This window comes from Euprymna scolopes, chromosome 12 (assembly GCF_053919585.1).
Source record: "Euprymna scolopes isolate OS-2025 chromosome 12, ASM5391958v1, whole genome shotgun sequence".
Lineage (NCBI taxonomy): Eukaryota > Metazoa > Mollusca > Cephalopoda > Sepiida > Sepiolidae > Euprymna > Euprymna scolopes.
This window is the reverse complement of record NC_136493.1, coordinates 98,654,347-98,726,435: the sequence shown is the minus strand read 5'-3', so window position 1 is coordinate 98,726,435 and position 72,089 is coordinate 98,654,347.

Genomic DNA, 72,089 nt, shown 5'->3' with positions numbered 1-72,089 from the left:
AGAATCCCTCACATTCTGTCAGGTCCGCGGTCATGAAAATTTGCCAATTTTTCAAGGTATTTATTTTCTCTTTATTTTATGTCTAAATCAAAGAAAATCAGCCAAAATGTACTAAGAATAACATTAAAAGCCCTCGATTAGATGGGAAACATTTAAAATAGCAGATAAAAGACGATACAAGACTCCCTCACATTCTGTCATGTCCGCGGTCATGAAAATTTGCCAATTTTTCAAGGTATTTATTTTCTCTTTATTTTATGTCAAAATCAAAGAAAATCAGCCAAAATGTACTAAGAATAACATTAAAAGCCCTCGATTAGATGGGAAACATTGAAAATAGCAGATAAAAGAAGATACAAGAATCCCCCACATTCTGTCATGTCCGCGGTCATGAAAATTTGCCAATTTTTCAAGGTATATATTTTCTCTTCATTTTATGTCTAAATCAAAGAAAATCAGCTAAAATTTACTAAGAATAACATTAAAAGCTCTCGATTAGATGGGAAACATTGAAAATAGCAGATAAAAGAAGATACCAGAATCCCCCACATTCTGTCATGTCCGCGGTCATGAAAATTTGCCAATTTTTCAAGGTATTTATTTTCTCTTTATTTTATGTCTAAATCAAAGAAAATCAGCCAAAATTTACTAAGAATAACATTAAAAGCCCTCGATTAGATGGGAAACATTGAAAATAGCAGATAAAAGAAGATACCAGAATCCCTAACATTCTGTCAGGTCCGCGGTCATGAAAATTTGCCAATTTTTCAAGGTATTTATTTTCTCTTTATTTTATGCCTAAATCAAAGAACATCAGCCAAAATGTACAAAGAATAACATTAAAAGCCCTCGATTAGATGGGAAACATTTAAAATAGCAGATAAAAGAAGATATAAGAATCCCTCACATTCTGTCATGTCCGCGGTCATGAAAATGTGCCAATTTTTCAAGGTATTTATTTTCTCTTTGTTTTATGTCTAAATCAAAGAACATCAGCAAAAATGTACAAAGAATAAAATTAAAAGCCCTCGATTAGATGGGAAACATTTAAAATAGCAGATAAAAGAAGATATAAGAATCCCTCACATTCTGTCATGTCCGCGGTCATGAAAATGTGCCAATTTTTCAAGGTATTTATTTTCTCTTTATTTTATGTCTAAATCAAAGAAAATCAGCCAAACTTTACTAAGAATAACATTAAAAGCCCTCGATTAGATGGGAAACATTGAAAATAGCAGATAAAAGAAGATACCAGAATCCCTCACATTCTGTCATGTCCGCGGTCATGAAAATTTGCCAATTTTTCAAGATATTTATTTTCTCTTTATTTTATGTCTAAATCAAAGAAAATCAGCCAAAATTTACTAAGAATGACATTAAAAGCCCTCGATTAGATGGGAAACATTGAAAATAGCAGATAATCGAAGATACCAGAATCCCTCACATTCTGTCAGGTCCGCGGTCATGAAAATTTGCCAATTTTTCAAGGTATTTATTTTCTCTTTATTTTATGTCTAAATCAAAGAAAATCAGCCAAAATTTACTAAGAATAACATTAAAAGCCCTCGATTAGATGGGAAACATTGAAAATAGCAGATAAAAGAAGATACAAGAATCCCCCACATTCTGTCATGTCCGCGGTCATGAAAATTTGCCAATTTTTCAAGGTATTTATTTTCTCTTCATTTTATGTCTAAATCAAAGAAAATCAGCAAAAATTTACTAAGAATAACATTAAAAGCCCTCGATTAGATGGGAAACATTGAAAATAGCAGATAAAAGAAGATACCAGAATCCCCCACATTCTGTCATGTCCGCGGTCATGAAAATTTGCCAATTTTTCAAGGTATTTATTTTCTCTTTATTTTATGTCTAAATCAAAGAAAATCAGCCAAAATTTACTAAGAATAACATTAAAAGCCCTCGATTAGATGGGAAACATTGAAAATAGCAGATAAAAGAAGATACCAGAATCCCTAACATTCTGTCAGGTCCGCGGTCATGAAAATTTGCCAATTTTTCAAGGTATTTATTTTCTCTTTGTTTTATGTCTAAATCAAAGAACATCAGCAAAAATGTACAAAGAATAAAATTAAAAGCCCTCGATTAGATGGGAAACATTTAAAATAGCAGATAAAAGAAGATATAAGAATCCCTCACATTCTGTCATGTCCGCGGTCATGAAAATGTGCCAATTTTTCAAGGTATTTATTTTCTCTTTATTTTATGTCTAAATCAAAGAAAATCAGCCAAAATTTACTAAGAATAACATTAAAAGCCCTCGATTAGATGGGAAACATTGAAAATAGCAGATAATCGAAGATACCAGAATCCCTCACATTCTGTCAGGTCCGCGGTCATGAAAATTTGCCAATTTTTCAAGGTATTTATTTTCTCTTTATTTTATGTCTAAATCAAAGAAAATCAGCCAAAATTTACTAAGAATAACATTAAAAGCCCTCGATTAGATGGGAAACATTGAAAATAGCAGATAAAAGAAGATACAAGAATCCCCCACATTCTGTCATGTCTGCGGTCATGAAAATTTGCCAATTTTTCAAGGTATTTATTTTCTCTTCATTTTATGTCTAAATCAAAGAAAATCAGCGAAAATTTACTAAGAATAACATTAAAAGCCCTCGATTAGATGGGAAACATTGAAAATAGCAGATAAAAGAAGATACCAGAATCCCTCACATTCTGTCAGGTCCGCGGTCATGAAAATTTGCCAATTTTTCAAGGTATTTATTTTCTCTTTATTTTATGTCTAAATCAAAGAAAATCAGCCAAAATTTACTAAGAATAACATTAAAAGCCCTCGATTAGATGGGAAACATTGAAAATAGCAGATAAAAGAAGATACCAGAATCCCCCACATTCTGTCATGTCCGCGGTCATGAAAATTTGCCAATTTTTCAAGGTTTTATTTTCTCTTTATCTTATGTCTAAATCAAAGAAAATCAGCCAAAATTTACTAAGAATAACATTAAAAGCCCTCGATTAGATGGGAAACATTGAAAATAGCAGATAAAAGAAGATACCAGAATCCCTAACATTCTGTCAGGTCCGCGGTCATGAAAATTTGCCAATTTTTCAAGGTATTTATTTTCTCTTTATTTTATGTATAAATCAAAGAAAAACAGCCAAAATTAACTAAGAATAACATTAACAGCCCTCGATTAGATGGGAAACATTTAAAATAGCAGATAAAAGAAGATACAGAATCCCTCACATTCTGTCATGTCCGCAGTCATGAAAATTTGCCAATTTTTCAAGGTATTTATTTTCTCTTTATTTTATGTCTAAATCAAAGAACATCAGCCAAAATGTACAAAGAATAACATTAAAAGCCCTCGATTAGATGGGAAACATTTAAAATAGCAGATAAAAGAAGATACAAGAATCCCCCACATTCTGTCATGTCCGCGGTCATGAAAATTTGCCAATTTTTCAAGGTATTTATTTTCTCTTTATTTTATGTCTAAATCAAAGAAAATCAGCCAAAATTTACTAAGAATAAAATTAAAAGCCTTCGATTAGATGGGAAACATTTAAAATAGCAGATAAAAGACGATACAAGACTCCCTCACATTCTGTCATGTCCGCGGTCATGAAAATTTGCCAATTTTTCAAGGTATTTATTTTCTCTTTATTTTATGTCAAAATCAAAGAAAATCAGCCAAAATGTACTAAGAATAACATTAAAAGCCCTCGATTAGATGGGAAACATTGAAAATAGCAGATAAAAGAAGATACAAGAATCCCCCACATTCTGTCATGTCCGCGGTCATGAAAATTTGCCAATTTTTCAAGGTATTTATTTTCTCTTCATTTTATGTCTAAATCAAAGAAAATCAGCTAAAATTTACTAAGAATAACATTAAAAGCCCTCGATTAGATGGGAAACATTGAAAATAGCAGATAAAAGAAGATACCAGAATCCCCCACATTCTGTCATGTCCGCGGTCATGAAAATTTGCCAATTTTTCAAGGTATTTATTTTCTCTTTATTTTATGTCTAAATCAAAGAAAATCAGCCAAAATTTACTAAGAATAACATTAAAAGCCCTCGATTAGATTGGAAACATTGAAAATAGCAGATAAAAGAAGATACCAGAATCCCCCACATTCCGTCATGTCCGCGGTCATGAAAATTTGCCAATTTTTCAAGGTATTTATTTTCTCTTTATTTTATGTCTAAATCAAAGAACATCAGCCAAAATGTACAAAGAATAACATTAAAAGCCCTCGATTAGATGGGCAACATTTAAAATAGCAGATAAAAGAAGATATAAGAATCCCTCACATTCTGTCATGTCCGCGGTCATGAAAATTTGCCAATTTTTCAAGGTATTTATTTTCTCTTTATTTTATGTCTAAATCAAAGAAAATCAGCCAAAATTTACTAAGAATAACATTAAAAGCCCTCGATTAGATGGGAAACATTAAATAGCAGATAAAAGAAGATACAAGAATCCCCCACATTCTGTCATGTCTGCGGTCATGAAAATTTGCCAATTTTTCAAGGTATTTATTTTCTCTTCATTTTATGTCTAAATCAAAGAAAATCAGCCAAAATTTACTAAGAATAACATTAAAAGCCCTCGATTAGATGGGAAACATTGAAAATAGCAGATAAAAGAAGATACAAGAATCCCCCACATTCTGTCATGTCCGCGGTCATGAAAATTTGCCAATTTTTCAAGGTATTTATTTTCTCTTCATTTTATGTCTAAATCAAAGAAAATCAGCTAAAATTTACTAAGAATAACATTAAAAGCCCTCGATTAGATGGGAAACATTGAAAATAGCAGATAAAAGAAGATACCAGAATCCCCCACATTCTGTCATGTCCGCGGTCATGAAAATTTGCCAATTTTTCAAGGTATTTATTTTCTCTTTATTTTATGTCTAAATCAAAGAAAATCAGCCAAAATTTACTAAGAATAACATTAAAAGCCCTCGATTAGATTGGAAACATTGAAAATAGCAGATAAAAGAAGATACCAGAATCCCTAACATTCTGTCAGGTCCGCGGTCATGAAAATTTGCCAATTTTTCAAGGTATTTATTTTCTCTTTATTTTATGTCTAAATCAAAGAACATCAGCCAAAATGTACAAAGAATAACATTAAAAGCCCTCGATTAGATGGGCAACATTTAAAATAGCAGATAAAAGAAGATATAAGAATCCCTCACATTCTGTCATGTCCGCGGTCATGAAAATTTGCCAATTTTTCAAGGTATTTATTTTCTCTTTATTTTATGTCTAAATCAAAGAAAATCAGCCAAAATTTACTAAGAATAACATTAAAAGCCCTCGATTAGATGGGAAACATTAAATAGCAGATAAAAGAAGATACAAGAATCCCCCACATTCTGTCATGTCTGCGGTCATGAAAATTTGCCAATTTTTCAAGGTATTTATTTTCTCTTCATTTTATGTCTAAATCAAAGAAAATCAGCTAAAATTTACTAAGAATAACATTAAAAGCCCTCGATTAGATGGGAAACATTGAAAATAGCAGATAAAAGAAGATACCAGAATCCCTCACATTCTGTCAGGTCCGCGGTCATGAAAATTTGCCAATTTTTCAAGGTATTTATTTTCTCTTTATTTTATGTCTAAATCAAAGAAAATCAGCCAAAATTTACTAAGAATAACATTAAAAGCCCTCGATTAGATGGGAAACATTGAAAATAGCAGATAAAAGAAGATACCAGAATCCCCCACATTCTGTCATGTCCGCGGTCATGAAAATTTGCCAATTTTTCAAGGTTTTATTTTCTCTTTATCTTATGTCTAAATCAAAGAAAATCAGCCAAAATTTACTAAGAATAACATTAAAAGCCCTCGATTAGATGGGAAACATTGAAAATAGCAGATAAAAGAAGATACCAGAATCCCTAACATTCTGTCAGGTCCGCGGTCATGAAAATTTGCCAATTTTTCAAGGTATTTATTTTCTCTTTATTTTATGTATAAATCAAAGAAAAACAGCCAAAATTAACTAAGAATAACATTAACAGCCCTCGATTAGATGGGAAACATTTAAAATAGCAGATAAAAGAAGATACAGAATCCCTCACATTCTGTCATGTCCGCAGTCATGAAAATTTGCCAATTTTTCAAGGTATTTATTTTCTCTTCATTTTATGTCTAAATCAAAGAAAATCAGCTAAAATTTACTAAGAATAACATTAAAAGCCCTCGATTAGATGGGCAACATTTAAAATAGCAGATAAAAGAAGATACCAGAATCCCTAACATTCTGTCATGTCCGCGGTCATGAAAATTTGCCAATTTTTCAAGGTATTTATTTTCTCTTTATTTTATGTCTAAATCAAAGAACATCAGCCAAAATGTACAAAGAATAACATTAAAAGCCCTCGATTAGATGGGAAACATTTAAAATAGCAGATAAAAGAAGATATAAGAATCCCTCACATTCTGTCATGTCCGCGGTCATGAAAATTTGCCAATTTTTCAAGGTATTTATTTTCTCTTTATTTTATGTCTAAATCAAAGAAAATCAGCCAAAATTTACTAAGAATAACATTAAAAGCCCTCGATTAGATGGGAAACATTGAAAATAGCAGATAAAAGAAGATACAAGAATCCCCCACATTCTGTCATGTCTGCGGTCATGAAAATTTGCCAATTTTTCAAGGTATTTATTTTCTCTTCATTTTATGTCTAAATCAAAGAAAATCAGCTAAAATTTACTAAGAATAACATTAAAAGCCCTCGATTAGATGGGAAACATTGAAAATAGCAGATAAAAGAAGATACCAGAATCCCTCACATTCTGTCAGGTCCGCGGTCATGAAAATTTGCCAATTTTTCAAGGTTTTATTTTCTCTTTATCTTATGTCTAAATCAAAGAAAATCAGCCAAAATTTACTAAGAATAACATTAAAAGCCCTCGATTAGATGGGAAACATTGAAAATAGCAGATAAAAGAAGATACCAGAATCCCTAACATTCTGTCAGGTCCGCGGTCATGAAAATTTGCCAATTTTTCAAGGTATTTATTTTCTCTTTATTTTATGTATAAATCAAAGAAAAACAGCCAAAATTAACTAAGAATAACATTAACAGCCCTCGATTAGATGGGAAACATTTAAAATAGCAGATAAAAGAAGATACAGAATCCCTCACATTCTGTAATGTCCGCAGTCATGAAAATTTGCCAATTTTTCAAGGTATTTATTTTCTCTTTATTTTATGTCTAAATCAAAGAACATCAGCCAAAATGTACAAAGAATAACATTAAAAGCCCTCGATTTGATCGGAAACATTTAAAATAGCAGATAAAAGAAGATACAAGAATCCCCCACATTCTGTCATGTCCGCGGTCATGAAAATTTGCCAATTTTTCAAGGTATTTATTTTCTCTTTATTTCATGTCTAAATCAAAGAAAATCAGCCAAAATTTACTAAGAATGACATTAAAACCCTTTGATTAGATGGGAAACATTGAAAATAGCAGATAAAAGAAGATACCAGAATCCCCCACATTCTGTCATGTCCGCGGTAATGAAAATTTGCCAATTTTTTCAAGGTATTTATTTTCTCTTTATTTATGTCTAAATCAAAGAAAATCAGCCAAAATTTACTAAGAATAACATTAAAAGCCCTCGATTAGATGGCAAACATTGAAAAAAGCAGATAAAAGAATATACCAGAATCCCTCACATTCTGTAAGGTCCGCGGTCATGAAAATTTGCCAATTTTTCAAGGTATTTATTTTCTCTTTATTTTATGTCTAAATCAAAGAAAATCAGCCAAAATGTACTAAGAATAACATTAAAAGCCTTCGATTAGATGGGAAACATTGAAAATAGCAGATAAAAGAAGATACCAGAATCCCTCACATTCTGTCAGGTCCGCGGTCATGAAAATTTGCCAATTTTTCAAGGTATTTATTTTCTCTTTATTTTATGTCTAAATCAAAGAAAACAAGCCAAAATTTACTAAGAATAACATTAAAAGCCCTCGATTAGATGGGAAACATTGAAAATAGCAGATAAAAGAAGATACAAGAATCCCCCACATTCTGTCATGTCCGCGGTCATGAAAATTTGCCAATTTTTCAAGGTATTTATTTTCTCTTTATTTTATGTCTAAATCAAAGAAAATCAGCCAAAATTTACTAAGAATAACATTAAAAGCCCTCGATTAGATGGGAAACATTGAAAATAGCAGATAAAAGAAGATACCAGAATCCCTCACATTCTGTCATGTCCGCGGTCATGAAAATTTGCCAATTTTTCAAGATATTTATTTTCTCTTTATTTTATGTCTAAATCAAAGAAAATCAGCCAAAATTTACTAAGAATAAAATTAAAAGCCTTCGATTAGATGGGCAACATTTAAAATAGCAGATAAAAGAAGATATAAGAATCCCTCACATTCTGTCATGTCCGCGGTCATGAAAATTTGCCAATTTTTCAAGGTATTTATTTTCTCTTTATTTTATGTCTAAATCAAAGAAAATCAGCCAAAATTTACTAAGAATAACATTAAAAGCCCTCGATTAGATGGGAAACATTGAAAATAGCAGATAAAAGAAGATACAAGAATCCCCCACATTCTGTCATGTCTGCGGTCATGAAAATTTGCCAATTTTTCAAGGTATTTATTTTCTCTTCATTTTATGTCTAAATCAAAGAAAATCAGCTAAAATTTACTAAGAATAACATTAAAAGCCCTCGATTAGATGGGAAACATTGAAAATAGCAGATAAAAGAAGATACCAGAATCCCTCACATTCTGTCAGGTCCGCGGTCATGAAAATTTGCCAATTTTTCAAGGTATTTATTTTCTCTTTATTTTATGTCTAAATCAAAGAAAATCAGCCAAAATTTACTAAGAATAACATTAAAAGCCCTCGATTAGATGGGAAACATTGAAAATAGCAGATAAAAGAAGATACCAGAATCCCCCACATTCTGTATTGTCCGCGGTCATGAAAATTTGCCAATTTTTCAAGGTTTTATTTTCTCTTTATCTTATGTCTAAATCAAAGAAAATCAGCCAAAATTTACTAAGAATAACATTAAAAGCCCTCGATTAGATGGGAAACATTGAAAATAGCAGATAAAAGAAGATACCAGAATCCCTAACATTCTGTCAGCTCCGCGGTCATGAAAATTTGCCAATTTTTCAAGGTATTTATTTTCTCTTTTTTTTATGTATAAATCAAAGAAAAACAGCCAAAATTAACTAAGAATAACATTAACAGCCCTCGATTAGATGGGAAACATTTAAAATAGCAGATAAAAGAAGATACAGAATCCCTCACATTCTGTCATGTCCGCAGTCATGAAAATTTGCCAATTTTTCAAGGTATTTATTTTCTCTTTATTTTATGTCTAAATCAAAGAACATCAGCCAAAATGTACAAAGAATAACATTAAAAGCCCTCGATTAGATGGGAAACATTTAAAATAGCAGATAAAAGAAGATACAAGAATCCCCCACATTCTGTCATGTCCGCGGTCATGAAAATTTGCCAATTTTTCAAGGTATTTATTTTCTCTTTATTTTATGTCTAAATCAAAGAAAATCAGCCAAAATTTACTAAGAATGACATTAAAACCCTTTGATTAGATGGGAAACATTGAAAATAGCAGATAAAAGAAGATACCAGAATCCCCCACATTCTGTCATGTCCGCGGTAATGAAAATTTGCCAATTTTTTCAAGGTATTTATTTTCTCTTTATTTATGTCTAAATCAAAGAAAATCAGCCAAAATTTACTAAGAATAACATTAAAAGCCCTCGATTAGATGGGAAACATTGAAAAAAGCAGATAAAAGAATATACCAGAATCCCTCACATTCTGTCAGGTCCGCGGTCATGAAAATTTGCCAATTTTTCAAGGTATTTATTTTCTCTTTATTTTATGTCTAAATCAAAGAAAATCAGCCAAGATGTACTAAGAATAACATTAAAAGCCTTCGATTAGATGGGAAACATTGAAAATAGCAGATAAAAGAAGATACCAGAATCCCTCACATTCTCTCAGGTCCGCGGTCATGAAAATTTGCCAATTTTTCAAGGTATTTATTTTCTCTTTATTTTATGTCTAAATCAAAGAAAACAAGCCAAAATTTACTAAGAATAACATTAAAAGCCCTCGATTAGATGGGAAACATTGAAAATAGCAGATAAAAGAAGATACAAGAATCCCCCACATTCTGTCATGTCCGCGGTCATGAAAATTTGCCAATTTTTCAAGGTATTTATTTTCTCTTTATTTTATGTCTAAATCAAAGAACATCAGCCAAAATGTACAAAGAATAACATTAAAAGCCCTCGATTTGATCGGAAACATTTAAAATAGCAGATAAAAGAAGATACAAGAATCCCCCACATTCTGTCATGTCCGCGGTCATGAAAATTTGCCAATTTTTCAAGGTATTTATTTTCTCTTTATTTCATGTCTAAATCAAAGAAAATCAGCCAAAATTTACTAAGAATGACATTAAAACCCTTTGATTAGATGGGAAACATTGAAAATAGCAGATAAAAGAAGATACCAGAATCCCCCACATTCTGTCATGTCCGCGGTAATGAAAATTTGCCAATTGTTTCAAGGTATTTATTTTCTCTTTATTTATGTCTAAATCAAAGAAAATCAGCCAAAATTTACTAAGAATAACATTAAAAGCCCTCGATTAGATGGGAAACATTGAAAAAAGCAGATAAAAGAATATACCAGAATCCCTCACATTCTGTAAGGTCCGCGGTCATGAAAATTTGCCAATTTTTCAAGGTATTTATTTTCTCTTTATTTTATGTCTAAATCAAAGAAAATCAGCCAAAATGTACTAAGAATAACATTAAAAGCCTTCGATTAGATGGGAAACATTGAAAATAGCAGATAAAAGAAGATACCAGAATCCCTCACATTCTGTCAGGTCCGCGGTCATGAAAATTTGCCAATTTTTCAAGGTATTTATTTTCTCTTTATTTTATGTCTAAATCAAAGAAAACAAGCCAAAATTTACTAAGAATAACATTAAAAGCCCTCGATTAGATGGGAAACATTGAAAATAGCAGATAAAAGAAGATACAAGAATCCCCCACATTCTGTCATGTCCGCGGTCATGAAAATTTGCCAATTTTTCAAGGTATTTATTTTCTCTTTATTTTATGTCTAAATCAAAGAAAATCAGCCAAAATTTACTAAGAATAACATTAAAAGCCCTCGATTAGATGGGAAACATTGAAAATAGCAGATAAAAGAAGATACCAGAATCCCTCACATTCTGTCATGTCCGCGGTCATGAAAATTTGCCAATTTTTCAAGATATTTATTTTCTCTTTATTTTATGTCTAAATCAAAGAAAATCAGCCAAAATTTACTAAGAATAAAATTAAAAGCCTTCGATTAGATGGGAAACATTTAAAATAGCAGATAAAAGAAGATATAAGAATCCCTCACATTCTGTCATGTCCGCGGTCATGAAAATTTGCCAATTTTTCAAGGTATTTATTTTCTCTTTATTTTATGTCTAAATCAAAGAAAATCAGCCAAAATTTACTAAGAATAACATTAAAAGCCCTCGATTAGATGGGAAACATTGAAAATAGCAGATAAAAGAAGATACAAGAATCCCCCACATTCTGTCATGTCTGCGGTCATGAAAATTTGCCAATTTTTCAAGGTATTTATTTTCTCTTCATTTTATGTCTAAATCAAAGAAAATCAGCTAAAATTTACTAAGAATAACATTAAAAGCCCTCGATTAGATGGGAAACATTGAAAATAGCAGATAAAAGAAGATACCAGAATCCCTCACATTCTGTCAGGTCCGCGGTCATGAAAATTTGCCAATTTTTCAAGGTATTTATTTTCTCTTTATTTTATGTCTAAATCAAAGAAAATCAGCCAAAATTTACTAAGAATAACATTAAAAGCCCTCGATTAGATGGGAAACATTGAAAATAGCAGATAAAAGAAGATACCAGAATCCCCCACATTCTGTATTGTCCGCGGTCATGAAAATTTGCCAATTTTTCAAGGTTTTATTTTCTCTTTATCTTATGTCTAAATCAAAGAAAATCAGCCAAAATTTACTAAGAATAACATTAAAAGCCCTCGATTAGATGGGAAACATTGAAAATAGCAGATAAAAGAAGATACCAGAATCCCTAACATTCTGTCAGCTCCGCGGTCATGAAAATTTGCCAATTTTTCAAGGTATTTATTTTCTCTTTTTTTTATGTATAAATCAAAGAAAAACAGCCAAAATTAACTAAGAATAACATTAACAGCCCTCGATTAGATGGGAAACATTTAAAATAGCAGATAAAAGAAGATACAGAATCCCTCACATTCTGTCATGTCCGCAGTCATGAAAATTTGCCAATTTTTCAAGGTATTTATTTTCTCTTTATTTTATGTCTAAATCAAAGAACATCAGCCAAAATGTACAAAGAATAACATTAAAAGCCCTCGATTAGATGGGAAACATTTAAAATAGCAGATAAAAGAAGATACAAGAATCCCCCACATTCTGTCATGTCCGCGGTCATGAAAATTTGCCAATTTTTCAAGGTATTTATTTTCTCTTTATTTTATGTCTAAATCAAAGAAAATCAGCCAAAATTTACTAAGAATGACATTAAAACCCTTTGATTAGATGGGAAACATTGAAAATAGCAGATAAAAGAAGATACCAGAATCCCCCACATTCTGTCATGTCCGCGGTAATGAAAATTTGCCAATTTTTTCAAGGTATTTATTTTCTCTTTATTTATGTCTAAATCAAAGAAAATCAGCCAAAATTTACTAAGAATAACATTAAAAGCCCTCGATTAGATGGGAAACATTGAAAAAAGCAGATAAAAGAATATACCAGAATCCCTCACATTCTGTCAGGTCCGCGGTCATGAAAATTTGCCAATTTTTCAAGGTATTTATTTTCTCTTTATTTTATGTCTAAATCAAAGAAAATCAGCCAAGATGTACTAAGAATAACATTAAAAGCCTTCGATTAGATGGGAAACATTGAAAATAGCAGATAAAAGAAGATACCAGAATCCCTCACATTCTCTCAGGTCCGCGGTCATGAAAATTTGCCAATTTTTCAAGGTATTTATTTTCTCTTTATTTTATGTCTAAATCAAAGAAAACAAGCCAAAATTTACTAAGAATAACATTAAAAGCCCTCGATTAGATGGGAAACATTGAAAATAGCAGATAAAAGAAGATACAAGAATCCCCCACATTCTGTCATGTCCGCGGTCATGAAAATTTGCCAATTTTTCAAGGTATTTATTTTCTCTTTATTTTATGTCTAAATCAAAGAAAATCAGCCAAAATTTACTAAGAATAACATTAAAAGCCCTCGATTAGATGGGAAACATTGAAAATAGCAGATAAAAGAAGATACCAGAATCCCTCACATTCTGTCATGTCCGCGGTCATGAAAATTTGCCAATTTTTCAAGATATTTATTTTCTCTTTATTTTATGTCTAAATCAAAGAAAATCAGCCAAAATTTACTAAGAATAAAATTAAAAGCCTTCGATTAGATGGGAAACATTTAAAATAGCAGATAAAAGACGATACAAGACTCCCTCACATTCTGTCATGTCCGCGGTCATGAAAATTTGCCAATTTTTCAAGGTATTTATTTTCTCTTTATTTTATGTCAAAATCAAAGAAAATCAGCCAAAATGTACTAAGAATAACATTAAAAGCCCTCGATTAGATGGGAAACATTGAAAATAGCAGATAAAAGAAGATACAAGAATCCCCCACATTCTGTCATGTCCGCGGTCATGAAAATTTGCCAATTTTTCAAGGTATTTATTTTCTCTTCATTTTATGTCTAAATCAAAGAAAATCAGCTAAAATTTACTAAGAATAACATTAAAAGCCCTCGATTAGATGGGAAACATTGAAAATAGCAGATAAAAGAAGATACCAGAATCCCCCACATTCTGTCATGTCCGCGGTCATGAAAATTTGCCAATTTTTCAAGGTATTTATTTTCTCTTTATTTTATGTCTAAATCAAAGAAAATCAGCCAAAATTTACTAAGAATAACATTAAAAGCCCTCGATTAGATGGGAAACATTGAAAATAGCAGATAAAAGAAGATACCAGAATCCCTAACATTCTGTCAGGTCCGCGGTCATGAAAATTTGCCAATTTTTCAAGGTATTTATTTTCTCTTTATTTTATGTCTAAATCAAAGAACATCAGCCAAAATGTACAAAGAATAACATTAAAAGCCCTCGATTAGATGGGAAACATTTAAAATAGCAGATAAAAGAAGATACAAGAATCCCCCACATTCTGTCATGTCCGCGGTCATGAAAATTATCCAATTTTTCAAGGTATTTATTTTCTCTTTATTTATGTCTAAATCAAAGAAAATCAGCCAAAATTTACTAAGAATAACATTAAAAGCCCTCGATTAGATGGGAAACATTGAAAATAGCAGATAAAAGAAGATACCAGAATCCCTCACATTCTGTCAGGTCCGCGGTCATGAAAATTTGCCAATTTTTCAAGGTATTTATTTTCTCTTTATTTTATGTCTAAATCAAAGAAAATCAGCCAAAATGTACTAAGAATAACATTAAAAGCCTTCGATTAGATAGGAAACATTGAAAATAGCAGATAAAAGAAGATACCAGAATCCCTCACATTCTGTCAGGTCCGCGGTCATGAAAATTTGCCAATTTTTCAAGGTATTTATTTTCTCTTTATTTTATGTCTAAATCAAAGAAAATAAGCCAAAATTTACTAAGAATAACATTAAAAGCCCTCGATTAGATGGGAAACATTGAAAATAGCAGATAAAAGAAGATACAAGAATCCCCCACATTCTGTCATGTCCGCGGTCATGAAAATTTGCCAATTTTTCAAGGTATTTATTTTCTCTTTATTTTATGTCTAAATCAAGGAAAATAAGCCAAAATTTACTAAGAATAACATTAAAAGCCCTCGATTGGATGGGAAACATTGAAAATAGCAGATAAAAGAAGATACCAGAATCCCTCACATTCTGTCATGGTCATGAAAATTTGCCAATTTTTCAAGATATTTATTTTCTCTTTATTTTATGTCTAAATCAAAGAAAATCAGCCAAAATTTACTAAGAATAAAATTAAAAGCCTTCGATTAGATGGGAAACATTTAAAATAGCAGATAAAAGACGATACAAGACTCCCTCACATTCTGTCATGTCCGCGGTCATGAAAATTTGCCAATTTTTCAAGGTATTTATTTTCTCTTTATTTTATGTCAAAATCAAAGAAAATCAGCCAAAATTTACTAAGAATAACATTAAAAGCCCTCGATTAGATGGGAAACATTGAAAATAGCAGATAAAAGAAGATACAAGAATCCCCCACATTCTGTCATGTCCGCGGTCATGAAAATTTGCCAATTTTTCAAGGTATTTATTTTCTCTTCATTTTATGTCTAAATCAAAGAAAATCAGCTAAAATTTACTAAGAATAACATTAAAAGCCCTCGATTAGATGGGAAACATTGAAAATAGCAGATAAAAGAAGATACCAGAATCCCCCACATTCTGTCATGTCCGCGGTCATGAAAATTTGCCAATTTTTCAAGGTATTTATTTTCTCTTTATTTTATGTCTAAATCAAAGAAAATCAGCCAAAATTTACTAAGAATAACATTAAAAGCCCTCGATTAGATGGGAAACATTGAAAATAGCAGATAAAAGAAGATACCAGAATCCCCCACATTCTGTCAGGTCCGCGGTCATGAAAATTTGCCAATTTTTCAAGGTATTTATTTTCTCTTTATTTTATGTATAAATCAAAGAAAATCAGCCAAAATTTACTAAGAATAACATTAACAGCCCTCGATTAGATGGGAAACATTTAAAATAGCAGATAAAAGAAGATACAGAATCCCTCACATTCTGTCATGTCCGCAGTCATGAAAATTTGCCAATTTTTCAAGGTATTTATTTTCTCTTTATTTTATGTCTAAATCAAAGAAAATCAGACAAAAAGTACAAAGAATAACATTAAAAGCCCTCGATTAGATGGGAAACATTTAAAATAGCAGATAAAAGAAGATACAAGAATCCCCCACATTCTGTCATGTCCGCGGTCATGAAAATTTGCCAATTTTTCAAGGTATTTATTTTCTCTTTATTTATGTCTAAATCAAAGAAAATCAGCCAAAATTTACTAAGAATAACATTAAAAGCCCTCGATTAGATAGTAAACATTTAAAATAGCAGATAAAAGAAGATACAAGAATCCCCCACATTCTGTCATGTCCGCGGTCATGAAAATTTGCCAATTTTTCAAGGTATTTATTTTCTCTTTATTTTATGTCTAAATCAAAGAAAATCAGCAAAAATTTACTAAGAATGACATTAAAAGCCTTTGATTAGATGGGAAACATTGAAAATAGCAGATAAAAGAAGATACCAGAATCCCTCACATTCTGTCAGGTCCGCGGTCATGAAAATTTGCCAATTTTTCAAGGTATTTATTTTCTCTTTATTTTATGTCTAAATCAAAGAAAATCAGCCAAAATTTACTAAGAATAACATTAAAAGCCCTCGATTAGATGGGAAACATTGAAAATAGCAGATAAAAGAAGATACAAGAATCCCCCACATTCTGTCATGTCCGCGGTCATGAAAATTTGCCAATTTTTCAAGGTATTTATTTTCTCTTTATTTTATGTCTAAATCAAAGAAAATCAGCCAAAATTTACTAAGAATAACATTAAAAGCCCTCGATTAGATGGGCAACATTTTAAATAGCAGATAAAAGAAGATACCAGAATCCCTAACATTCTGTCATGTCCGCGGTCATGAAAATGTGCCAATTTTTCAAGGTATTTATTTTCTCTTTATTTTATGTCTAAATCAAAGAAAATCAGCCAAAATTTACTAAGAATAACATTAAAAGCCCTCGATTAGATGGGAAACATAGAAAATAGCAGATAAAAGAAGATACCAGAATCCCTCACATTCTGTCATGTCCGCGGTCATGAAAATTTGCCCATTTTTCAAGGTATTTATTTTCTCTTTATTTTATGTCTAAATCAAAGAAAATCAGCCAAAATGTACTAAGAATAAAATTAAAAGCCTTCGATTAGATGGGAAACATTGAAAATAGCAGATAAAAGAAGATACAAGAATCCCTCACATTCTGTCAGGTCCGCGGTCATGAAAATTTGCCAATTTTTCAAGGTATTTATTTTCTCTTCATTTTATGTCTAAATCAAAGAAAATCAGCTAAAATTTACTAAGAATAACATTAAAAGCCCTCGATTAGATGGGCAACATTTAAAATAGCAGATAAAAGAAGATACCAGAATCCCTAACATTCTGTCATGTCCGCGGTCATGAAAATTTGCCAATTTTTCAAGGTATTTATTTTCTCTTTATTTTATGTCTAAATCAAAGAAAATCAGCCAAAATTTACAAAGAATAACATTAAAAGCCCTCGATTAGATGGGAAACATTTAAAATAGCAGATAAAAGAAGATACCAGAATCCCTCACATTCTGTCATGTCCGCGGTCATGAAAATTTGCCAATTTTTCAAGGTATTTATTTTCTCTTTATTTTATGTCTAAATCAAAGAAAATCAGCCAAAATTTACTAAGAATAACATTAAAAGCCCTCGATTAGATGGGAAACATTGAAAATAGCAGATAAAAGAAGATACAAGAATCCCCCACATTCTGTCATGTCCGCGGTCATGAAAAATTTCCAATTTTTCAAGGTATTTATTTTCTCTTTATTTTATGTCTAAATCAAAGAAAATCAGCCAAAATGTACTAAGAATAAAATTAAAAGCCTCCGATTAGATGGGAAACATTGAAAATAGCAGATAAAAGAAGATACAAGAATCCCTCACATTCTGTCATTTCCGCGGTCATGAAAATTTGCCAATTTTTCAAGGTATTTATTTTCTCTTCATTTTATGTCTAAATCAAAGAAAATCAGCTAAAATTTACTAAGAATAACATTAAAAGCCCTCGATTAGATGGGCAACATTTAAAATAGCAGATAAAAGAAGATACCAGAATCCCTAACATTCTGTCATGTCCGCGGTCATGAAAATTTGCCAATTTTTCAAGGTATTTATTTTCTCTTTATTTTATGTCTAAATCAAAGAAAATCAGCCAAAATTTACAAAGAATAACATTAAAAGCCCTCGATTAGATGGGAAACATTTAAAATAGCAGATAAAAGAAGATACCAGAATCCCTCACATTCTGTCATGTCCGCGGTCATGAAAATTTGCCAATTTTTCAAGGTATTTATTTTCTCTTTATTTTATGTCTAAATCAAAGAAAATCAGCCAAAATTTACTAAGAATAACATTAAAAGCCCTCGATTAGATGGGAAACATTGAAAATAGCAGATAAAAGAAGATACAAGAATCCCCCACATTCTGTCATGTCCGCGGTCATGAAAAATTTCCAATTTTTCAAGGTATTTATTTTCTCTTTATTTTATGTCTAAATCAAAGAAAATCAGCCAAAATGTACTAAGAATAAAATTAAAAGCCTCCGATTAGATGGGAAACATTGAAAATAGCAGATAAAAGAAGATACAAGAATCCCTCACATTCTGTCAGGTCCGCGGTCATGAAAATTTGCCAATTTTTCAAGGTATTTATTTTCTCTTCATTTTATGTCTAAATCAAAGAAAATCAGCTAAAATTTACTAAGAATAACATTAAAAGCCCTCGATTAGATGGGAAACATTGAAAATAGCAGATAAAAGAAGATACCAGAATCCCTCACATTCTGTCAGGTCCACGGTCATGAAAATTTGCCAATTTTTCAAGGTATTTATTTTCTCTTTATTTTATGTCTAAATCAAAGAAAATCAGCCAAAATTTACAAAGAATAACATTAAAAGCCCTCGATTAGATGGGAAACATTTAAAATAGCAGATAAAAGAAGATACCAGAATCCCTCACATTCTGTCATGTCCGCGGTCATGAAAATTGGCCAATTTTTCAAGGTATTTATTTTCTCTTTATTTTATGTCTAAATCAAAGAAAATCAGCCAAAATTTACTAAGAATAACATTAAAAGCCCTCGATTAGATGGGAAACATTGAAAATAGCAGATAAAAGAAGATACAAGAATCCCCCACATTCTGTCATGTCCGCGGTCATGAAAAATTTCCAATTTTTCAAGGTATTTATTTTCTCTTTATTTTATGTCTAAATCAAAGAAAATCAGCCAAAATGTACTAAGAATAAAATTAAAAGCCTCCGATTAGATGGGAAACATTGAAAATAGCAGATAAAAGAAGATACAAGAATCCCTCACATTCTGTCAGGTCCGCGGTCATGAAAATTTGCCAATTTTTCAAGGTATTTATTTTCTCTTCATTTTATGTCTAAATCAAAGAAAATCAGCTAAAATTTACTAAGAATAACATTAAAAGCCCTCGATTAGATGGGCAACATTTAAAATAGCAGATAAAAGAAGATACCAGAATCCCTAACATTCTGTCATGTCCGCGGTCATGAAAATTTGCCAATTTTTCAAGGTATTTATTTTCTCTTTATTTTATGTCTAAATCAAAGAAAATCAGCCAAAATTTACTAAGAATAACATTAAAAGCCCTCGATTAGATGGGAAACATTTAAAATAGCAGATAAAAGAAGATACCAGAATCCCTCACATTCTGTCATGTCCGCGGTCATGAAAATTTGCCAATTTTTCAAGGTATTTATTTTCTCTTTATTTTATGTCTAAATCAAAGAAAATCAGCCAAAATGTACTAAGAATAAAATTAAAAGCCTCCGATTAGATGGGAAACATTGAAAATAGCAGATAAAAGAAGATACAAGAATCCCTCACATTCTGTCAGGTCCGCGGTCATGAAAATTTGCCAATTTTTCAAGGTATTTATTTTCTCTTCATTTTATGTCTAAATCAAAGAAAATCAGCTAAAATTTACTAAGAATAACATTAAAAGCCCTCGATTAGATGGGCAACATTTAAAATAGCAGATAAAAGAAGATACCAGAATCCCTAACATTCTGTCATGTCCGCGGTCATGAAAATTTGCCAATTTTTCAAGGTATTTATTTTCTCTTTATTTTATGTCTAAATCAAAGAAAATCAGCCAAAATTTACAAAGAATAACATTAAAAGCCCTCGATTAGATGGGAAACATTTAAAATAGCAGATAAAAGAAGATACCAGAATCCCTCACATTCTGTCATGTCCGCGGTCATGAAAATTTGCCAATTTTTCAAGGTATTTATTTTCTCTTTATTTTATGTCTAAATCAAAGAAAATCAGCCAAAATTTACTAAGAATAACATTAAAAGCCCTCGATTAGATGGGAAACATTGAAAATAGCAGATAAAAGAAGATACAAGAATCCCCCACATTCTGTCATGTCCGCGGTCATGAAAAATTTCCAATTTTTCAAGGTATTTATTTTCTCTTTATTTTATGTCTAAATCAAAGAAAATCAGCCAAAATGTACTAAGAATAAAATTAAAAGCCTCCGATTAGATGGGAAACATTGAAAATAGCAGATAAAAGAAGATACAAGAATCCCTCACATTCTGTCAGGTCCGCGGTCATGAAAATTTGCCAATTTTTCAAGGTATTTATTTTCTCTTCATTTTATGTCTAAATCAAAGAAAATCAGCTAAAATTTACTAAGAATAACATTAAAAGCCCTCGATTAGATGGGAAACATTGAAAATAGCAGATAAAAGAAGATACCAGAATCCCTCACATTCTGTCAGGTCCACGGTCATGAAAATTTGCCAATTTTTCAAGGTATTTATTTTCTCTTTATTTTATGTCTAAATCAAAGAAAATCAGCCAAAATTTACAAAGAATAACATTAAAAGCCCTCGATTAGATGGGAAACATTTAAAATAGCAGATAAAAGAAGATACCAGAATCCCTCACATTCTGTCATGTCCGCGGTCATGAAAATTGGCCAATTTTTCAAGGTATTTATTTTCTCTTTATTTTATGTCTAAATCAAAGAAAATCAGCCAAAATTTACTAAGAATAACATTAAAAGCCCTCGATTAGATGGGAAACATTGAAAATAGCAGATAAAAGAAGATACAAGAATCCCCCACATTCTGTCATGTCCGCGGTCATGAAAAATTTCCAATTTTTCAAGGTATTTATTTTCTCTTTATTTTATGTCTAAATCAAAGAAAATCAGCCAAAATGTACTAAGAATAAAATTAAAAGCCTCCGATTAGATGGGAAACATTGAAAATAGCAGATAAAAGAAGATACAAGAATCCCTCACATTCTGTCAGGTCCGCGGTCATGAAAATTTGCCAATTTTTCAAGGTATTTATTTTCTCTTCATTTTATGTCTAAATCAAAGAAAATCAGCTAAAATTTACTAAGAATAACATTAAAAGCCCTCGATTAGATGGGCAACATTTAAAATAGCAGATAAAAGAAGATACCAGAATCCCTAACATTCTGTCATGTCCGCGGTCATGAAAATTTGCCAATTTTTCAAGGTATTTATTTTCTCTTTATTTTATGTCTAAATCAAAGAAAATCAGCCAAAATTTACTAAGAATAACATTAAAAGCCCTCGATTAGATGGGAAACATTTAAAATAGCAGATAAAAGAAGATACCAGAATCCCTCACATTCTGTCATGTCCGCGGTCATGAAAATTTGCCAATTTTTCAAGGTATTTATTTTCTCTTTATTTTATGTCTAAATCAAAGAAAATCAGCCAAAATTTACTAAGAATAACATTAAAAGCCCTCGATTAGATGGGAAACATTGAAAATAGCAGATAAAAGAAGATACCAGGATCCCTCACATTCTGTCAGGTCCGCGGTCATGAAAATGTGCCAATTTTTCAAGGTATTTATTTTCTCTTATTTTATGTCTAAATCAAAGAAAATCAGCCAAAATTTACTAAGAATAACATTAAAAGCCCTCGATTAGATTGAAAACATTGAAAATAGCAGATAAAAGAAGATACCAGAATCCCTCACATTCTGTCATGTCCGCGGTCATGAAAATTTGCCAATTTTTCAAGGTATTTATTTTCTCTTTATTTTATGTCTAAATCAAAGAAAATCAGCCAAAATTTACTAAGAATAACATTAAAAGCCTTCGATTAGATGGGAAACATTTAAAATAGCAGATAAAAGAAGATACAAGAATCCCTCACATTCTGTCAGGTCCGCGGTCATGAAAATGTGCCAATTTTTCAAGGTATTTATTTTCTCTTTATTTTATGTCTAAATCAAAGAAAATCAGCCAAAATTTACTAAGAATAACATTAAAAGCCCTCGATTAGATGGGAAACATTGAAAATAGCAGATAAAAGAAGATACCAGAATCCCTCACATTCTGTCATGTCCGCGGTCATGAAAATTTGCCCATTTTTCAAGGTATTTATTTTCTCTTTATTTTATGTCTAAATCAAAGAAAATCAGCCAAAATGTACTAAGAATAAAATTAAAAGCCTTCGATTAGATGGGAAACATTGAAAATAGCAGATAAAAGAAGATACAAGAATCCCTCACATTCTGTCAGGTCCGCGGTCATGAAAATGTGCCAATTTTTCAAGGTATTTATTTTCTCTTTATTTTATGTCTAAATCAAAGAAAATCAGCCAAAATTTACAAAGAATAACATTAAAAGCCCTCGATTAGATGGGAAACATTTAAAATAGCAGATAAAAGAAGATACCAGAATCCCTAACATTCTGTCATGTCCGCGGTCATGAAAATTTGCCAATTTTTCAAGGTATTTATTTTCTCTTTATTTTATGTCTAAATCAAAGAAAATCAGCCAAAATTTACTAAGAATAACATTAAAAGCCCTCGATTAGATGGGAAACATTTAAAATAGCAGATAAAAGAAGATACCAGAATCCCTCACATTCTGTCATGTCCGCGGTCATGAAAATTTGCCAATTTTTCAAGGTATTTATTTTCTCTTTATTTTATGTCTAAATCAAAGAAAATCAGCCAAAATTTACTAAGAATAACATTAAAAGCCCTCGATTAGATGGGAAACATTGAAAATAGCAGATAAAAGAAGATACAAGAATCCCCCACATTCTGTCATGTCCGCGGTCATGAAAATTTGCCAATTTTTCAAGGTATTTATTTTCTCTTTATTTTATGTCTAAATCAAAGAAAATCAGCCAAAATGTACTAAGAATAAAATTAAAAGCCTTCGATTAGATGGGAAACATTGAAAATAGCAGATAAAAGAAGATACAAGAATCCCTCACATTCTGTCAGGTCCGCGGTCATGAAAATTTGCCAATTTTTCAAGGTATTTATTTTCTCTTCATTTTATGTCTAAATCAAAGAAAATCAGCTAAAATTTACTAAGAATAACATTAAAAGCCCTCGATTAGATGGGAAACATTTAAAATAGCAGATAAAAGAAGATACCAGAATCCCTCACATTCTGTCATGTCCGCGGTCATGAAAATTTGCCAATTTTTCAAGGTATTTATTTTCTCTTTATTTTATGTCTAAATCAAAGAAAATCAGCCAAAATTTACTAAGAATAACATTAAAAGCCCTCGATTAGATGGGAAACATTGAAAATAGCAGATAAAAGAATATACCAGGATCCCTCACATTCTGTCAGGTCCGCGGTCATGAAAATGTGCCAATTTTTCAAGGTATTTATTTTCTCTTATTTTATGTCTAAATCAAACAAAATCAGCCAAAATTTACTAAGAATAACATTAAAAGCCCTCGATTAGATTGGAAACATTGAAAATAGCAGATAAAAGAAGATACCAGAATCCCTCACATTCTGTCATGTCCGCGGTCATGAAAATTTGCCAATGTTTCAAGGTATTTATTTTCTCTTTATTTTATGTCTAAATCAAAGAAAATCAGCCAAAATTTACTAAGAATAACATTAAAAGCCCTCGATTAGATGGGAAACATTTAAAATAGCAGATAAAAGAAGATACAAGAATCCCTCACATTCTGTCAGGTCCGCGGTCATGAAAATTTGCCAATTTTTCAAGGTATTTATTTTCTCTTTAGTTTATGTCAAAATCAAAGAAAATCAGCCAAAATTTACTAAGAATAACATTAAAAGCCCTCGATTAGATGGGCAACATTTTAAATAGCAGATAAAAGAAGATACCAGAATCCCTAACATTCTGTCATGTCCGCGGTCATGAAAATGTGCCAATTTTTCAAGGTATTTATTTTCTCTTTATTTTATGTCTAAATCAAAGAAAATCAGCCAAAATTTACTAAGAATAACATTAAAAGCCCTCGATTAGATGAGAAACATTGAAAATAGCAGATAAAAGAAGATACCAGAATCCCTCACATTCTGTCATGTCCGCGGTCATGAAAATTTGCCCATTTTTCAAGGTATTTATTTTCTCTTTATTTTATGTCTAAATCAAAGAAAATCAGCCAAAATGTACTAAGAATAAAATTAAAAGCCTTCGATTAGATGGGAAACATTTAAAATAGCAGATAAAAGAAGATACAAGAATCCCTCACATTCTGTCAGGTCCGCGGTCATGAAAATGTGCCAATTTTTCAAGGTATTTATTTTCTCTTCATTTTATGTCTAAATCAAAGAAAATCAGCTAAAATTTACTAAGAATAACATTAAAAGCCCTCGATTAGATGGGAAACATTGAAAATAGCAGATAAAAGAAGATACCAGAATCCCCCACATTCTGTCATGTCCGCGGTCATGAAAATTTGCCAATTTTTCAAGGTATTTATTTTCTCTTTATTTTATGTCTAAATCAAAGAAAATCAGCCAAAATTTACTAAGAATAACATTAAAAGCCCTCGATTAGATGGGAAACATTGAAAATAGCAGATAAAAGAAGATACAAGAATCCCCCACATTCTGTCATGTCCGCGGTCATGAAAATTTGCCAATTTTTCAAGGTATTTATTTTCTCTTTATTTTATGTCTAAATCAAAGAAAATCAGCCAAAATGTACTAAGAATAAAATTAAAAGCCTTCGATTAGATGGGAAACATTGAAAATAGCAGATAAAAGAAGATACAAGAATCCCTCACATTCTGTCAGGTCCGCGGTCATGAAAATTTGCCAATTTTTCAAGGTATTTATTTTCTCTTCATTTTATGTCTAAATCAAAGAAAATCAGCTAAAATTTACTAAGAATAACATTAAAAGCCCTCGATTAGATGGGCAACATTTAAAATAGCAGATAAAAGAAGATACCAGAATCCCTAACATTCTGTCATGTCCGCGGTCATGAAAATGTGCCAATTTTTCAAGGTATTTATTTTCTCTTTATTTTATGTCTAAATCAAAGAAAATCAGCCAAAATTTACTAAGAATAACATTAAAAGCCCTCGATTAGATGGGAAACATTTAAAATAGCAGATAAAAGAAGATACCAGAATCCCTCACATTCTGTCATGTCCGCGGTCATGAAAATTTGCCAATTTTTCAAGGTATTTATTTTCTCTTTATTTTATGTCTAAATCAAAGAAAATCAGCCAAAATTTACTAAGAATAACATTAAAAGCCCTCGATTAGATGGGAAACATTGAAAATAGCAGATAAAAGAAGATACCAGGATCCCTCACATTCTGTCAGGTCCGCGGTCATGAAAATGTGCCAATTTTTCAAGGTATTTATTTTCTCTTATTTTATGTCTAAATCAAAGACAATCAGCCAAAATTTACTAAGAATAACATTAAAAGCCCTCGATTAGATGGGAAACATTGAAAATAGCAGATAATCGAAGATACCAGAATCCCTCACATTCTGTCAGGTCCGCGGTCATTAAAATTTGCCAATTTTTCAAGGTATTTATTTTCTCTTTATTTTATGTCTAAATCAAAGAAAATCAGCCAAAATTTACTAAGAATAACATTAAAAGCCCTCGATTAGATGGGCAACATTTAAAATAGCAGATAAAAGAAGATACCAGAATCCCTCACATTCTGTCAGGTCCGCGGTCAGGAAAATTTGCCAATTTTTCAAGGTATTTATTTTCTCTTTATTTTATGTCTACATCAAAGAAAATCAGCCAAAATTTACTAAGAATAACATTAAAAGCCCTCGATTAGATGGGCAACATTTAAAATAGCAGATAAAAGAAGATACCAGAATCCCTCACATTCTGTCATGTCCGCGGTCATGAAAATTTGCCAATTTTTCAAGGTATTTATTTTCTCTTATTTTATGTCTAAATCAAAGAAAATCAGCCAAAATTTACTAAGAATAAAATTAAAAGCCTTCGATTAGATGGGAAACATTTAAAATAGCAGATAAAAGAAGATATAAGAATCCCTCACATTCTGTCATGTCCGCGGTCATGAAAATTTGCCAATTTTTCAAGGTATTTATTTTCTCTTTATTTTATGTCTAAATCAAAGAAAATCAGCCAAAATTTACTAAGAATAACATTAAAAGCCCTCGATTAGATGGGAAACATTGAAAATAGCAGATAATCGAAGATACCAGAATCCCTCACATTCTGTCATGTCCGCGGTCATGAAAATTTGCCAATTTTTCAAGGTATTTATTTTCTCTTATTTTATGTCTAAATCAAAGAAAATCAGCCAAAATTTACTAAGAATAACATTAAAAGCCTTCGATTAGATGGGAAACATTTAAAATAGCAGATAAAAGAAGATACCAGAATCCCTCACATTCTGTCATGTCCGCGGTCATGAAAATTTGCCAATTTTTCAAGGTATTTATTTTCTCTTTATTTTATGTCTAAATCAAAGAAAATCAGCCAAAATTTACTAAGAATAACATTAAAAGCCCTCGATTAGATGGGAAACATTGAAAATAGCAGATAAAAGAAGATATAAGAATCCCTCACATTCTGTCAGGTCCGCGGTCATGAAAATTTGCCAATTTTTCAAGGTATTTATTTTCTCTTTATTTTATGTCTAAATCAAAGAAAATCAGCCAAAATTTACTAAGAATAAAATTAAAAGCCTTCGATTAGATGGGAAACATTTAAAATAGCAGATAAAAGGAGATATAAGAATCCCTCACATTCTGTCATGTCCGCGGTCATGAAAATTTGCCAATTTTTCAAGGTATTTATTTTCTCTTTATTTTATGTCTAAATCAAATAAAATCAGCCAAAATGTACTAAGAATAAAATTAAAAGCCTTCGATTAGATGGGAAACATTGAAAATAGCAGATAAAAGAAGATACAAGAATCCCTCACATTCTGTCAGGTCCGCGGTCATGAAAATTTGCCAATTTTTCAAGGTATTTATTTTCTCTTCATTTTATGTCTAAATCAAAGAAAATCAGCTAAAATTTACTAAGAATAACATTAAAAGCCCTCGATTAGATGGGCAACATTTAAAATAGCAGATAAAAGAAGATACCAGAATCCCTAACATTCTGTCATGTCCGCGGTCATGAAAATTTGCCAATTTTTCAAGGTATTTATTTTCTCTTTATTTTATGTCTAAATCAAAGAAAATCAGCCAAAATTTACTAAGAATAACATTAAAAGCCCTCGATTAGATGGGAAACATTAAAAATAGCAGATAAAAGAAGATACCAGAATCCCTCACATTCTGTCATGTCCGCGGTCATGAAAATTTGCCAATTTTTCAAGGTATTTATTTTCTCTTTATTTTATGTCTAAATCAAAGAAAATCAGCCAAAATTTACTAAGAATAACATTAAAAGCCCTCGATTAGATGGGAAACATTGAAAATAGCAGATAATCGAAGATACCAGAATCCCTCACATTCTGTCATGTCCGCGGTCATGAAAATTTGCCAATTTTTCAAGGTATTTATTTTCTCTTATTTTATGTCTAAATCAAAGAAAATCAGCCAAAATTTACTAAGAATAAAATTAAAAGCCTTCGATTAGATGGGAAACATTTAAAATAGCAGATAAAAGAAGATATAAGAATCCCTCACATTCTGTCATGTCCGCGGTCATGAAAATTTGCCAATTTTTCAAGGTATTTATTTTCTCTTTATTTTATGTCTAAATCAAAGAAAATCAGCCAAAATTTACTAAGAATAACATTAAAAGCCCTCGATTAGATGGGAAACATTGAAAATAGCAGATAAAAGAAGATACCAGAATCCCTCACATTCTGTCATGTCCGCGGTCATGAAAATTTGCCAATTTTTCAAGGTATTTATTTTCTCTTTATTTTATGTCTAAATCAAAGAAAATCATCCAAAATTTACTAAGAATAACATTAAAAGCCCTCGATTAGATGGGAAACATTGAAAATAGCAGATAAAAGAAGATACCAGGATCCCTCACATTCTGTCAGGTCCGCGGTCATGAAAATGTGCCAATTTTTCAAGGTATTTATTTTCTCTTATTTTATGTCTAAATCAAAGACAATCAGCCAAAATTTACTAAGAATAACATTAAAAGCCCTCGATTAGATGGAAAACATTGAAAATAGCAGATAATCGAAGATACCAGAATCCCTCACATTCTGTCAGGTCCGCGGTCATTAAAATTTGCCAATTTTTCAAGGTATTTATTTTCTCTTTATTTTATGTCTAAATCAAAGAAAATCAGCCAAAATTTACTAAGAATAACATTAAAAGCCCTCGATTAGATGGGCAACATTTAAAATAGCAGATAAAAGAAGATACCAGAATCCCTCACATTCTGTCAGGTCCGCGGTCAGGAAAATTTGCCAATTTTTCAAGGTATTGTTTTTCTCTTTATTTTATGTCTACATCAAAGAAAATCAGCCAAAATTTACTAAGAATAACATTAAAAGCCCTCGATTAGATGGGCAACATTTAAAATAGCAGATAAAAGAAGATACCAGAATCCCTCACATTCTGTCATGTCCGCGGTCATGAAAATTTGCCAATTTTTCAAGGTATTTATTTTCTCTTATTTTATGTCTAAATCAAAGAAAATCAGCCAAAATTTACTAAGAATAAAATTAAAAGCCTTCGATTAGATGGGAAACATTTAAAATAGCAGATAAAAGAAGATATAAGAATCCCTCACATTCTGTCATGTCCGCGGTCATGAAAATTTGCCAATTTTTCAAGGTATTTATTTTCTCTTTATTTTATGTCTAAATCAAAGAAAATCAGCCAAAATTTACTAAGAATAACATTAAAAGCCCTCGATTAGATGGGAAACATTGAAAATAGCAGATAATCGAAGATACCAGAATCCCTCACATTCTGTCATGTCCGCGGTCATGAAAATTTGCCAATTTTTCAAGGTATTTATTTTCTCTTATTTTATGTCTAAATCAAAGAAAATCAGCCAAAATTTACTAAGAATAACATTAAAAGCCTTCGATTAGATGGGAAACATTTAAAATAGCAGATAAAAGAAGATATAAGAATCCCTCACATTCTGTCATGTCCGCGGTCATGAAAATTTGCCAATTTTTCAAGGTATTTATTTTCTCTTTATTTTATGTCTAAATCAAAGAAAATCAACCAAAATTTACAAAGAATAACATTAAAAGCCCTCGATTAGATGGGAAACATTGAAAATAGCAGATAAAAGAAGATACCAGAATCCCTCACATTCTGTCAGGTCCGCGGTCATGAAAATTTGCCAATTTTTCAAGGTATTTATTTTCTCTTTATTTTATGTCTAAATCAAAGAAAATCAGCCAAAATTTACTAAGAATAAAATTTAAAGCCTTCGATTAGATGGGAAACATTTAAAATAGCAGATAAAAGGAGATATAAGAATCCCTCACATTCTGTCATGTCCGCGGTCATGAAAATTTGCCAATTTTTCAAGGTATTTATTTTCTCTTTATTTTATGTCTAAATCAAAGAAAATCAGCCAAAATGTACTAAGAATAACATTAAAAGCCTTCGATTAGATGGGAAACATTGAAAATAGCAGATAAAAGAAGATACAAGAATCACTAACATTCTGTCAGGTCCGCGGTCATGAAAATTTGCCAATTTTTCAAGGTATTTATTTTCTCTTCATTTTATGTCTAAATCAAAGAAAATCAGCTAAAATTTACTAAGAATAACATTAAAAGCCCTCGATTAGATGGGCAACATTTAAAATAGCAGATAAAAGAAGATACCAGAATCCCTAACATTCTGTCATGTCCGCGGTCATGAAAATTTGCCAATTTTTCAAGGTATTTATTTTCTCTTTATTTTATGTCTAAATCAAAGAAAATCAGCCAAAATTTACTAAGAATAACATTAAAAGCCCTCGATTAGATGGGAAACATTAAAAATAGCAGATAAAAGAAGATACCAGAATCCCTCACATTCTGTCATGTCCGCGGTCATGAAAATTTGCCAATTTTTCAAGGTATTTATTTTCTCTTTATTTTATGTCTAAATCAAAGAAAATCAGCCAAAATTTACTAAGAATAACATTAAAAGCCCTCGATTAGATGGGAAACATTGAAAATAGCAGATAATCGAAGATACCAGAATCCCTCACATTCTGTCATGTCCGCGGTCATGAAAATTTGCCAATTTTTCAAGGTATTTATTTTCTCTTATTTTATGTCTAAATCAAAGAAAATCAGCCAATATTTACTAAGAATAAAATTAAAAGCCTTCGATTAGATGGGAAACATTTAAAATAGCAGATAAAAGAAGATATAAGAATCCCTCACATTCTGTCATGTCCGCGGTCATGAAAATTTGCCAATTTTTCAAGGTATTTATTTTCTCTTTATTTTATGTCTAAATCAAAGAAAATCAGCCAAAATTTACTAAGAATAACATTAAAAGCCCTCGATTAGATGGGAAACATTGAAAATAGCAGATAAAAGAAGATACCAGAATCCCTCACATTCTGTCAGGTCCGCGGTCATGAAAATTTGCCAATTTTTCAAGGTATTTATTTTCTCTTTATTTTATGTCTAAATCAAAGAAAATCAGCCAAAATTTACTAAGAATAAAATTAAAAGCCTTCGATTAGATGGGAAACATTTAAAATAGCAGATAAAAGGAGATATAAGAATCTCTCACATTCTGTCAGGTCCGCGGTCATGAAAATTTGCCAATTTTTCAAGGTATTTATTTTCTCTTTATTTTATGTCTAAATCAAATAAAATCAGCCAAAATGTACTAAGAATAAAATTAAAAGCCTTCGATTAGATGGGAAACATTGAAAATAGCAGATAAAAGAAGATACAAGAATCCCTCACATTCTGTCAGGTCCGCGGTCATGAAAATTTGCCAATTTTTCAAGGTATTTATTTTCTCTTCATTTTATGTCTAAATCAAAGAAAATCAGCTAAAATTTACTAAGAATAACATTAAAAGCCCTCGATTAGATGGGCAACATTTAAAATAGCAGATAAAAGAAGATACCAGAATCCCTAACATTCTGTCATGTCCGCGGTCATGAAAATTTGCCAATTTTTCAAGGTATTTATTTTCTCTTTATTTTATGTCTAAATCAAAGAAAATCAGCCAAAATTTACTAAGAATAACATTAAAAGCCCTCGATTAGATGGGAAACATTGAAAATAGAAGATAAAAGAAGATACCAGGATCTCTCACATTCTGTCAGGTCCGCGGTCATGAAAATTTGCCAATTTTTCAAGGTATTTATTTTCTCTTATTTTATGTCTTAATCAAAGAAAATCAGCCAAAATTTACTAAGAATAACATTAAAAGCCCTCGATTAGATGGGCAACATTTAAAATAGCAGATAATCGAAGATACCAGAATCCCTCACATTCTGTCAGGTCCGCGGTCATTAAAATTTGCCAATTTTTCAAGGTATTTATTTTCTCTTTATTTTATGTCTAAATCAAAGAAAATCAGCCAAAATTTACTAAGAATAACATTAAAAGCCCTCGATTAGATGGGCAACATTTAAAATAGCAGATAAAAGAAGATACCAGAATCCCTCACATTCTGTCAGGTCCGCGGTCATGAAAATTTGCCAATTTTTCAAGGTATTTATTTTCTCTTTATTTTATGTCTACATCAAAGAAAATCAGCCAAAATTTACTAAGAATAACATTAAAAGCCCTCGATTAGATGGGCAACATTTAAAATAGCAGATAAAAGAAGATACCAGAATCCCTCACATTCTGTCATGTCCGCGGTCATGAAAATTTGCCAATTTTTCAAGGTATTTATTTTCTCTTATTTTATGTCTAAATCAAAGAAAATCAGCCAAAATTTACTAAGAATAAAATTAAAAGCCCTCGATTAGATGGGAAACATTTAAAATAGCAGATAAAAGAAGATATAAGAATCCCTCACATTCTGTCATGTCCGCGGTCATGAAAATTTGCCAATTTTTCAAGGTATTTATTTTCTCTTTATTTTATGTCTAAATCAAAGAAAATCAGCCAAAATTTACTAAGAATAACATTAAAAGCCCTCGATTAGATGGGAAACATTGAAAATAGCAGATAAAAGAAGATACCAGAATCCCTCACATTCTGTCAGGTCCGCGGTCATGAAAATTTGCCAATTTTTCAAGGTATTTATTTTCTCTTTATTTTATGTCTAAATCAAAGAAAATCAGCCAAAATTTACTAAGAATAAAATTAAAAGCCTTCGATTAGATGGGAAACATTTAAAATAGCAGATAAAAGAAGATATAAGAATCCCTCACATTCTGTCATGTCCGCGGTCATGAAAATTTGCCAATTTTTCAAGGTATTTATTTTCTCTTTATTTTATGTCTAAATCAAAGAAAATCAGCCAAAATGTACTAAGAATAACATTAAAAGCCTTCGATTAGATGGGAAACATTGAAAATAGCAGATAAAAGAAGATACCAGAATCCCTCACATTCTGTCAGGTCCGCGGTCATGAAAATTTGCCAATTTTTCAAGGTATTTATTTTCTCTTCATTTTATGTCTAAATCAAAGAAAATCAGCTAAAATTTACTAAGAATAACATTAAAAGCCCTCGATTAGATGGGCAACATTTAAAATAGCAGATAAAAGAAGATACCAGAATCCCTAACATTCTGTCATGTCCGCGGTCATGAAAATTTGCCAATTTTTCAAGGTATTTATTTTCTCTTTATTTTATGTCTAAATCAAAGAAAATCAGCCAAAATTTACTAAGAATAACATTAAAAGCCCTCGATTAGATGGGAAACATTAAAAATAGCAGATAAAAGAAGATACCAGAATCCCTCACATTCTGTCATGTCCGCGGTCATGAAAATTTGCCAATTTTTCAAGGTATTTATTTTCTCTTTATTTTATGTCTAAATCAAAGAAAATCAGCCAAAATTTACTAAGAATAACATTAAAAGCCCTCGATTAGATGGGAAACATTTAAAATAGCAGATAAAAGAAGATATAAGAATCCCTCACATTCTGTCATGTCCGCGGTCATGAAAATTTGCCAATTTTTCAAGGTATTTATTTTCTCTTTATTTTATGTCTAAATCAAAGAAAATCAGCCAAAATTTACTAAGAATAACATTAAAAGCCCTCGATTAGATGGGAAACATTGAAAATAGCAGATAAAAGAAGATACCAGAATCCCTCACATTCTGTCAGGTCCGCGGTCATGAAAATTTGCCAATTTTTCAAGGTATTTATTTTCTCTTTATTTTATGTCTAAATCAAAGAAAATCAGCCAAAATTTACTAAGAATAAAATTAAAAGCCTTCGATTAGATGGGAAACATTTAAAATAGCAGATAAAAGAAGATATAAGAATCCCTCACATTCTGTCATGTCCGCGGTCATGAAAATTTGCCAATTTTTCAAGGTATTTATTTTCTCTTTATTTTATGTCTAAATCAAAGAAAATCAGCCAAAATTTACTAAGAATAACATTAAAAGCCCTCGATTAGATGGGAAACATTTAAAATAGCAGATAAAAGAAGATACAAGAATCCCCCACATTCTGTCATGTCCGCGGTCATGAAAATTTGCCAATTTTTCAAGGTATTTATTTTCTCTTCATTTTATGTCTAAATCAAAGAAAATCAGCTAAAATTTACTAAGAATAACATTAAAAGCCCTCGATTAGATGGGAAACATTGAAAATAGCAGATAAAAGAAGATACCAGAATCCCTCACATTCTGTCAGGTCCGCGGTCATGAAAATTTGCCAATTTTTCAAGGTATTTATTTTCTCTTTATTTTATGTCTAAATCAAAGAAAATCAGCCAAAATTTACTAAGAATGACATTAAAAGCCTTTGATTAGATGGGAAACATTGAAAATAGCAGATAAAAGAAGATACCAGAATCCCCCACATTCTGTCATGTCCGCGGTCATGAAAATTTGCCAATTTTTCAAGGTATTTATTTTCTCTTTATTTTATGTCTAAATCAAAGAAAATCAGCAAAAATTTACTAAGAATAACATTAAAAGCCCTCGATTAGATGGGAAACATTGAAAATAGCAGATAAAAGAAGATACCAGAATCCCTCACATTCTGTCAGGTCCGCGGTCATGAAAATTTGCCAATTTTTCAAGGTATTTATTTTCTCTTTATTTTATGTCTAAATCAAAGAAAATCAGCCAAAATTTACTAAGAATAACATTAAAAGCCCTCGATTAGATGGGAAACAGTGAAAATAGCAGATAAAAGAAGATACCAGAATCCCTCACATTCTGTCAGGTCCGCGGTCATGAAAATTTGCCAATTTTTCAAGGTATTTATTTTCTCTTTATTTTATGTCTAAATCAAAGAAAATCAGCCAAAATTTACTAAGAATAACATTAAAAGCCCTCGATTAGATGGGAAACATTGAAAATAGCAGATAAAAGAAGATACAAGAATCCCCCACATTCTGTCATGTCCGCGGTCATGAAAATTTGCCAATTTTTCAAGGTATTTATTTTCTCTTTATTTTATGTCTAAATCAAAGAAAATCAGCCAAAATTTACTAAGAATAACATTAAAAGCCCTCGATTAGATGGGAAACATTGAAAATAGCAGATAAAAGAAGATACCAGAATCCCTCACATTCTGTCATGTCCGCGGTCATGAAAATTTGCCAATTTTTCAAGGTATTTATTTTCTCTTTATTTTATGTCTAAATCAAAGAAAATCAGCCAAAATTTACTAAGAATAACATTAAAAGCCCTCGATTAGATGGGAAACATTTAAAATAGCAGATAAAAGAAGATACAAGAATCCCTCACATTCTGTCATGTCCGCGGTCATGAAAATTTGCCAATTTTTCAAGGTATTTATTTTCTCTTATTTTATGTCTAAATCAAAGAAAATCAGCCAAAATTTACTAAGAATAAAATTAAAAGCCTTCGATTAGATGGGAAACATTTAAAATAGCAGATAAAAGAAGATATAAGAATCCCTCACATTCTGTCATGTCCGCGGTCATGAAAATTTGCCAATTTTTCAAGGTATTTATTTTCTCTTTATTTTATGTCTAAATCAAAGAAAATCAGCCAAAATTTACTAAGAATAACATTAAAAGCCCTCGATTAGATGGGAAACATTGAAAATAGCAGATAATCGAAGATACCAGAATCCCTCACATTCTGTCATGTCCGCGGTCATGAAAATTTGCCAATTTTTCAAGGTATTTATTTTCTCTTATTTTATGTCTAAATCAAAGAAAATCAGCCAAAATTTACTAAGAATAAAATTAAAAGCCTTCGATTAGATGGGAAACATTTAAAATAGCAGATAAAAGAAGATATAAGAATCCCTCACATTCTGTCATGTCCGCGGTCATGAAAATTTGCCAATTTTTCAAGGTATTTATTTTCTCTTTATTTTATGTCTAAATCAAAGAAAATCAGCCAAAATTTACTAAGAATAACATTAAAAGCCCTCGATTAGATGGGAAACATTGAAAATAGCAGATAAAAGAAGATACCAGAATCCCTCACATTCTGTCAGGTCCGCGGTCATGAAAATTTGCCAATTTTTCAAGGTATTTATTTTCTCTTTATTTTATGTCTAAATCAAAGAAAATCAGCCAAAATTTACTAAGAATAAAATTAAAAGCCTTCGATTAGATGGGAAACATTTAAAATAGCAGATAAAAGGAGATATAAGAATCCCTCACATTCTGTCATGTCCGCGGTCATGAAAATTTGCCAATTTTTCAAGGTATTTATTTTCTCTTTATTTTATGTCTAAATCAAAGAAAATCAGCCAAAATGTACTAAGAATAAAATTAAAAGCCTTCGATTAGATGGGAAACATTGAAAATAGCAGATAAAAGAAGATACAAGAATCCCTCACATTCTGTCAGGTCCGCGGTCATGAAAATTTGCCAATTTTTCAAGGTATTTATTTTCTCTTCATTTTATGTCTAAATCAAAGAAAATCAGCTAAAATTTACTAAGAATAACATTAAAAGCCCTCGATTAGATGGGCAACATTTAAAATAGCAGATAAAAGAAGATACCAGAATCCCTAACATTCTGTCATGTCCGCGGTCATGAAAATTTGCCAATTTTTCAAGGTATTTATTTTCTCTTTATTTTATGTCTAAATCAAAGAAAATCAGCCAAAATTTACTAAGAATAACATTAAAAGCCCTCGATTAGATGGGAAACATTAAAAATAGCAGATAAAAGAAGATACCAGAATCCCTCACATTCTGTCATGTCCGCGGTCATGAAAATTTGCCAATTTTTCAAGGTATTTATTTTCTCTTTATTTTATGTCTAAATCAAAGAAAATCAGCCAAAATTTACTAAGAATAACATTAAAAGCCCTCGATTAGATGGGAAACATTGAAAATAGAAGATAAAAGAAGATACCAGGATCTCTCACATTCTGTCAGGTCCGCGGTCATGAAAATTTGCCAATTTTTCAAGGTATTTATTTTCTCTTATTTTATGTCTTAATCAAAGAAAATCAGCCAAAATTTACTAAGAATAACATTAAAAGCCCTCGATTAGATGGGCAACATTTAAAATAGCAGATAAAAGAAGATACCAGAATCCCTCACATTCTGTCAGGTCCGCGGTCATTAAAATTTGCCAATTTTTCAAGGTATTTATTTTCTCTTTATTTTATGTCTAAATCAAAGAAAATCAGCCAAAATTTACTAAGAATAACATTAAAAGCCCTCGATTAGATGGGCAACATTTAAAATAGCAGATAAAAGAAGATACCAGAATCCCTCACATTCTGTCAGGTCCGCGGTCATGAAAATTTGCCAATTTTTCAAGGTATTTATTTTCTCTTTATTTTATGTCTACATCAAAGAAAATCAGCCAAATTTACTAAGAATAACATTAAAAGCCCTCGATTAGATGGGCAACATTTAAAATAGCAGATAAAAGAAGATATAAGAATCCCTCACATTCTGTCATGTCCGCGGTCATGAAAATTTGCCAATTTTTCAAGGTATTTATTTTCTCTTTATTTTATGTCTAAATCAAAGAAAATCAGCCAAAATTTACTAAGAATAACATTAAAAGCCCTCGATTAGATGGGAAACATTGAAAATAGCAGATAAAAGAAGATACCAGAATCCCTCACATTCTGTCAGGTCCGCGGTCATGAAAATTTGCCAATTTTTCAAGGTATTTATTTTCTCTTTATTTTATGTCTAAATCAAAGAAAATCAGCCAAAATTTACTAAGAATAAAATTAAAAGCCTTCGATTAGATGGGAAACATTTAAAATAGCAGATAAAAGAAGATATAAGAATCCCTCACATTCTGTCATGTCCGCGGTCATGAAAATTTGCCAATTTTTCAAGGTATTTATTTTCTCTTTATTTTATGTCTAAATCAAAGAAAATCAGCCAAAATTTACTAAGAATAACATTAAAAGCCCTCGATTAGATGGGAAACATTTAAAATAGCAGATAAAAGAAGATACAAGAATCCCCCACATTCTGTCATGTCCGCGGTCATGAAAATTTGCCAATTTTTCAAGGTATTTATTTTCTCTTCATTTTATGTCTAAATCAAAGAAAATCAGCTAAAATTTACTAAGAATAACATTAAAAGCCCTCGATTAGATGGGAAACATTGAAAATAGCAGATAAAAGAAGATACCAGAATCCCTCACATTCTGTCAGGTCCGCGGTCATGAAAATTTGCCAATTTTTCAAGGTATTTATTTTCTCTTTATTTTATGTCTAAATCAAAGAAAATCAGCCAAAATTTACTAAGAATGACATTAAAAGCCTTTGATTAGATGGGAAACATTGAAAATAGCAGATAAAAGAAGATACCAGAATCCCCCACATTCTGTCATGTCCGCGGTCATGAAAATTTGCCAATTTTTCAAGGTATTTATTTTCTCTTTATTTTATGTCTAAATCAAAGAAAATCAGCAAAAATTTACTAAGAATAACATTAAAAGCCCTCGATTAGATGGGAAACATTGAAAATAGCAGATAAAAGAAGATACCAGAATCCCTCACATTCTGTCAGGTCCGCGGTCATGAAAATTTGCCAATTTTTCAAGGTATTTATTTTCTCTTTATTTTATGTCTAAATCAAAGAAAATCAGCCAAAATTTACTAAGAATAACATTAAAAGCCCTCGATTAGATGGGAAACAGTGAAAATAGCAGATAAAAGAAGATACCAGAATCCCTCACATTCTGTCAGGTCCGCGGTCATGAAAATTTGCCAATTTTTCAAGGTATTTATTTTCTCTTTATTTTATGTCTAAATCAAAGAAAATCAGCCAAAATTTACTAAGAATAACATTAAAAGCCCTCGATTAGATGGGAAACATTGAAAATAGCAGATAAAAGAAGATACAAGAATCCCCCACATTCTGTCATGTCCGCGGTCATGAAAATTTGCCAATTTTTCAAGGTATTTATTTTCTCTTTATTTTATGTCTAAATCAAAGAAAATCAGCCAAAATTTACTAAGAATAACATTAAAAGCCCTCGATTAGATGGGAAACATTGAAAATAGCAGATAAAAGAAGATACCAGAATCCCTCACATTCTGTCATGTCCGCGGTCATGAAAATTTGCCAATTTTTCAAGGTATTTATTTTCTCTTTATTTTATGTCTAAATCAAAGAAAATCAGCCAAAATTTACTAAGAATAACATTAAAAGCCCTCGATTAGATGGGAAACATTTAAAATAGCAGATAAAAGAAGATACAAGAATCCCTCACATTCTGTCATGTCCGCGGTCATGAAAATTTGCCAATTTTTCAAGGTATTTATTTTCTCTTATTTTATGTCTAAATCAAAGAAAATCAGCCAAAATTTACTAAGAATAAAATTAAAAGCCTTCGATTAGATGGGAAACATTTAAAATAGCAGATAAAAGAAGATATAAGAATCCCTCACATTCTGTCATGTCCGCGGTCATGAAAATTTGCCAATTTTTCAAGGTATTTATTTTCTCTTTATTTTATGTCTAAATCAAAGAAAATCAGCCAAAATTTACTAAGAATAACATTAAAAGCCCTCGATTAGATGGGAAACATTGAAAATAGCAGATAATCGAAGATACCAGAATCCCTCACATTCTGTCATGTCCGCGGTCATGAAAATTTGCCAATTTTTCAAGGTATTTATTTTCTCTTATTTTATGTCTAAATCAAAGAAAATCAGCCAAAATTTACTAAGAATAAAATTAAAAGCCTTCGATTAGATGGGAAACATTTAAAATAGCAGATAAAAGAAGATATAAGAATCCCTCACATTCTGTCATGTCCGCGGTCATGAAAATTTGCCAATTTTTCAAGGTATTTATTTTCTCTTTATTTTATGTCTAAATCAAAGAAAATCAGCCAAAATTTACTAAGAATAACATTAAAAGCCCTCGATTAGATGGGAAACATTGAAAATAGCAGATAAAAGAAGATACCAGAATCCCTCACATTCTGTCAGGTCCGCGGTCATGAAAATTTGCCAATTTTTCAAGGTATTTATTTTCTCTTTATTTTATGTCTAAATCAAAGAAAATCAGCCAAAATTTACTAAGAATAAAATTAAAAGCCTTCGATTAGATGGGAAACATTTAAAATAGCAGATAAAAGGAGATATAAGAATCCCTCACATTCTGTCATGTCCGCGGTCATTAAAATTTGCCAATTTTTCAAGGTATTTATTTTCTCTTTATTTTATGTCTAAATCAAAGAAAATCAGCCAAAATGTACTAAGAATAAAATTAAAAGCCTTCGATTAGATGGGAAACATTGAAAATAGCAGATAAAAGAAGATACAAGAATCCCTCACATTCTGTCAGGTCCGCGGTCATGAAAATTTGCCAATTTTTCAAGGTATTTATTTTCTCTTCATTTTATGTCTAAATCAAAGAAAATCAGCTAAAATTTACTAAGAATAACATTAAAAGCCCTCGATTAGATGGGCAACATTTAAAATAGCAGATAAAAGAAGATACCAGAATCCCTAACATTCTGTCATGTCCGCGGTCATGAAAATTTGCCAATTTTTCAAGGTATTTATTTTCTCTTTATTTTATGTCTAAATCAAAGAAAATCAGCCAAAATTTACTAAGAATAACATTAAAAGCCCTCGATTAGATGGGAAACATTAAAAATAGCAGATAAAAGAAGATACCAGAATCCCTCACATTCTGTCATGTCCGCGGTCATGAAAATTTGCCAATTTTTCAAGGTATTTATTTTCTCTTTATTTTATGTCTAAATCAAAGAAAATCAGCCAAAATTTACTAAGAATAACATTAAAAGCCCTCGATTAGATGGGAAACATTGAAAATAGAAGATAAAAGAAGATACCAGGATCTCTCACATTCTGTCAGGTCCGCGGTCATGAAAATTTGCCAATTTTTCAAGGTATTTATTTTCTCTTATTTTATGTCTTAATCAAAGAAAATCAGCCAAAATTTACTAAGAATAACATTAAAAGCCCTCGATTAGATGGGCAACATTTAAAATAGCAGATAAAAGAAGATACCAGAATCCCTCACATTCTGTCAGGTCCGCGGTCATTAAAATTTGCCAATTTTTCAAGGTATTTATTTTCTCTTTATTTTATGTCTAAATCAAAGAAAATCAGCCAAAATTTACTAAGAATAACATTAAAAGCCCTCGATTAGATGGGCAACATTTAAAATAGCAGATAAAAGAAGATACCAGAATCCCTCACATTCTGTCAGGTCCGCGGTCATGAAAATTTGCCAATTTTTCAAGGTATTTATTTTCTCTTTATTTTATGTCTACATCAAAGAAAATCAGCCAAATTTACTAAGAATAACATTAAAAGCCCTCGATTAGATGGGCAACATTGAAAATAGCAGATAAAAGAAGATACCAGAATCCCTCACATTCTGTCATGTCCGCGGTCATGAAAATTTGCCAATTTTTCAAGGTATTTATTTTCTCTTATTTTATGTCTAAATCAAAGAAAATCAGCCAAAATTTACTAAGAATAACATTAAAAGCCTTCGATTAGATGGGAAACATTTAAAATAGCAGATAAAAGAAGATATAAGAATCCCTCACATTCTGTCATGTCCGCGGTCATGAAAATTTGCCAATTTTTCAAGGTATTTATTTTCTCTTTATTTTATGTCTAAATCAAAGAAAATCAGCCAAAATTTACTAAGAATAACATTAAAAGCCCTCGATTAGATGGGAAACATTGAAAATAGCAGATAAAAGAAGATACCAGAATCCCTCACATTCTGTCAGGTCCGCGGTCATGAAAATTTGCCAATTTTTCAAGGTATTTATTTTCTCTTTATTTTATGTCTAAATCAAAGAAAATCAGCCAAAATTTACTAAGAATAAAATTAAAAGCCTTCGATTAGATGGGAAACATTTAAAATAGCAGATAAAAGGAGATATAAGAATCCCTCACATTCTGTCATGTCCGCGGTCATTAAAATTTGCCAATTTTTCAAGGTATTTATTTTCTCTTTATTTTATGTCTAAATCAAAGAAAATCAGCCAAAATGTACTAAGAATAAAATTAAAAGCCTTCGATTAGATGGGAAACATTGAAAATAGCAGATAAAAGAAGATACAAGAATCCCTCACATTCTGTCAGGTCCGCGGTCATGAAAATTTGCCAATTTTTCAAGGTATTTATTTTCTCTTCATTTTATGTCTAAATCAAAGAAAATCAGCTAAAATTTACTAAGAATAACATTAAAAGCCCTCGATTAGATGGGCAACATTTAAAATAGCAGATAAAAGAAGATACCAGAATCCCTAACATTCTGTCATGTCCGCGGTCATGAAAATTTGCCAATTTTTCAAGGTATTTATTTTCTCTTTATTTTATGTCTAAATCAAAGAAAATCAGCCAAAATTTACTAAGAATAACATTAAAAGCCCTCGATTAGATGGGAAACATTAAAAATAGCAGATAAAAGAAGATACCAGAATCCCTCACATTCTGTCATGTCCGCGGTCATGAAAATTTGCCAATTTTTCAAGGTATTTATTTTCTCTTTATTTTATGTCTAAATCAAAGAAAATCAGCCAAAATTTACTAAGAATAACATTAAAAGCCCTCGATTAGATGGGAAACATTGAAAATAGAAGATAAAAGAAGATACCAGGATCTCTCACATTCTGTCAGGTCCGCGGTCATGAAAATTTGCCAATTTTTCAAGGTATTTATTTTCTCTTATTTTATGTCTTAATCAAAGAAAATCAGCCAAAATTTACTAAGAATAACATTAAAAGCCCTCGATTAGATGGGCAACATTTAAAATAGCAGATAAAAGAAGATACCAGAATCCCTCACATTCTGTCAGGTCCGCGGTCATTAAAATTTGCCAATTTTTCAAGGTATTTATTTTCTCTTTATTTTATGTCTAAATCAAAGAAAATCAGCCAAAATTTACTAAGAATAACATTAAAAGCCCTCGATTAGATGGGCAACATTTAAAATAGCAGATAAAAGAAGATACCAGAATCCCTCACATTCTGTCAGGTCCGCGGTCATGAAAATTTGCCAATTTTTCAAGGTATTTATTTTCTCTTTATTTTATGTCTACATCAAAGAAAATCAGCCAAATTTACTAAGAATAACATTAAAAGCCCTCGATTAGATGGGCAACATTGAAAATAGCAGATAAAAGAAGATACCAGAATCCCTCACATTCTGTCATGTCCGCGGTCATGAAAATTTGCCAATTTTTCAAGGTATTTATTTTCTCTTATTTTATGTCTAAATCAAAGAAAATCAGCCAAAATTTACTAAGAATAACATTAAAAGCCTTCGATTAGATGGGAAACATTTAAAATAGCAGATAAAAGAAGATATAAGAATCCCTCACATTCTGTCATGTCCGCGGTCATGAAAATTTGCCAATTTTTCAAGGTATTTATTTTCTCTTTATTTTATGTCTAAATCAAAGAAAATCAGCCAAAATTTACTAAGAATAACATTAAAAGCCCTCGATTAGATGGGAAACATTGAAAATAGCAGATAAAAGAAGATACCAGAATCCCTCACATTCTGTCAGGTCCGCGGTCATGAAAATTTGCCAATTTTTCAAGGTATTTATTTTCTCTTTATTTTATGTCTAAATCAAAGAAAATCAGCCAAAATTTACTAAGAATAAAATTAAAAGCCTTCGATTAGATGGGAAACATTTAAAATAGCAGATAAAAGGAGATATAAGAATCCCTCACATTCTGTCATGTCCGCGGTCATTAAAATTTGCCAATTTTTCAAGGTATTTATTTTCTCTTTATTTTATGTCTAAATCAAAGAAAATCAGCCAAAATGTACTAAGAATAAAATTAAAAGCCTTCGATTAGATGGGAAACATTGAAAATAGCAGATAAAAGAAGATACAAGAATCCCTCACATTCTGTCAGGTCCGCGGTCATGAAAATTTGCCAATTTTTCAAGGTATTTATTTTCTCTTCATTTTATGTCTAAATCAAAGAAAATCAGCTAAAATTTACTAAGAATAACATTAAAAGCCCTCGATTAGATGGGCAACATTTAAAATAGCAGATAAAAGAAGATACCAGAATCCCTAACATTCTGTCATGTCCGCGGTCATGAAAATTTGCCAATTTTTCAAGGTATTTATTTTCTCTTTATTTTATGTCTAAATCAAAGAAAATCAGCCAAAATTTACTAAGAATAACATTAAAAGCCCTCGATTAGATGGGAAACATTAAAAATAGCAGATAAAAGAAGATACCAGAATCCCTCACATTCTGTCATGTCCGCGGTCATGAAAATTTGCCAATTTTTCAAGGTATTTATTTTCTCTTTATTTTATGTCTAAATCAAAGAAAATCAGCCAAAATTTACTAAGAATAACATTAAAAGCCCTCGATTAGATGGGAAACATTGAAAATAGAAGATAAAAGAAGATACCAGGATCTCTCACATTCTGTCAGGTCCGCGGTCATGAAAATTTGCCAATTTTTCAAGGTATTTATTTTCTCTTATTTTATGTCTTAATCAAAGAAAATCAGCCAAAATTTACTAAGAATAACATTAAAAGCCCTCGATTAGATGGGCAACATTTAAAATAGCAGATAAAAGAAGATACCAGAATCCCTCACATTCTGTCAGGTCCGCGGTCATTAAAATTTGCCAATTTTTCAAGGTATTTATTTTCTCTTTATTTTATGTCTAAATCAAAGAAAATCAGCCAAAATTTACTAAGAATAACATTAAAAGCCCTCGATTAGATGGGCAACATTTAAAATAGCAGATAAAAGAAGATACCAGAATCCCTCACATTCTGTCAGGTCCGCGGTCATGAAAATTTGCCAATTTTTCAAGGTATTTATTTTCTCTTTATTTTATGTCTACATCAAAGAAAATCAGCCAAATTTACTAAGAATAACATTAAAAGCCCTCGATTAGATGGGCAACATTGAAAATAGCAGATAAAAGAAGATACCAGAATCCCTCACATTCTGTCATGTCCGCGGTCATGAAAATTTGCCAATTTTTCAAGGTATTTATTTTCTCTTATTTTATGTCTAAATCAAAGAAAATCAGCCAAAATTTACTAAGAATAACATTAAAAGCCTTCGATTAGATGGGAAACATTTAAAATAGCAGATAAAAGAAGATATAAGAATCCCTCACATTCTGTCATGTCCGCGGTCATGAAAATTTGCCAATTTTTCAAGGTATTTATTTTCTCTTTATTTTATGTCTAAATCAAAGAAAATCAGCCAAAATTTACTAAGAATAACATTAAAAGCCCTCGATTAGATGGGAAACATTGAAAATAGCAGATAAAAGAAGATACCAGAATCCCTCACATTCTGTCAGGTCCGCGGTCATGAAAATTTGCCAATTTTTCAAGGTATTTATTTTCTCTTTATTTTATGTCTAAATCAAAGAAAATCAGCCAAAATTTACTAAGAATAAAATTAAAAGCCTTCGATTAGATGGGCAACATTTAAAATAGCAGATAAAAGAAGATATAAGAATCCCTCACATTCTGTCATGTCCGCGGTCATGAAAATTTGCCAATTTTTCAAGGTATTTATTTTCTCTTTATTTTATGTCTAAATCAAAGAAAATCAGCCAAAATGTACTAAGAATAAAATTAAAAGCCTTCGATTAGATGGGAAACATTGAAAATAGCAGATAAAAGAAGATACAAGAATCCCTCACATTCTGTCAGGTCCGCGGTCATGAAAATTTGCCAATTTTTCAAGGTATTTATTTTCTCTTCATTTTATGTCTAAATCAAAGAAAATCAGCTAAAATTTACTAAGAATAACATTAAAAGCCCTCGATTAGATGGGCAACATTTAAAATAGCAGATAAAAGAAGATACCAGAATCCCTAACATTCTGTCATGTCCGCGGTCATGAAAATTTGCCAATTTTTCAAGGTATTTATTTTCTCTTTATTTTATGTCTAAATCAAAGAAAATCAGCCAAAATTTACTAAGAATAACATTAAAAGCCCTCGATTAGATGGGAAACATTAAAAATAGCAGATAAAAGAAGATACCAGAATCCCTCACATTCTGTCATGTCCGCGGTCATGAAAATTTGCCAATTTTTCAAGGTATTTATTTTCTCTTTATTTTATGTCTAAATCAAAGAAAATCAGCCAAAATTTACTAAGAATAACATTAAAAGCCCTCGATTAGATGGGAAACATTGAAAATAGAAGATAAAAGAAGATACCAGGATCCCTCACATTCTGTCAGGTCCGCGGTCATGAAAATTTGCCAATTTTTCAAGGTATTTATTTTCTCTTATTTTATGTCTAAATCAAAGAAAATCAGCCAAAATTTACTAAGAATAACATTAAAAGCCCTCGATTAGATGGGAAACATTTAAAATAGCAGATAATCGAAGATACCAGAATCCCTCACATTCTGTCAGGTCCGCGGTCATTAAAATTTGCCAATTTTTCAAGGTATTTATTTTCTCTTTATTTTATGTCTAAATCAAAGAAAATCAGCCAAAATTTACTAAGAATAACATTAAAAGCCCTCGATTAGATGGGCAACATTTAAAATAGCAGATAAAAGAAGATACCAGAATCCCTCACATTCTGTCATGTCCGCGGTCATGAAAATTTGCCAATTTTTCAAGGTATTTATTTTCTCTTATTTTATGTCTAAATCAAAGAAAATCAGCCAAAATTTACTAAGAATAAAATTAAAAGCCTTCGATTAGATGGGAAACATTTAAAATAGCAGATAAAAGAAGATATAAGAATCCCTACCATTCTGTCATGTCCGCGGTCATGAAAATTTGCCAATTTTTCAAGGTATTTATTTTCTCTTTATTTTATGTCTAAATCAAAGAAAATCAGCCAAAATTTACTAAGAATAACATTAAAAGCCCTCGATTAGATGGGAAACATTGAAAATAGCAGATAAAAGAAGATACCAGAATCCCTCACATTCTGTCAGGTCCGCGGTCATGAAAATTTGCCAATTTTTCAAGGTATTTATTTTCTCTTTATTTTATGTCTAAATCAAAGAAAATCAGCCAAAATTTACTAAGAATAAAATTAAAAGCCTTCGATTAGATGGGAAACATTTAAAATAGCAGATAAAAGAAGATATAAGAATCCCTCACATTCTGTCATGTCCGCGGTCATGAAAATTTGCCAATTTTTCAAGGTATTTATTTTCTCTTTATTTTATGTCTAAATCAAAGAAAATCAGCCAAAATTTACTAAGAATAACATTAAAAGCCCTCGATTAGATGGGAAACATTTAAAATAGCAGATAAAAGAAGATACAAGAATCCCCCACATTCTGTCATGTCCGCGGTCATGAAAATTTGCCAATTTTTCAAGGTATTTATTTTCTCTTCATTTTATGTCTAAATCAAAGAAAATCAGCTAAAATTTACTAAGAATAACATTAAAAGCCCTCGATTAGATGGGAAACATTGAAAATAGCAGATAAAAGAAGATACCAGTATCCCTCACATTCTGTCAGGTCCGCGGTCATGAAAATTTGCCAATTTTTCAAGGTATTTATTTTCTCTTTATTTTATGTCTAAATCAAAGAAAATCAGCCAAAATTTACTAAGAATGACATTAAAAGCCTTTGATTAGATGGGAAACATTGAAAATAGCAGATAAAAGAAGATACCAGAATCCCCCACATTCTGTCATGTCCGCGGTCATGAAAATTTGCCAATTTTTCAAGGTATTTATTTTCTCTTTATTTTATGTCTAAATCAAAGAAAATCAGCAAAAATTTACTAAGAATAACATTAAAAGCCCTCGATTAGATGGGAAACATTGAAAATAGCAGATAAAAGAAGATACCAGAATCCCTCACATTCTGTCAGGTCCGCGGTCATGAAAATTTGCCAATTTTTCAAGGTATTTATTTTCTCTTTATTTTATGTCTAAATCAAAGAAAATCAGCCAAAATTTACTAAGAATAACATTAAAAGCCCTCGATTAGATGGGAAAGAGTGAAAATAGCAGATAAAAGAAGATACCAGAATCCCTCACATTCTGTCAGGTCCGCGGTCATGAAAATTTGCCAATTTTTCAAGGTATTTATTTTCTCTTTATTTTATGTCTAAATCAAAGAAAATCAGCCAAAATTTACTAAGAATAACATTAAAAGCCCTCGATTAGATGGGAAACATTGAAAATAGCAGATAAAAGAAGATACAAGAATCCCCCACATTCTGTCATGTCCGCGGTCATGAAAATTTGCCAATTTTTCAAGGTATTTATTTTCTCTTTATTTTATGTCTAAATCAAAGAAAATCAGCCAATATTTACTAAGAATAACATTAAAAGCCCTCGATTAGATGGGAAACATTGAAAATAGCAGATAAAAGAAGATACCAGAATCCCTCACATTCTGTCATGTCCGCGGTCATGAAAATTTGCCAATTTTTCAAGGTATTTATTTTCTCTTTATTTTATGTCTAAATCAAAGAAAATCAGCCAAAATTTACTAAGAATAACATTAAAAGCCCTCGATTAGATGGGAAACATTGAAAATAGCAGATAAAAGAAGATACAAGAATCCCCCACATTCTGTCATGTCCGCGGTCATGAAAATTTGCCAATTTTTCAAGGTATTTATTTTCTCTTTATTTTATGTCTAAATCAAAATAAATCAGCCAAAATTTACTAAGAATAACATTAAAAGCCCTCGATTAGATGGGAAACATTGAAAATAGCAGATAAAAGAAGATACCAGAATCCCTCACATTCTGTCATGTCCGCGGTCATGAAAATTTGCCAATTTTTCAAGGTATTTATTTTCTCTTTATTTTATGTCTAAATCAAAGAAAATCAGCCAAAATTTACTAAGAATAACATTAAAAGCCCTCGATTAGATGGGAAACATTTAAAATAGCAGATAAAAGATGATACAAGAATCCCTCACATTCTGTCATGTCCGCGGTCATGAAAATTTGCCAATTTTTCAAGGTATTTATTTTCTCTTTATTTTATGTCTAAATCAAAGAAAATCAGCCAAAATTTACTAAGAATAACATTAAAAGCCCTCGATTAGATGGGAAACATTTAAAATAGCAGATAAAAGAAGATACAAGAATCCCCGACATTCTGTCATGTCCGCGGTCATGAAAATTTGCCAATTTTTCAAGGTATTTATTTTCTCTTCATTTTATGTCTAAATCAAAGAAAATCAGCTAAAATTTACTAAGAATAACATTAAAAGCCCTCGATTAGATGGGAAACATTGAAAATAGCAGATAAAAGAACATACCAGAATCCCTCACATTCTGTCAGGTCCGCGGTCATGAAAATTTGCCAATTTTTCAAGGTATTTATTTTCTCTTTATTTTATGTCTAAATCAAAGAAAATCAGCCAAAATTTACTAAGAATAACATTAAAAGCCCTCGATTAGATGGGAAACATTGAAAATAGCAGATAAAAGAAGATACCAGAATCCCCCACATTCTGTCATGTCCGCGGTCATGAAAATTTGCCAATTTTTCAAGGTATTTATTTTCTCTTTATTTTATGTCTAAATCAAAGAAAATCAGCCAAAATTTACTAAGAATAACATTAAAAGCCCTCGATTAGATGGGAAACATTGAAAATAGCAGATAAAAGAAGATACCAGAATCCCTCACATTCTGTCAGGTCCGCGGTCATGAAAATTTGCCAATTTTTCAAGGTATTTATTTTCTCTTTATTTTATGTATAAATCAAAGAAAATCAGCCAAAATTTACTAAGAATAACATTAACAGCCCTCGATTAGATGGGAAACATTTAAAATAGCAGATAAAAGAAGATACAGAATCCCTCACATTCTGTCATGTCCGCAGTCATGAAAATTTGCCAATTTTTCAAGGTATTTATTTTCTCTTTATTTTATGTCTAAATCAAAGAAAATCAGCCAAAATGTACAAAGAATAACATTAAAAGCCCTCGATTAGATGGGAAACATTGAAAATAGCAGATAAAAGAAGATACAAGAATCCCCCACATTCTGTCATGTCCGCGGTCATGAAAATTTGCCAATTTTTCAAGGTATTTATTTTCTCTTTATTTTATGTCTACATCAAAGAAAATCAGCCAAAATTTACTAAGAATAACATTAAAAGCCCTCGATTAGATGGGAAACATTGAAAATAGCAGATAAAAGAAGATACAAGAATCCCCCACATTCTGTCATGTCCGCGGTCATGAAAATTTGCCAATTTTTCAAGGTATTTATTTTCTCTTTATTTTATGTATAAATCAAAGAAAATCAGCCAAAATTTACTAAGAATAACATTAAAAGCCCTCGATTAGATGGGAAACATTGAAAATAGCAGATAAAAGAAGATACAAGAATCCCCCACATTCTGTCATGTCCGCGGTCATGAAAATTTGCCAATTTTTCAAGGTATTTATTTTCTCTTTATTTTATGTCTAAATCAAAGAAAATCAGCCAAAATTTACTAAGAATAACATTAAAAGCCCTCGATTAGATGGGAAACATTGAAAATAGCAGATAAAAGAAGATACCAGAATCCCTCACATTCTGTCATGTCCGCGGTCATGAAAATTTGCCAATTTTTCAAGGTATTTATTTTCTCTTTATTTTATGTCTAAATCAAAGAAAATCAGCCAAAATTTACTAAGAATAACATTAAAAGCCCTCGATTAGATGGGAAACATTTAAAATAGCAGATAAAAGAAGATACAAGAATCCCCCACATTCTGTCATGTCCGCGGTCATGAAAATTTGCCAATTTTTCAAGGTATTTATTTTCTCTTCATTTTATGTCTAAATCAAAGAAAATCAGCTAAAATTTACTAAGAATAACATTAAAAGCCCTCGATTAGATGGGAAACATTGAAAATAGCAGATAAAAGAACATACCAGAATCCCTCACATTCTGTCAGGTCCGCGGTCATGAAAATTTGCCAATTTTTCAAGGTATTTATTTTCTCTTTATTTTATGTCTAAATCAAAGAAAATCAGCCAAAATTTACTAAGAATAACATTAAAAGCCCTCGATTAGATGGGAAACATTGAAAATAGCAGATAAAAGAAGATACCAGAATCCCCCACATTCTGTCATGTCCGCGGTCATGAAAATTTGCCAATTTTTCAAGGTATTTATTTTCTCTTTATTTTATGTATAAATCAAAGAAAATCAGCCAAAATTTACTAAGAATAACATTAACAGCCCTCGATTAGATGGGAAACATTTAAAATAGCAGATAAAAGAAGATACAGAATCCCTCACATTCTGTCATGTCCGCAGTCATGAAAATTTGCCAATTTTTCAAGGTATTTATTTTCTCTTTATTTTATGTCTAAATCAAAGAAAATCAGCCAAAATGTACAAAGAATAACATTAAAAGCCCTCGATTAGATGGGAAACATTGAAAATAGCAGATAAAAGAAGATACAAGAATCCCCCACATTCTGTCATGTCCGCGGTCATGAAAATTTGCCAATTTTTCAAGGTATTTATTTTCTCTTTATTTTATGTCTAAATCAAAGAAAATCAGCCAAAATTTACTAAGAATGACATTAAAAGCCTTTGATTAGATGGGAAACATTGAAAATAGCAGATAAAAGAAGATACCAGAATCCCCCACATTCTGTCATGTCCGCGGTCATGAAAATTTGCCAATTTTTCAAGGTATTTATTTTCTCTTTATTTTATGTCTAAATCAAAGAAAATCAGCCAAAATTTACTAAGAATAACATTAAAAGCCCTCGATTAGATGGGAAACAGTGAAAATAGCAGATAAAAGAAGATACCAGAATCCCTCACATTCTGTCAGGTCCGCGGTCATGAAAATTTGCCAATTTTTCAAGGTATTTATTTTCTCTTTATTTTATGTCTAAATCAAAGAAAATCAGCCAAAATTTACTAAGAATAACATTAAAAGCCCTCGATTAGATGGGAAACATTGAAAATAGAAGATAAAAGAAGATACAAGAATCCCCCACATTCTGTCATGTCCGCGGTCATGAAAATTTGCCAATTTTTCAAGGTATTTATTTTCTCTTTATTTTATGTCTAAATCAAAGAAAATCAGCCAAAATTTACTAAGAATAACATTAAAAGCCCTCGATTAGATGGGAAACATTTAAAATAGCAGATAAAAGAAGATACCAGAATCCCTCACATTCTGTCAGGTCCGCGGTCATGAAAATTTGCCAATTTTTCAAGGTATTTATTTTCTCTTTATTTTATGTCTAAATCAAAGAAAATCAGCCAAAATTTACTAAGAATAAAATTAAAAGCCTTTGATTAGATGGGAAACATTTAAAATAGCAGATAAAAGTAGATATAAGAATCCCTCACATTCTGTCATGTCCGCGGTCATGAAATTTGCCAATTTTTCAAGGTATTTATTTTCTCTTCATTTTATGTCTAAATCAAAGAAAATCAGCTAAAATTTACTAAGAATAACATTAAAAGCCCTCGATTAGATGGGAAACATTGAAAATAGCAGATAAAAGAACATACCAGAATCCCTCACATTCTGTCAGGTCCGCGGTCATGAAAATTTATCAATTTTTCAAGGTATTTATTTTCTCTTTATTTTATGTCTAAATCAAAGAAAATCAGCCAAAATTTACTAAGAATAACATTAAAAGCCCTCGATTAGATGGGAAACATTGAAAATAGCAGATAAAAGAAGATACCAGAATCCCCCACATTCTGTCATGTCCGCGGTCATGAAAATTTGCCAATTTTTCAAGGTATTTATTTTCTCTTTATTTTATGTCTAAATCAAAGAAAATCAGCCAAAATTTACTAAGAATAACATTAAAAGCCCTCGATTAGATGGGAAACATTGAAAATAGCAGATAAAAGAAGATACCAGAATCCCTCACATTCTGTCAGGTCCGCAGTCATGAAAATTTGCCAATTTTTCAAGGTATTTATTTTCTCTTTATTTTATGTATAAATCAAAGAAAATCAGCCAAAATTTACTAAGAATAACATTAACAGCCCTCGATTAGATGGGAAACATTTAAAATAGCAGATAAAAGAAGATACAGAATCCCTCACATTCTGTCATGTCCGCAGTCATGAAAATTTGCCAATTTTTCAAGGTATTTATTTTCTCTTTATTTTATGTCTAAATCAAAGAAAATCAGCCAAAATGTACAAAGAATAACATTAAAAGCCCTCGATTAGATGGGAAACATTGAAAATAGCAGATAAAAGAAGATACAAGAATCCCCCACATTCTGTCATGTCCGCGGTCATGAAAATTTGCCAATTTTTCAAGGTATTTATTTTCTCTTTATTTTATGTCTACATCAAAGAAAATCAGCCAAAATTTACTAAGAATAACATTAAAAGCCCTCGATTAGATGGGAAACATTTAAAATAGCAGATAAAAGAAGATACAAGAATCCCCCACATTCTGTCATGTCCGCGGTCATGAAAATTTGCCAATTTTTCAAGGTATTTATTTTCTCTTCATTTTATGTCTAAATCAAAGAAAATCAGCTAAAATTTACTAAGAATAACATTAAAAGCCCTCGATTAGATGGGAAACATTGAAAATAGCAGATAAAAGAACATACCAGAATCCCTCACATTCTGTCAGGTCCGCGGTCATGAAAATTTGCCAATTTTTCAAGGTATTTATTTTCTCTTTATTTTATGTCTAAATCAAAGAAAATCAGCCAAAATTTACTAAGAATAACATTAAAAGCCCTCGATTAGATGGGAAACATTGAAAATAGCAGATAAAAGAAGATACCAGAATCCCCCACATTCTGTCATGTCCGCGGTCATGAAAATTTGCCAATTTTTCAAGGTATTTATTTTCTCTTTATTTTATGTCTAAATCAAAGAAAATCAGCTAAAATTTACTAAGAATAACATTAAAAGCCCTCGATTAGATGGGAAACATTGAAAATAGCAGATAAAAGAAGATACCAGAATCCCTCACATTCTGTCAGGTCCGCAGTCATGAAAATTTGCCAATTTTTCAAGGTATTTATTTTCTCTTTATTTTATGTATAAATCAAAGAAAATCAGCCAAAATTTACTAAGAATAACATTAACAGCCCTCGATTAGATGGGAAACATTTAAAATAGCAGATAAAAGAAGATACAGAATCCCTCACATTCTGTCATGTCCGCAGTCATGAAAATTTGCCAATTTTTCAAGGTATTTATTTTCTCTTTATTTTATGTCTAAATCAAAGAAAATCAGCCAAAATGTACAAAGAATAACATTAAAAGCCCTCGATTAGATGGGAAACATTGAAAATAGCAGATAAAAGAAGATACAAGAATCCCCCACATTCTGTCATGTCCGCGGTCATGAAAATTTGCCAATTTTTCAAGGTATTTATTTTCTCTTTATTTTATGTCTAAATCAAAGAAAATCAGCCAAAATTTACTAAGAATGAGATTAAAAGCCTTTGATTAGATGGGAAACATTGAAAATAGCAGATAAAAGAAGATACCAGAATCCCCCACATTCTGTCATGTCCGCGGTCATGAAAATTTGCCAATTTTTCAAGGTATTTATTTTCTCTTTATTTTATGTCTAAATCAAAGAAAATCAGCCAAAATTTACTAAGAATAACATTAAAAGCCCTCGATTAGATGGGAAACAGTGAAAATAGCAGATAAAAGAAGATACCAGAATCCCTCACATTCTGTCAGGTCCGCGGTCATGAAAATTTGCCAATTTTTCAAGGTATTTATTTTCTCTTTATTTTATGTCTAAATCAAAGAAAATCAGCCAAAATTTACTAAGAATAACATTAAAAGCCCTCGATTAGATGGGAAACATTGAAAATAGAAGATAAAAGAAGATACAAGAATCCCCCACATTCTGTCATGTCCGCGGTCATGAAAATTTGCCAATTTTTCAAGGTATTTATTTTCTCTTTATTTTATGTCTAAATCAAAGAAAATCAGCCAAAATTTACTAAGAATAACATTAAAAGCCCTCGATTAGATGGGAAACATTGAAAATAGCAGATAAAAGAAGATACCAGAATCCCCCACATTCTGTCATGTCCGCGGTCATGAAAATTTGCCAATTTTTCAAGGTATTTATTTTCTCTTTATTTTATGTCTAAATCAAAGAAAATCAGCCAAAATTTACTAAGAATAACATTAAAAGCCCTCGATTAGATGGGAAACATTGAAAATAGCAGATAAAAGAAGATACCAGAATCCCTCACATTCTGTCAGGTCCGCAGTCATGAAAATTTGCCAATTTTTCAAGGTATTTATTTTCTCTTTATTTTATGTATAAATCAAAGAAAATCAGCCAAAATTTACTAAGAATAACATTAACAGCCCTCGATTAGATGGGAAACATTTAAAATAGCAGATAAAAGAAGATACAGAATCCCTCACATTCTGTCATGTCCGCAGTCATGAAAATTTGCCAATTTTTCAAGGTATTTATTTTCTCTTTATTTTATGTCTAAATCAAAGAAAATCAGCCAAAATGTACAAAGAATAACATTAAAAGCCCTCGATTAGATGGGAAACATTGAAAATAGCAGATAAAAGAAGATACAAGAATCCCCCACATTCTGTCATGTCCGCGGTCATGAAAATTTGCCAATTTTTCAAGGTATTTATTTTCTCTTTATTTTATGTCTACATCAAAGAAAATCAGCCAAAATTTACTAAGAATAACATTAAAAGCCCTCGATTAGATGGGAAACATTTAAAATAGCAGATAAAAGAAGATACAAGAATCCCCCACATTCTGTCATGTCCGCGGTCATGAAAATTTGCCAATTTTTCAAGGTATTTATTTTCTCTTCATTTTATGTCTAAATCAAAGAAAATCAGCTAAAATTTACTAAGAATAACATTAAAAGCCCTCGATTAGATGGGAAACATTGAAAATAGCAGATAAAAGAACATACCAGAATCCCTCACATTCTGTCAGGTCCGCGGTCATGAAAATTTGCCAATTTTTCAAGGTATTTATTTTCTCTTTATTTTATGTCTAAATCAAAGAAAATCAGCCAAAATTTACTAAGAATAACATTAAAAGCCCTCGATTAGATGGGAAACATTGAAAATAGCAGATAAAAGAAGATACCAGAATCCCCCACATTCTGTCATGTCCGCGGTCATGAAAATTTGCCAATTTTTCAAGGTATTTATTTTCTCTTTATTTTATGTCTAAATCAAAGAAAATCAGCCAAAATTTACTAAGAATAACATTAAAAGCCCTCGATTAGATGGGAAACATTGAAAATAGCAGATAAAAGAAGATACCAGAATCCCTCACATTCTGTCAGGTCCGCAGTCATGAAAATTTGCCAATTTTTCAAGGTATTTATTTTCTCTTTATTTTATGTATAAATCAAAGAAAATCAGCCAAAATTTACTAAGAATAACATTAACAGCCCTCGATTAGATGGGAAACATTTAAAATAGCAGATAAAAGAAGATACAGAATCCCTCACATTCTGTCATGTCCGCAGTCATGAAAATTTGCCAATTTTTCAAGGTATTTATTTTCTCTTTATTTTATGTCTAAATCAAAGAAAATCAGCCAAAATGTACAAAGAATAACATTAAAAGCCCTCGATTAGATGGGAAACATTGAAAATAGCAGATAAAAGAAGATACAAGAATCCCCCACATTCTGTCATGTCCGCGGTCATGAAAATTTGCCAATTTTTCAAGGTATTTATTTTCTCTTTATTTTATGTCTAAATCAAAGAAAATCAGCCAAAATTTACTAAGAATGACATTAAAAGCCTTTGATTAGATGGGAAACATTGAAAATAGCAGATAAAAGAAGATACCAGAATCCCCCACATTCTGTCATGTCCGCGGTCATGAAAATTTGCCAATTTTTCAAGGTATTTATTTTCTCTTTATTTTATGTCTAAATCAAAGAAAATCAGCCAAAATTTACTAAGAATAACATTAAAAGCCCTCGATTAGATGGGAAACAGTGAAAATAGCAGATAAAAGAAGATACCAGAATCCCTCACATTCTGTCAGGTCCGCGGTCATGAAAATTTGCCAATTTTTCAAGGTATTTATTTTCTCTTTATTTTATGTCTAAATCAAAGAAAATCAGCCAAAATTTACAAAGAATAACATTAAAAGCCCTCGATTAGATGGGAAACATTGAAAATAGAAGATAAAAGAAGATACAAGAATCCCCCACATTCTGTCATGTCCGCGGTCATGAAAATTTGCCAATTTTTCAAGGTATTTATTTTCTCTTTATTTTATGTCTAAATCAAAGAAAATCAGCCAAAATTTACTAAGAATAACATTAAAAGCCCTCGATTAGATGGGAAACATTTAAAATAGCAGATAAAAGAACATACCAGAATCCCTCACATTCTGTCAGGTCCGCGGTCATGAAAATTTGCCAATTTTTCAAGGTATTTATTTTCTCTTTATTTTATGTCTAAATCAAAGAAAATCAGCCAAAATTTACTAAGAATAAAATTAAAAGCCTTCGATTAGATGGGAAACATTTAAAATAGCAGATAAAAGTAGATATAAGAATCCCTCACATTCTGTCATGTCCGCGGTCATGAAATTTGCCAATTTTTCAAGGTATTTATTTTCTCTTTATTTTACGTCTAAATCAAAGAAAATCAGCCAAAATTTACTAAGAATAACATTAAAAGCCCTCGATTAGATGGGAAACATTTAAAATAGCAGATAAAAGAAGATACAAGAATCCCCCACATTCTGTCATGTCCGCGGTCATGAAAATTTGCCAATTTTTCAAGGTATTTATTTTCTTTTCATTTTATGTCTAAATCAAAGAAAATCAGCTAAAATTTACTAAGAATAACATTAAAAGCCCTCGATTAGATGGGAAACATTGAAAATAGCAGATAAAAGAAGATACCAGAATCCCTCACATTCTGTCATGTCCGCGGTCATGAAAATTTGCCAATTTTTCAAGGTATTTATTTTCTCTTTATTTTATGTCTAAATCAAAGAAAATCAGCCAATATTTACTAAGAATAACATTAAAAGCCCTCGATTAGATGGGAAACATTGAAAATAGCAGATAAAAGAAGATACCAGAATCCCTCACATTCTGTCATGTCCGCGGTCATGAAAATTTGCCCATTTTTCAAGGTATTTATTTTCTCTTTATTTTATGTCTAAATCAAAGAAAATCAGCCAAAATGTACTAAGAATAAAATTAAAAGCCTTCGATTAGATGGGAAACATTGAAAATAGCAGATAAAAGAAGATACAAGAATCCCTCACATTCTGTCAGGTCCGCGGTCATGAAAATTTGCCAATTTTTCAAGGTATTTATTTTCTCTTCATTTTATGTCTAAATCAAAGTAAATCAGCTAAAATTTACTAAGAATAACATTAAAAGCCCTCGATTAGATGGGCAACATTTAAAATAGCAGATAAAAGAAGATACCAGAATCCCTAACATTCTGTCATGTCCGCGGTCATGAAAATTTGCCAATTTTTCAAGGTATTTATTTTCTCTTTATTTTATGTCTAAATCAAAGAAAATCAGCCAAAATGTACAAAGAATAACATTAAAAGCCCTCGATTAGATGAGAAACATTTAAAATAGCAGATAAAAGAAGATACAAGAATCCCCCACATTCTGTCATGTCCGCGGTCATGAAAATTTGCCAATTTTTCAAGGTATTTATTTTCTCTTTATTTTATGTCTAAATCAAAGAAAATCAGCAAAAATTTACTAAGAATGACATTAAAAGCCTTTGATTAGATGGGAAACATTGAAAATAGCAGATAAAAGAAGATACCAGAATCCCCCACATTCTGTCATGTCCGCGGTCATGAAAATTTGCCAATTTTTCAAGGTATTTATTTTCTCTTTATTTTATGTCTAAATCAAAGAAAATCAGCAAAAATTTACTAAGAATAACATTAAAAGCCCTCGATTAGATGGGAAACATTTAAAATAGCAGATAAAAGAAGATACCAGAATCCCTCACATTCTGTTAGGTCCGCGGTCATGAAAATTTGCCAATTTTTCAAGGTATTTATTTTCTCTTCATTTTATGTCTAAATCAAAGTAAATCAGCCAAAATTTACTAAGAATAACATTAAAAGCCCTCGATTAGATGGGAAACATTGAAAATAGCAGATAAAAGAAGATACCAGAATCCCTAACATTCTGTCATGTCCGCGGTCATGAAAATTTGCCAATTTTTCAAGGTATTTATTTTCTCTTTATTTTATGTCTAATCAAAGAAAATCAGCCAAAATTTACAAAGAATAACATTAAAAGCCCTCGATTAGATGGGAAACATTTAAAATAGCAGATAAAAGAAGATACAAGAATCCCCCACATTCTGTCATGTCTGCGGTCATGAAAATTTGCCAATTTTTCAAGGTATTTATTTTCTCTTTATTTTATGTCTAAATCAAAGAAAATCAGCAAAAATTTACTAAGAATGACATTAAAAGCCTTTGATTAGATGGGAAACATTGAAAATAGCAGATAAAAGAAGATACCAGAATCCCCCACATTCTGTCATGTCCGCGGTCATGAAAATTTGCCAATTTTTCAAGGTATTTATTTTCTCTTTATTTTATGTCTAAATCAAAGAAAATCAGCCAAAATTTACTAAGAATAACATTAAAAGCCCTCGATTAGATGGGAAACATTGAAAATAGCAGATAAAAGAAGATACAAGAATCCCCCAAATTCTGTCATGTCCGCGGTCATGAAAATTTGCCAATTTTTCAAGGTATTTATTTTCTCTTTATTTTATGTCTAAATCAAAGAAAATCAGCCAAAATTTACTAAGAATAACATTAAAAGCCCTCGATTTGATTGGAAACATTGAAAATAGCAGATAAAAGAAGATACCAGAATCCCTCACATTCTGTCATGTCCGCGGTCAGGAAAATTTGCCAATTTTTCAAGGTATTTATTTTCTCTTTATTTTATGTCTAAATCAAAGAAAATCAGCCAAAATTTACTAAGAATAACATTAAAAGCCCTCGATTAGATGGGAAACATTTAAAATAGCAGATAAAAGAAGATACCAGAATCCCTCACATTCTGTCAGGTCCGCGGTCATGAAAATTTGCCAATTTTTCAAGGTATTTATTTTCTCTTTAGTTTATGTCAAAATCAAAGAAAATCAGCCAAAATTTACTAAGAATAACATTAAAAGCCCTCGATTAGATGGGAAACATTGAAAATAGCAGATAAAAGAAGATACCAGAATCCCTAACATTCTGTCATGTCCGCGGTCATGAAAATGTGCCAATTTTTCAAGGTATTTATTTTCTCTTTATTTTATGTCTAAATCAAAGAAAATCAGCCAAAATTTACTAAGAATAACATTAAAAGCCCTCGATTAGATGGGAAACATTGAAAATAGCAGATAAAAGAAGATACCAGAATCCCTCACATTCTGTCATGTCCGCGGTCATGAAAATTTGCCCATTTTTCAAGGTATTTATTTTCTCTTTATTTTATGTCTAAATCAAAGAAAATCAGCCAAAATTTACTAAGAATAACATTAAAAGCCCTCGATTAGATGGGAAACATTTAAAATAGCAGATAAAAGAAGATACCAGAATCCCTCACATTCTGTCAGGTCCGCGGTCATGAAAATTTGCCAATTTTTCAAGGTATTTATTTTCTCTTTATTTTATGTCTAAATCAAAGAAAATCAGCCAAAATTTACTAAGAATAACATTAAAAGCCATCGCTTAGATGGGAAACATTGAAAATAGCAGATAAAAGAAGATACCAGAATCCCTCACATTCTGTCAGGTCCGCGGTCATGAAAATTTGCCAATTTTTCAAGGTATTTATTTTCTCTTTATTTTATGTCTAAATCAAAGAAAATCAGCCAAAATTTACTAAGAATAAAATTAAAAGCCTTCGATTAGATGGGAAACATTTAAAATAGCAGATAAAAGTAGATATAAGAATCCCTCACATTCTGTCATGTCCGCGGTCATGAAAATTTGCCAATTTTTCAAGGTATTTATTTTCTCTTTATTTTACGTCTAAATCAAAGAAAATCAGCCAAAATTTACTAAGAATAACATTAAAAGCCCTCGATTAGATGGGAAACATTTAAAATAGCAGATAAAAGAAGATACAAGAATCCCCCACATTCTGTCATGTCCGCGGTCATGAAAATTTGCCAATTTTTCAAGGTATTTATTTTCTCTTCATTTTATGTCTAAATCAAAGAAAATCAGCTAAAATTTACTAAGAATAACATTAAAAGCCCTCGATTAGATGGGAAACATTGAAAATAGCAGATAAAAGAAGATACCAGAATCCCTCACATTCTGTCAGGTCCGCGGTCATGAAAATTTGCCAATTTTTCAAGGTATTTATTTTCTCTTTATTTTATGTCTAAATCAAAGAAAATCAGCCAAAATTTACTAAGAATAACATTAAAAGCCCTCGATTAGATGGGAAACATTGAAAATAGCAGATAAAAGAAGATACCAGAATCCCTCACATTCTGTCATGTCCGCGATCATGAAAATTTGCCCATTTTTCAAGGTATTTATTTTCTCTTTATTTTATGTCTAAATCAAAGAAAATCAGCCAAAATGTACTAAGAATAAAATTAAAAGCCTTCGATTAGATGGGAAACATTGAAAATAGCAGATAAAAGAAGATACAAGAATCCCTCACATTCTGTCAGGTCCGCGGTCATGAAAATTTGCCAATTTTTCAAGGTATTTATTTTCTCTTCATTTTATGTCTAAATCAAAGTAAATCAGCTAAAATTTACTAAGAATAACATTAAAAGCCCTCGATTAGATGGGCAACATTTAAAATAGCAGATAAAAGAAGATACCAGAATCCCTAACATTCTGTCATGTCCGCGGTCATGAAAATTTGCCAATTTTTCAAGGTATTTATTTTCTCTTTATTTTATGTCTAATCAAAGAAAATCAGCCAAAATTTACAAAGAATAACATTAAAAGCCCTCGATTAGATGGGAAACATTTAAAATAGCAGATAAAAGAAGATACAAGAATCCCCCACATTCTGTCATGTCCGCGGTCATGAAAATTTGCCAATTTTTCAAGGTATTTATTTTCTCTTTATTTTATGTCTAAATCAAAGAAAATCAGCAAAAATTTACTAAGAATGACATTAAAAGCCTTTGATTAGATGGGAAACATTGAAAATAGCAGATAAAAGAAGATACCAGAATCCCCCACATTCTGTCATGTCCGCGGTCATGAAAATTTGCCAATTTTTCAAGGTATTTATTTTCTCTTTATTTTATGTCTAAATCAAAGAAAATCAGCAAAAATTTACTAAGAATAACATTAAAAGCCCTCGATTAGATGGGAAACATTTAAAATAGCAGATAAAAGAAGATACCAGAATCCCTCACATTCTGTCAGGTCCGCGGTCATGAAAATTTGCCAATTTTTCAAGGTATTTATTTTCTCTTCATTTTATGTCTAAATCAAAGTAAATCAGCCAAAATTTACTAAGAATAACATTAAAAGCCCTCGATTAGATGGGAAACATTGAAAATAGCAGATAAAAGAAGATACCAGAATCCCTAACATTCTGTCATGTCCGCGGTCATGAAAATTTGCCAATTTTTCAAGGTATTTATTTTCTCTTTATTTTATGTCTAATCAAAGAAAATCAGCCAAAATTTACAAAGAATAACATTAAAAGCCCTCGATTAGATGGGAAACATTTAAAATAGCAGATAAAAGAAGATACAAGAATCCCCCACATTCTGTCATGTCCGCGGTCATGAAAATTTGCCAATTTTTCAAGGTATTTATTTTCTCTTTATTTTATTTCTAAATCAAAGAAAATCAGCAAAAATTTACTAAGAATGACATTAAAAGCCTTTGATTAGATGGGAAACATTGAAAATAGCAGATAAAAGAAGATACCAGAATCCCCCACATTCTGTCATGTCCGCGGTCATGAAAATTTGCCAATTTTTCAAGGTATTTATTTTCTCTTTATTTTATGTCTAAATCAAAGAAAATCAGCAAAAATTTACTAAGAATAACATTAAAAGCCCTCGATTAGATGGGAAACATTTAAAATAGCAGATAAAAGAAGATACCAGAATCCCTCACATTCTGTCAGGTCCGCGGTCATGAAAATTTGCCAATTTTTCAAGGTATTTATTTTCTCTTTATTTTATGTCTAAATCAAAGAAAATCAGCCAAAATTTACTAAGAATAACATTAAAAGCCCTCGATTAGATGGGAAACATTGAAAATAGCAGATAAAAGAAGATACAAGAATCCCCCAAATTCTGTCATGTCCGCGGTCATGAAAATTTGCCAATTTTTCAAGGTATTTATTTTCTCTTTATTTTATGTCTAAATCAAAGAAAATCAGCCAAAATTTACTAAGAATAACATTAAAAGCCCTCGATTTGATTGGAAACTTTGAAAATAGCAGATAAAAGAAGATACCAGAATCCCTCACATTCTGTCATGTCCGCGGTCAGGAAAATTTGCCAATTTTTCAAGGTATTTATTTTCTCTTTATTTTATGTCTAAATCAAAGAAAATCAGCCAAAATTTACTAAGAATAACATTAAAAGCCCTCGATTAGATGGGAAACATTTAAAATAGCAGATAAAAGAAGATACCAGAATCCCTCACATTCTGTCAGGTCCGCGGTCATGAAAATTTGCCAATTTTTCAAGGTATTTATTTTCTCTTTAGTTTATGTCAAAATCAAAGAAAATCAGCCAAAATGTACTAAGAATAACATTAAAAGCCCTCGATTAGATGGGAAACATTGAAAATAGCAGATAAAAGAAGATACCAGAATCCCTAACATTCTGTCATGTCCGCGGTCATGAAAATGTGCCAATTTTTCAAGGTATTTATTTTCTCTTTATTTTATGTCTAAATCAAAGAAAATCAGCCAAAATTTACTAAGAATAACATTAAAAGCCCTCGATTAGATGGGAAACATTGAAAATAGCAGATAAAAGAAGATACCAGAATCCCTCACATTCTGTCATGTCCGCGGTCATGAAAATTTGCCCATTTTTCAAGGTATTTATTTTCTCTTTATTTTATGTCTAAATCAAAGAAAATCAGCCAAAATTTACTAAGAATAACATTAAAAGCCCTCGATTAGATGGGAAACATTTAAAATAGCAGATAAAAGAAGATACCAGAATCCCTCACATTCTGTCAGGTCCGCGGTCATGAAAATTTGCCAATTTTTCAAGGTATTTATTTTCTCTTTATTTTATGTCTAAATCAAAGAAAATCAGCTAAAATTTACTAAGAATAACATTAAAAGCCATCGCTTAGATGGGAAACATTGAAAATAGCAGATAAAAGAAGATACCAGAATCCCTCACATTCTGTCAGGTCCGCGGTCATGAAAATTTGCCAATTTTTCAAGGTATTTATTTTCTCTTTATTTTATGTCTAAATCAAAGAAAATCAGCCAAAATTTACTAAGAATAAAATTAAAAGCCTTCGATTAGATGGGAAACATTTAAAATAGCAGATAAAAGTAGATATAAGAATCCCTCACATTCTGTCATGTCCGCGGTCATGAAAATTTGCCAATTTTTCAAGGTATTTATTTTCTCTTTATTTTACGTCTAAATCAAAGAAAATCAGCCAAAATTTACTAAGAATAACATTAAAAGCCCTCGATTAGATGGGAAACATTTAAAATAGCAGATAAAAGAAGATACAAGAATCCCCCACATTCTGTCATGTCCGCGGTCATGAAAATTTGCCAATTTTTCAAGGTATTTATTTTCTCTTCATTTTATGTCTAAATCAAAGAAAATCAGCTAAAATTTACTAAGAATAACATTAAAAGCCCTCGATTAGATGGGAAACATTGAAAATAGCAGATAAAAGAAGATACCAGAATCCCTCACATTCTGTCAGGTCCGCGGTCATGAAAATTTGCCAATTTTTCAAGGTATTTATTTTCTCTTTATTTTATGTCTAAATCAAAGAAAATCAGCCAAAATTTACTAAGAATAACATTAAAAGCCCTCGATTAGATGGGAAACATTGAAAATAGCAGATAAAAGAAGATACCAGAATCCCTCACATTCTGTCATGTCCGCGATCATGAAAATTTGCCCATTTTTCAAGGTATTTATTTTCTCTTTATTTTATGTCTAAATCAAAGAAAATCAGCCAAAATGTACTAAGAATAAAATTAAAAGCCTTCGATTAGATGGGAAACATTGAAAATAGCAGATAAAAGAAGATACAAGAATCCCTCACATTCTGTCAGGTCCGCGGTCATGAAAATTTGCCAATTTTTCAAGGTATTTATTTTCTCTTCATTTTATGTCTAAATCAAAGTAAATCAGCTAAAATTTACTAAGAATAACATTAAAAGCCCTCGATTAGATGGGCAACATTTAAAATAGCAGATAAAAGAAGATACCAGAATCCCTAACATTCTGTCATGTCCGCGGTCATGAAAATTTGCCAATTTTTCAAGGTATTTATTTTCTCTTTATTTTATGTCTAATCAAAGAAAATCAGCCAAAATTTACAAAGAATAACATTAAAAGCCCTCGATTAGATGGGAAACATTTAAAATAGCAGATAAAAGAAGATACAAGAATCCCCCACATTCTGTCATGTCCGCGGTCATGAAAATTTGCCAATTTTTCAAGGTATTTATTTTCTCTTTATTTTATGTCTAAATCAAAGAAAATCAGCAAAAATTTACTAAGAATGACATTAAAAGCCTTTGATTAGATGGGAAACATTGAAAATAGCAGATAAAAGAAGATACCAGAATCCCCCACATTCTGTCATGTCCGCGGTCATGAAAATTTGCCAATTTTTCAAGGTATTTATTTTCTCTTTATTTTATGTCTAAATCAAAGAAAATCAGCAAAAATTTACTAAGAATAACATTAAAAGCCCTCGATTAGATGGGAAACATTTAAAATAGCAGATAAAAGAAGATACCAGAATCCCTCACATTCTGTCAGGTCCGCGGTCATGAAAATTTGCCAATTTTTCAAGGTATTTATTTTCTCTTTATTTTATGTCTAAATCAAAGAAAATCAGCCAAAATTTACTAAGAATAACATTAAAAGCCCTCGATTAGATGGGAAACATTGAAAATAGCAGATAAAAGAAGATACAAGAATCCCCCAAATTCTGTCATGTCCGCGGTCATGAAAATTTGCCAATTTTTCAAGGTATTTATTTTCTCTTTATTTTATGTCTAAATCAAAGAAAATCAGCCAAAATTTACTAAGAATAACATTAAAAGCCCGCGATTAGATTGGAAACATTGAAAATAGCAGATAAAAGAAGATACCAGAATCCCTCACATTCTGTCATGTCCGCGGTCAGGAAAATTTGCCAATTTTTCAAGGTATTTATTTTCTCTTTATTTTATGTCTAAATCAAAGAAAATCAGCCAAAATTTACTAAGAATAACATTAAAAGCCCTCGATTAGATGGGAAACATTTAAAATAGCAGATAAAAGAAGATACCAGAATCCCTCACATTCTGTCAGGTCCGCGGTCATGAAAATTTGCCAATTTTTCAAGGTATTTATTTTCTCTTTAGTTTATGTCAAAATCAAAGAAAATCAGCCAAAATTTACTAAGAATAACATTAAAAGCCCTCGATTAGATGGGAAACATTGAAAATAGCAGATAAAAGAAGATACCAGAATCCCTAACATTCTGTCATGTCCGCGGTCATGAAAATTTGCCAATTTTTCAAGGTATTTATTTTCTCTTTATTTTATGTCTAAATCAAAGAAAATCAGCCAAAATTTACTAAGAATAACATTAAAAGCCCTCGATTAGATTGGAAACATTGAAAATAGCAGATAAAAGAAGATACCAGAATCCCTCACATTCTGTCATGTCCGCGGTCAGGAAAATTTGCCAATTTTTCAAGGTATTTATTTTCTCTTTATTTTATGTCTAAATCAAAGAAAATCAGCCAAAATTTACTAAGAATAACATTAAAAGCCCTCGATTAGATGGGAAACATTGAAAATAGCAGATAAAAGAAGATACAAGAATCCCCCAAATTCTGTCATGTCCGCGGTCATGAAAATTTGCCAATTTTTCAAGGTATTTATTTTCTCTTTATTTTATGTCTAAATCAAAGAAAATCAGCCAAAATTTACTAAGAATAACATTAAAAGCCCTCGATTAAATTGGAAACATTGAAAATAGCAGATAAAAGAAGATACCAGAATCCCTCACATTCTGTCATGTCCGCGGTCAGGAAAATTTGCCAATTTTTCAAGGTATTTATTTTCTCTTTATTTTATGTCTAAATCAAAGAAAATCAGCCAAAATTTACTAAGAATAACATTAAAAGCCCTCGATTAGATGGGAAACATTTAAAATAGCAGATAAAAGAAGATACCAGAATCCCTCACATTCTGTCAGGTCCGCGGTCATGAAAATTTGCCAATTTTTCAAGGTATTTATTTTCTCTTTATTTTATGTCAAAATCAAAGAAAATCAGCCAAAATTTACTAAGAATAACATTAAAAGCCCTCGATTAGATGGGAAACATTTAAAATAGCAGATAAAAGAAGATTCCAGAATCCCTCACATTCTGTCAGGTCCGCGGTCATGAAAATTTGCCAATTTTTCAAGGTATTTATTTTCTCTTTAGTTTATGTCAAAATCAAAGAAAATCAGCCAAAATTTACTAATAATAACATTAAAAGCCCTCGATTAGATGGGCAACATTTAAAATAGCAGATAAAAGAAGATACCAGAATCCCTAACATTCTGTCATGTCCGCGGTCATGAAAATGTGCCAATTTTTCAAGGTATTTATTTTCTCTTTATTTTATGTCTAAATCAAAGAAAATCAGCCAAAATTTACTAAGAATAACATTAAAAGCCCTCGATTAGATGGGAAACATTGAAAATAGCAGATAAAAGAAGATACCAGAATCCCTCACATTCTGTCATGTCCGCGGTCATGAAAATTTGCCCATTTTTCAAGGTATTTATTTTCTCTTTATTTTATGTCTAAATCAAAGAAAATCAGCCAAAATTTACTAAGAATAACATTAAAAGCCCTCGATTAGATGGGAAACATTTAAAATAGCAGATAAAAGAAGATACCAGAATCCCTCACATTCTGTCAGGTCCGCGGTCATGAAAATTTGCCAATTTTTCAAGGTATTTATTTTCTCTTTAGTTTATGTCAAAATCAAAGAAAATCAGCCAAAATTTACTAAGAATAACATTAAAAGCCCTCGATTAGATGGGAAACATTGAAAATAGCAGATAAAAGAAGATACCAGAATCCCTAACATTCTGTCATGTCCGCGGTCATGAAAATGTGCCAATTTTTCAAGGTATTTATTTTCTCTTTATTTTATGTCTAAATCAAAGAAAATCAGCCAAAATTTACTAAGAATAACATTAAAAGCCCTCGATTAGATGGGAAACATTGAAAATAGCAGATAAAAGAAGATACCAGAATCCCTCACATTCTGTCAGGTCCGCGGTCATGAAAATTTGCCCATTTTTCAAGGTATTTATTTTCTCTTTATTTTATGTCTAAATCAAAGAAAATCAGCCAAAATGTACTAAGAATAAAATTAAAAGCCTTCGATTAGATGGGAAACATTGAAAATAGCAGATAAAAGAAGATACAAGAATCCCTCACATTCTGTCAGGTCCGCGGTCATGAAAATTTGCCAATTTTTCAAGGTATTTATTTTCTCTTCATTTTATGTCTAAATCAAAGAAAATCAGCCAAAATTTACTAAGAATAACATTAAAAGCCCTCGATTAGATGGGAAACATTTAAAATAGCAGATAAAAGAAGATACCAGAATCCCTCACATTCTGTCATGTCCGCGGTCATGAAAATTTGCCAATTTTTCAAGGTATTTATTTTCTCTTTATTTTATGTCTAAATCAAAGAAAATCAGCCAAAATTTACTAAGAATAACATTAAAAGCCCTCGATTAGATGGGAAACATTGAAAATAGAAGATAAAAGAAGATACCAGGATCCCTCACATTCTGTCAGGTCCGCGGTCATGAAAATGTGCCAATTTTTCAAGGTATTTATTTTCTCTTGTTTTATGTCTAAATCAAAGAAAATCAGCCAAAATTTACTAAGAATAACATTAAAATCCCTCGATTAGATGGGAAACATTGAAAATAGCAGATAATCGAAGATACCAGAATCCCTCACATTCTGTCAGGTCCGCGGTCATTAAAATTTGCCAATTTTTCAAGGTATTTATTTTCTCTTTATTTTATGTCTAAATCAAAGAAAATCAGCCAAAATTTACTAAGAATAACATTAAAAGCCCTCGATTAGATGGGAAACATTTAAAATAGCAGATAAAAGAAGATACCAGAATCCCTCACATTCTGTCAGGTCCGCGGTCATGAAAATTTGCCAATTTTTCAAGGTATTTATTTTCTCTTTAGTTTATGTCAAAATCAAAGAAAATCAGCCAAAATTTACTAAGAATAACATTAAAAGCCCTCGATTAGATGGGAAACATTGAAAATAGCAGATAAAAGAAGATACCAGAATCCCTAACATTCTGTCATGTCCGCGGTCATGAAAATGTGCCAATTTTTAAAAGTATTTATTTTCTCTTTATTTTATGTCTAAATCAAAGAAAATCAGCCAAAATTTACTAAGAATAACATTAAAAGCCCTCGATTAGATGGGAAACATTGAAAATAGCAGATAAAAGAAGATACCAGAATCCCTCACATTCTGTCATGTCCGCGGTCATGAAAATTTGCCCATTTTTCAAGGTATTTATTTTCTCTTTATTTTATGTCTAAATCAAAGAAAATCAGCCAAAATTTACTAAGAATAACATTAAAAGCCCTCGATTAGATGGGAAACATTGAAAATAGCAGATAAAAGAAGATACCAGAATCCCTCACATTCTGTCAGGTCCGCGGTCATGAAAATTTGCCAATTTTTCAAGGTATTTATTTTCTCTTTAGTTTATGTCAAAATCAAAGAAAATCAGCCAAAATTTACTAAGAATAACATTAAAAGCCCTCGATTAGATGGGAAACATTGAAAATAGCAGATAAAAGAAGATACCAGAATCCCTAACATTCTGTCATGTCCGCGGTCATGAAAATGTGCCAATTTTTCAAGGTATTTATTTTCTCTTTATTTTATGTCTAAATCAAAGAAAATCAGCCAAAATTTACTAAGAATAACATTAAAAGCCCTCGATTAGATGGGAAACATTGAAAATAGCAGATAAAAGAAGATACCAGAATCCCTCACATTCTGTCAGGTCCGCGGTCATGAAAATTTGCCAATTTTTCAAGGTATTTATTTTCTCTTTAGTTTATGTCAAAATCAAAGAAAATCAGCCAAAATTTACTAAGAATAACATTAAAAGCCCTCGATTAGATGGGAAACATTGAAAATAGCAGATAAAAGAAGATACCAGAATCCCTAACATTCTGTCATGTCCGCGGTCATGAAAATTTGCCAATTTTTCAAGGTATTTATTTTCTCTTTATTTTATGTCTAAATCAAAGAAAATCAGCCAAAATTTACTAAGAATAACATTAAAAGCCCTCGATTAGATGGGAAACATTGAAAATAGCAGATAAAAGAAGATACCAGAATCCCTCACATTCTGTCATGTCCGCGATCATGAAAATTTGCCCATTTTTCAAGGTATTTATTTTCTCTTTATTTTATGTCTAAATCAAAGAAAATCAGCCAAAATTTACTAAGAATAAAATTAAAAGCCTTCGATTAGATGGGAAACATTGAAAATAGCAGATAAAAGAAGATACAAGAATCCCTCACATTCTGTCAGGTCCGCGGTCATGAAAATTTGCCAATTTTTCAAGGTATTTATTTTCTCTTTATTTTATGTCTAATCAAAGAAAATCAGCCAAAATTAACAAAGAATAACATTAAAAGCCCTCGATTAGATGGGAAACATTTAAAATAGCAGATAAAAGAAGATACCAGAATCCCTCACATTCTGTCATGTCCGCGGTCATGAAAATTTGCCAATTTTTCAAGGTATTTATTTTCTCTTTATTTTATGTCTAAATCAAAGAAAATCAGCCAAAATGTACTAAGAATAAAATTAAAAGCCTTCGATTAGATGGGAAACATTGAAAATAGCAGATAAAAGAAGATACAAGAATCCCTCACATTCTGTCAGGTCCGCGGTCATGAAAATTTGCCAATTTTTCAAGGTATTTATTTTCTCTTTATTTTATGTCTAAATCAAAGAAAATCAGCCAAAATTTACTAAGAATAACATTAAAAGCCCTCGATTAGATGGGAAACATTGAAAATAGCAGATAAAAGAAGATACCAGAATCCCTCACATTCTGTCAGGTCCGCGGTCATGAAAATTTGCCCATTTTTCAAGGTATTTATTTTCTCTTTATTTTATGTCTAAATCAAAGAAAATCAGCCAAAATGTACTAAGAATAAAATTAAAAGCCTTCGATTAGATGGGAAACATTGAAAATAGCAGATAAAAGAAGATACAAGAATCCCTCACATTCTGTCAGGTCCGCGGTCATGAAAATTTGCCAATTTTTCAAGGTATTTATTTTCTCTTCATTTTATGTCTAAATCAAAGAAAATCAGCCAAAATTTACTAAGAATAACATTAAAAGCCCTCGATTAGATGGGAAACATTTAAAATAGCAGATAAAAGAAGATACCAGAATCCCTCACATTCTGTCATGTCCGCGGTCATGAAAATTTGCCAATTTTTCAAGGTATTTATTTTCTCTTTATTTTATGTCTAAATCAAAGAAAATCAGCCAAAATTTACTAAGAATAACATTAAAAGCCCTCGATTAGATGGGAAACATTGAAAATAGAAGATAAAAGAAGATACCAGGATCCCTCACATTCTGTCAGGTCCGCGGTCATGAAAATGTGCCAATTTTTCAAGGTATTTATTTTCTCTTGTTTTATGTCTAAATCAAAGAAAATCAGCCAAAATTTACTAAGAATAACATTAAAAGCCCTCGATTAGATGGGAAACATTGAAAATAGCAGATAATCGAAGATACCAGAATCCCTCACATTCTGTCAGGTCCGCGGTCATTAAAATTTGCCAATTTTTCAAGGTATTTATTTTCTCTTTATTTTATGTCTAAATCAAAGAAAATCAGCCAAAATTTACTAAGAATAACATTAAAAGCCCTCGATTAGATGGGAAACATTGAAAATAGCAGATAAAAGAAGATACCAGAATCCCTCACATTCTGTCAGGTCCGCGGTCATGAAAATTTGCCAATTTTTCAAGGTATTTATTTTCTCTTTAGTTTATGTCAAAATCAAAGAAAATCAGCCAAAATTTACTAAGAATAACATTAAAAGCCCTCGATTAGATGGGAAACATTGAAAATAGCAGATAAAAGAAGATACCAGAATCCCTAACATTCTGT